This window comes from Eriocheir sinensis, chromosome 16, assembly GCF_024679095.1.
Source record: "Eriocheir sinensis breed Jianghai 21 chromosome 16, ASM2467909v1, whole genome shotgun sequence".
Taxonomy (NCBI): domain Eukaryota; kingdom Metazoa; phylum Arthropoda; class Malacostraca; order Decapoda; family Varunidae; genus Eriocheir; species Eriocheir sinensis.
Genome location: NC_066524.1, coordinates 16,212,472 through 16,281,602, shown reverse-complemented (window position 1 = coordinate 16,281,602; position 69,131 = coordinate 16,212,472). Strand labels below are relative to the sequence as shown.

The window sequence follows — 69,131 nt, the reverse complement described above, 5'->3', positions numbered from 1 at the left end:
CCCTCTCTCCCTCTCTCTTCCCCCCTCCCTCTCTGCTTTCCCTCCCTCTTCCCCCCTCCCTTTCTCCATTTCCTTTTCTCTTTTCCCCTCTCCCTCTCCCTCTCTCCTTTCCTTCTCTCTCTCCCTCTCTGCTTTCCCTCCCTCTTCCCCCCTCCCTTTCTCCATTTCTCTCTCCCTCTCCCTCTCTCCTTTCAGTCTCTCTCTCCCTCTCCCTCTCTCCTTTCCGCTCTCTTCCCCTCTCCCCATCTCCCTCTCTCTTCCCCCTTCCCTTTCTCCCCCTCCCTCTCCCCACCCCTCCCCTACCCACTCCCTTTCTTACGATCTTACACTTTTACAGAAAATGGTTGAGGACATTCCCGCCAGATGGAACCTCCTGAAGTACACAAGCATCGGGGCGGATCTCCTCACCCACCACCTCCACCTCCACTGCCATAACACCTCCACCTCCTCCACCTCCACCCCGAAGACCTGCAGGGACGTGACAGTGTTCCCCGGGGCCCTCTTCTTCCCCTTCGTCAGCGGGGGGGAAGGGATGGATATATTCGCGCAGGATCTAGGGTACGGGACTGAGTTTGTGAGGTCCTTCGCGGGGTATTCCTTGCACCTGTATAACCACCTGACGGAGAGGGTGGCCGTGGACTTGTCGAGGGAGTCCGTGGTGAGGGAGGTGGCGGTGAGGCATTGTCCCGAGGTGGTGAAGGTGCTGGTGCAGAGGGGCGTGTATATGTGAGGGTGGTGATGGTGGTGATGGTGGTGATGATGGTGATGGTGATGGTGATGGTGATGATAGAATAAGTAAGCTATAGGAAGTATGACGAAGGGAGATTTAGACAAAAGAAACCTGATAAATAAAATAATGATGATAATAATAATAATAATAATAATAATAATAATAATAATAATAATAATAACAGCAAAAAGCCTTTCACCGTCGCTCCTTCAAGAAGAGAAAAAAAGAAGAAGAAAAAGAAAAAGAAGAACACAACAACAACAACAACAACAACAACAACAACAACAACAACAACAGCGAATATAACTGTGTGTGTGTGTGTGTGTGTGTGTGTGTGTGTGTGTGTGTGTGTGTGTGTGTGTGTGTGTGTATTCATAGCGAAAGTTGAATAACCTCGGACAACCACCTCTCCCCCCTTCTCTCTCTCTCTCTCTCTCTCTCTCTCTCTCTCTCTCTCTCTCTCTCTCTCTCTCTCTCTCTCTCTCTCTCTCTCTCTCTCTCTCTCTCTCTCTCTCTCTCTCATCTTTGGCTTCTTCAATATCAATACAAAAGAGCTTGACCGGTTTGAGAGAGAGAGAGAAGAAGAAAGAAACAACCTGTAATGGATGGGAAAAAGGGAAAAGCCCCGTCTCAGCCACTCCTTTCCCCTCCCTTTCCTCCTCCTCACTCTCTCCTCACTCTCTCCTCCTCCTCCTCCTCCTCCTCCTCCTCCTCCTCCTCCTCCACCATTTTTTTTTTACCTTCCGCAGTAAACACGTATATAATTAAACTTTTTTTGTACTTTAAACACAGAAAATGAAAACTAATATATATAAATAAAAATAAAAATATAGATACACAAACAGACATATAAACAAAGACACGAAAAGGTAAACAAACGTGGCAAATAAACAACGAAGCGAATAAATAAATAAAAAAAACAAAGGTAAAAAGATAAAAAAAAAGTGAAATGAGAAAAAAAAACTAATTAAACATGGAATAAATAAACAGAGAAAAAAATAAACAGATACATAAACAAACAAACGAGAGGATAAACAAACCAGTAAACAAATAAACGAGGAAACAAACGAAGAAATAAACAAAACAAAGAAACAAATAAATGACCATAAAAAAGAAAAAAAACATCAGAGAGAGAGAGAGAGAGAGAGAGATGACCGTGGTTACCCAACTTTCGCGATATAAGAAAAGGCCTAAAAAAAAAATGCTATTAAAGAAAATCAGATAAGCAAGAGGGGAAGTTTGTTGTTGTTGTTGTTGTTGTTGTTGTTTTCGGGGAAGTCTTGTGGTGAAAGGGAAACGTGCGATCCTCTAGCAGCTGTTTTTGTTGCTGTTGTTTTTTTTCACCTGTTGTTGTTTGCGTCTTAAAGGTCAATAATAGACTTAGACTTTCCCTTCTCCTTTGTTTTCTTTCGTCCTTTTACTGATTTTTATTTGTCATGGATTGATTTTGGTGTTTAGTTTTAGTTCTGTCGTTTGATTTTCCATTCTGATCTTTTATCTTTTATTTTTTATCTTTTTTTCTGATTTTTTTATCTTAATCTTAATCTTGATCTTTATTTTTATCTTTATCTCTATCTCTATCTTTATCTTTATGTTTATCTTTATCTTTATCTTTTATCTTTTATCTTTATCTTTTATCTGTATCTTTATCTTTTATCTTTATCTTCTATCTTTTATCTTTATCTTTATCTTTATCTTATATTTTCTATCTTGATCTTCTATCTTTATGTTTTATCTTTTATCTTTTATCTTCATCTTTTATCTTTGAATTTTATCTATTATCTTTTATTCTTATCTTTTATTTTTTATCTTTATCTTTATCTTTATCTTCTATCTTAATCTTGATTTTAATCTTTTATCTCTTATCTTTAATCTTTCATCTTTATCTTTATCTTTTATCTTTAATCTTTATCTTTTATCTTTTATCTTTTATCTTTGTGTTTTATATCTTTAGTTTGATTTTACATTCTGATCTTTTATACTTGTTTTCACTTTTCTATTTTTTTTTTTCATTATGTTCTTATCGGTTTGCTGAATTAAGGGTCAAATGATGTTCCCACGCCCTTCTTCCTCCTCCTCCTCCTGCTCTTCCTCTTCATCTTCCTCTTCCTCCTCTTCCTCTTCCTCCTCCTCCTCCATCTTGTTTTACCTCTCATCTCTCGCCCTTCTTCCTCCCTTCTTCATTAAATCATCTTTACCTCCATCCCCTCCTCCTCCTCCTCCTCCTCCTCCTCCTCCTCTCCTCCTCCTCCTCCTCCTCGTTTCTTCCATCGTTGTTGAATACGATTAAAAACATTCTCTCCCTCTCTTTCGTTTTATTGTTTTTTGTTCATGAATAAAAAAAATATATTCCCTCACTACTGTCATCTTTTACTATTGTTGTTGTTGTTGTTGTTTATGATTGAATAATTGGCTTTCATTATATTTTTTTTTTCGTTTTATTTTAAGTTAAATGTTAAATGATCTACTTCCTCTATTGTATCTATTATTATACGTCATTTTTATTTGTGTATTACTCTTGTCAAATGCCTCAAACCAAACAAAAACATTATTATTATTATTATTATTATTATTATTATTATTATTATTATTATTATTATGACACTCACTATCTTACGTTTTCTTTTACTGTTTTCTACCGTACTTTCCTTATTTACTGTATTTTATTGTATTATATTTTATTTTATTTTATTTTCCCCATCTCTTGTTGTTTTTCTATTTCCTTGCTAACATTTTCTTCCTCTCCTATTATCACCATCTTCTATTTTCTCTTTATTTCCTTTCTACCACTTTTTTCCTCCTCTTCTCCTTTTCTTCTATTTTCTCTTTATTTCCTTTCTACCACTTTTTTCCTCCTCTTCTCCTTTTCTTCTGTTTTCTCTTTATTTCCTTTCTTCCACTTTTTTCCTCCTCTTCTCCTTTTCTTCTGTTTTCTCTTTATTTCCTTTCTACCACTTTCTTCCTCTTTCCATTTTCTTCTGTTTTCTCCTTATTTCCTTTCTGCCACTTTCTTCCTCTTTCCATTTTCTTCTGTTTTCTCTTTATTTCCTTTCTACCACTTTCTTCCTCTTTCCATTTTCTTCTGTTTTCTCTTTATTTCCTTTCTACCACTTTCTTCCTCTTTCCATTATTTCCTGTTTTCTCTCCATTTCCTCCCCTCCACTTTCCTCCCCTTCCTCTTATCTCCTGTTTTCTCTCCATTTCCTTTCTCCACTTTCTTCCTCTTTCCATTTCTTCTTTCTCCATTTCCTTTCTCCACTTTCCTCCTCTTCCCTTTTCTTCTGTTTTCTTTATTTCCTCTCCATTTCTTCCTCCACTTTCTTCCTCCTCTTCCTCTTATCTCCTGTTTTCTCTTTATTTCCTTTCTCCACTTTCCTCCTCTTCCATTTCTTCTGTTTTCTCTCCATTTCCTCTCCACTTTCTTCCTCTTCCTCCCTCCTCTTTCCTTACCTTCTGTTTTCTCTTTATTTCCTTTCTACCACTTTCTTCCTCTTTCCATTATCTCCTGTTTTCTCTCCATTTCCTCCCCTCCACTTTCCTCCCCTTCCTCTTATCTCCTGTTTTCTCTCCATTTCCTCCCCTCCACTTTCCTCCTCTTCCCTTATCTCCTGTTTTCTCTCCATTTCCTCCCCTCCACTTTCCTCCTCATCCTCTTATCTCCTGTTTTCTCTCCATTTCCTCCCCTCCACTTTCCTCCCCTTCCCCTTATCTCCTGTTTTCTCTCCATTTCCTCCCCGCCACTTTCCTCCCCTTCCTCCTGCCTCGACCTTTCTCTCTCTCCCTCCCTGACCTTTCTCTCTCCCTCCCTGACCTTTCTCTCCGCGTCCTCGCACTGGTAGGCGCATAGTAAGGTAGGGGGGAGGGGGGGAGGGGGGGGGAGGAGGAGGGGGGGATTTGGCAGCCCTTCACTGGCCTCGTCTCTCTTATTGCAAAGGTCAAAGGTCATGTTTATCGAGTTACTTATTACCTGTTATTTATTTGTTTATTTATTTATCTATCTATCTATCTATCTACCTGCGAGTGCCTACCCATCTCTCTCTCTCTCTCTCTCTCTCTCTCTCTCTCTCTCTCTCTCTCTCTCTCTCTCTCTCTCTCTCTCTCTCTCTCTCTCTCTCTCTCTCTCTCTCTCTCAGTTACTAAAATATTTTGGTCTTAAAACTATTCCAATATGAGAGAGAGAGAGAACTTTACACATAAAAATCATAATATTCATCTGAGGCAACAACATATAAGGAAGAAGAGGAGGAGGAGGAGGAGGAGGAGGAGGGTGGGGGGGAAGAAGAAGAGGAGGAGGAGGAGGAGGAGGATCCGGCGGAGGAGTGAACACAGAGAGATGGGAATTTTCCCTCTCCAAAAGTGGCCTTGCCCCTCCCCCCCCTTCCCCTCCCTCCCTTCTCTCCCTTCCCTCTCCCTCCCTCCCTCCTCTCATATACCTATTAATTTCTTCCCACCAACCTCCTTCTTCCCCCCCTTCCCATTTTTTTTTGTCTCTCATCCTTACCTACCTACCTCTTCCTCCTCCTCCTCCTCCTCCTCCTCCTCCTCCTACGAAATTTTGGCCTCCCATCCCTTCATCCCTATCTCCTTCTTCTTCTTCTTCTTCTTTTTCTCCTCCTCCTCTTCCTCCTACGAAATTTTGCCCTCCCATCCCTTCATCCCTATCTCCTTCTCTCCTCCTCCTCCTCCTCCTCCTCCTCTTCCTCTTCCTCTTTCTCTTCCTCTTCCTCCTCCTTCTATACTTCCATCTTGTTTTACTTCTCATCTTTCGCCCTTCTTCTTCCCTTCTTCTTCAACTCATCCTTACATCCTCCTCCTCCTCCTCCTCCTCCTCCTCTTCCTCTTCCTCTTCCTCTTCCTCCTTAATCTAGTTTTACCTCTCATCTCAAACCCTTCTTCCTCCCTTCTTCATCAACTCATCCTTACCTCCTCCTCCTCCTCCTCCTCCTCCTCCTCCCTCCTCCTCTCTCTCTCTCTCTCTGCTCTCTCTCTCTCTCTCTCTCTCTCTCTCTCTCTCTCTCTCTCTCTCTCTCTCTCTCTCTCTCTCTCTCTCTCTCTCTCTCTCTCTCTCTCTCTCTCTCTCTCTCTCTCTCTCTCTCTCTCTCTCTCTCTCTCTCTCTCTCTCTCACCTGTCACGTGTTCCCCCCTTCATTAAACTTGTTCACCTTTGCAACAGGAGCATCACCTGAGCATCCTGCAAACAATCATCTAATTACTTCACACCTTTATGTCTGTTTTTGCTGTGTTTTTGTTCTTACCTGTGTGTGTTATATATTGCAGGTGAGGCGACAGTCAGAGGAAGTGAGTGAGGGAGAGAGACTAAGTAAGATAGACATTCAATAGACAGATAGATATATGGAATTAAATAAATCTATAGAGAAGGAAAGAAGAGAAAAATTAAAGAAAAGGGAAAAAGGAAATGTAAGGAATGGGAGAAGAAGTGAGGATTGAATTAAGTTATGCAAGTGGATAAGATAGAAAGATAAATAGATAGTTGATAAAAGATGAACAAAAAACAGGAAAAAATAAAGGGAGAATAAAATAAACCAAGAAATGAAAAGATAGAAAGACAGAAGAAGAAAAGAAGGTGTGTAGGTAGAAAGATAAATGGATAGTTGAGAATTGATGAACAAAAATCAGGAAATAAAGAAATAGAGAATAAAATAAAACAAGAAATGAAAAGATAGAAAGACGGAAGAAGAAAAAGAAGGTGGGTAAACGTAATTAAAAAGAAATGGAAAAGAACGAAAAAAAAGGAAGAATGAGCGAAAGAAGAAAATAAAAAGAAAATTAATTATGTAAGCAGACCAGTAGGTGCGCAGGTAGGTACGAAGGTAGACAGGTAGGTAAAATAAATAAAAGAAAAAAATGGAAAAAGAAAAACAAGGAAAAGAACGGAATAAAGGAAGAACGAGCGAGAGAAGAAAAGAGAAAGAAAATTGATTATGTAAGCAGATCAGTAGATGCGCAGATAGGGAGGTAGACAGGTAGGCAAAAAAATAAAAAAATAAATAAAAATAGAATGGATGAAAAGAAGGAAAAGAGCGGTTAAGGAAGAACGAGCGAGAGAAGAAAATAGAAAGAAAATTAATTATGTAAGCAGATCAGTAGATGCGCAGATAGGGAGGTAGACAGGTAGGCAAAAAAAAAATGGAATGGATGAAAAAAAGTCGATTAGCCACGTACGCCAAAGAGATATGTGCGCAGGTAGAGAAGGTAGAGGATGCGTAGGTAAGGGAGAGGAGAGGAGGGTAGATGATGACAGGTAAAAAAAATAGGTAATTCCCGACGTGACGTGAATAGGGAAAGCCACAACCCACATACCATAAAAAAAGAGAATGGATAAAATAGATTCAATTAGCCACATACGCAAAAGAGATATATGCGCAGGTAGACAGGTGCGTAGGTAAGGTAGAGGAGAAGAGAGGGGCAGGTAGGCTGGTGCGTAGGTAAGGTAGAGGAGAAGAGAGGGGCAGGTAGACAGGTGCGTAGGTAAGGTAGAGGAGAAGAGAGGCGCAGGTAGGCTGGTGCGTAGGTAAGGTAGAGGAGAAGAGAGGCGCAGGTAGACAGGTGCGTAGGTAAGGTAGAGAAGAGAAGGGATGATGATAGGTAAGAACGATAGGTAATTCCCGACGTGACGTGAATAGGGAAAACCACAACCCACGTACCATAAAAAGAAGAATCGTGACTCTACAGGTGTTGCGAAGACGAGCACATTGCCGGTCGGGTCCTGGAAACATGGAAAGGCAGGTCACAGAAAGCTTATACTGGTTCATGACGAGGCTGTTTTAGTGATTTAGTTTGCAAGATCACTGCTTCATTTCTCTCTCTCTCTCTCTCTCTCTCTCTCTCTCTCTCTCTCTCTTCTCTCCTCTTTCCAATGGTGTTTTTGGTTTTTAGCTGTGATAAATAGTTTTTGAGATACAGAGGTTAAAAGAGACCCCTCATTGGGCTGCCTGACTGTGCCTGAGGGGATAGTCGCGTCCTGTCCCGCGCGCAAGGAAAGGGTTCATTACTTTGTGGCAATCCGTCAAGTTCCGTTTATATATATACTGACGAAGGTGAAATTTATGTTACTAGAGTTCAGAATTGTTTTACGGATAGACTCTTGTAAATGCATGCTGCTCATTCTTATTGCTACATCTACGCTCAGTTCACTCCTGACGCAACAGAATAGCGGTCAATGCGATGATTAAAGGAGTTGATTGTTTCCACACTTACGACTTCTGCAGGACGATTGTTCCAGTGGCGGGTGACTCGGTTTGTGAGAGAGAAAAAAAACTCCCGCAAATGTCTGTACTGCGTTTGAATAGATAGACCGTTAGTGCTGGTTTTTCAGGTTAATTTGGAACCCACTAAACTTGAAATGAGTCAGGGTGAGATGGGTATAGGTGGGTCCAGAGGAGGTAAGGGTGGGCAGGCGTTGTGGGAGGGAGGAAGAGTTGGGTAAGGAAGGTTCGGTGAATGGGTGTGGCGGGTGAGATCATTAGGATGGGCCAGGTAGGAAAGGAAAGGAATGGATAACATGGGTAAGAAGGATAGGTAAGGTAAGAGTGTTTATGGGCAAGGTAAGGGGACCGAGAGGGAGACGAAGGGAGAGAGGGAAGAGTAAGACGGGATTTGATGGGTAAGAAAGGGTAAAGGATGAGTAAGGAAAGGGTGGGGATGGGTAAGGAATGGATAATAAGGATACACGGAGAAAGGGAGGGGAAGAGGGAGATGGAAGAATAAGAAGGGAAGTGTTTTGGGTAAGCGAAGTTAAGGGATGGGTAAGGAAGGGTAAGGAAGGTAAGGGATGGGTAAGGAAGGGTAAGGAAGGGTAAGGGATGGGTAAGGAAGGGTAAGGGATGGGTAAGGGATGGGTAAGGAAGGGTAAGGGATGGGTAAGGAAGGGTAAGGAAGGGTAAGGGATGGGTAAGGAAGGGTAAGGAAGGTAAGGGAAGGGTAAGGAAGGTAAGGGATGGGTAAGAAAGGGTAAGGAAAGGTAAGGGAAGGGTAAGGAAGGGTAAGGGAAGGATAAGGAAGGTAAGGGATGAGTAAGAAAGGGTAAGGAAGGGTAAGGGAAGGGTAAGGAAGGGTAAGGGAAGGGTAAGGAAGGGTAAGGGAAGGGTAAGGAAGGTAAGGGATGGGTAAGAAAGGGTAAGGAAGGGTAAGCGAAGGTAAGGGACGGTCAGGGTAAGGCAAGGAAGAGGTAGGCAAGGTAAGAACGAAGTGGGGTAGGTCTGGTTAGCATGAAAAAAAAGAAAAAAAAGAATAGGACAGACAAGGATGAGTAGGTTGAAGGAATGCGTGTGTGTGTGTGTGTGTGTGTGTGTGTGTGTGTGTGTGTGTGTGTGTGTGTGTGTGTGTGTGTGTGTGTGTGTGTGTGTGTGTGTGTGCGTGCGTGGGTGAATGGGTGGGGTGGAGGAAGGGGTTCGAATTCCATAACAATGAGATGGATGTGAAATTTGGGTGTGAGAGAGAGAGAGGGGTTCAAAGCAGGGCCACTTTTTGTCCACTGACGCAAGACAGGCCCCCCTCCCCTCCCCCCCCTCCTACCCCTCCATCTTCCCCTCATCTCCCCTCGTTCCCCTTTTCCCCGACTCTCTCTCTCTCTCTCTCTCTCTCTCTCTCTCTCTCTCTCTCTCTCTCTCTCTCTCTTCGCTTCTTCCTCAGTTTTTCTCTATTGTCATCTTTTCTTATTTCCTCGTCATCTTCGTCTCTCTTTCCCCTTCCTCTCTTTCTCTTTCTTTCATCTTTGTCTCTCTTTAACCTCATTTTTCCTATTTATGTTTTTCCTCCTCCTCCTCCTCCTCCTCCTCCTCCTCCTCTTCATTTTCCCTCCTTCCCCTTCTCTTTCTTTTTCCTTCGCCTTTCCTTCCTCCCTTCCCTCTCTCTCCTCTCCCTTCATTTTTCTTCTCCTTCCCTTCTTCTTTCTCTCCTCTCTCTCCCTGTATTTCCCTTCTTCTACTTACTTCTTCTCTCTCTATCTCCACCTATCTATCTATCTATCTATCTGTCTATCTATCTTTCTATCTATCTATCTATCTATCTATGCATCTAAATCACCCTAAAAATACCTTTCAAACTAGTTACTTCATCTCTCCTTCTCGCTACCCTCCTCCTCCTCCTCCTCCTCCTCCTCCTCTTCCTCCTCCTGCATTCCTTCCTTCTTAATGTCCTCCGCATGGTCACGGGGAAAGCGTTAATATATTATCTCCAGGTTACGTCAACGAGATACCGCCCTAAGGTGTTCTCCGCTACACAAGGCGGATCTAGGGAGGGACGTTCGGGATAGATATGTTTATGGAAAGTGTGTGCTTGGGGTGATGGGGTAATGTTATTCTGGGATTCTTGCTTAATATTATGTGCTTGGGGTGATGGGGTGATGCTATTTTGGGATGAGTGCTGAAGGAGAGGGTTGTTCTGTGTCTTTTCTTGGGTAATACAGATGAGTGAGTGTATGACTTAGTACGTACTGAATGGAGTAAGTATATAAATGAATGCATACTTACATACATACATATATACATAAATAGTTAAAGAAAAAGAGGAAGAAAAGAACGAAATAAGTTGATAAGTAGTAAATTATATAAGCTAATAGATAAATGCATACTTACATACATACATATAAGTAGATAAAGAAAAAAAAGAAGGAAAGAAGAAAGACAAATAAAAAAACGAAATGAATTAATAAAGAAGGAAGGAAGGAAGGAAGGAAGAAAAGAGTGAATTTAGGAAAGAAAGTAAGAGAATCAAGTACAATAGCTCTCTAATACATTACACTTTGTTCATCCTTGCGTTCTCAAAAAAAAAAATATATATATATATATACACACTCAAAAATCCACTCGTGAAAACTCTAACTATAAAAGATGTTGATGGCCCCGAACCAGATTGATGTAGTTGCAGTGGTGGTAGTAGTAGTAGTAGTAGTAGTAGTAGTAGTAGTAGTAGTAGTAGTAGTAGTTGTTGTTGTTGTAGTAGTAGTAGTAGTAGTAGTAGTAGTAGTAGTAGTAGTAGTAGTAGTAGTAGTAGTAGTAGTTGTTGTTGTTGTTGTTGTTGTTGTAGAAGTAGTAGTAGTAGTAGTAGTAGTAGTAGTAGTAGTAGTAGTAGTAGTAGTAGTTGTTGTTGTTGTTGTTGTTGTTGTAGAAGTAGTAGTAGTAGTAGTAGTAGTAGTAGTAGTAGTAGTAGTAGTAGTAGTAGTAGTTGTTGTTGTTGTTGTTGTTGTTGTTGTTGTTGTTGTTGTTGTTGTTGTTGTTGTTGTTGTTGTTGTTGTTGTTGTAGTAGTAGTAGTAGTAGTAGTAGTAGTAGTAGTAGTAGTAGTAGTTGTTGTTGTTGTTGTTGTTGTTGTTGTTGTTGTTGTTGTTGTTGCTGTTGTAGTAGTAGTAGTAGTAGTAGTAGTAGTAGTAGTTGTTGTTGTTGTTGTTGTTGCTGTTGTAGTAGTAGTAGTAGTAGTAGTAGTAGTATAATCAATTGTTAGTGTTACAGCTACTGGTCTTTTTTTGGTTATTTTTGTAGTTCCAGCAGTATTAGGCCTATCACAGCGCAATAGAACCCCTCCCACACACTTCCTCTCCTTCCTGACCACCACGCCACTTCCCGGTCAGGTGTTCCCCGTAAGCCCATTAAAAAGGTAACACACTGGGCAGCCTTCTAATTAAGGTGACCCAGTTCCGTCCCTTCCGCCGCGCGAGGCAAGGGCAGGGCAGGGCAGGCGAGGGGTCAACAGAAGGTCACCATATGCTAAAACTCTCTCTTCTCTGTCTGTAATTACGTTTGCCTGTCTGTTTGTTTTGTGTCTGTCTCTGTGTCTCTCATGTTTCGGTGTTTTATGAGGTCAAATTCTTGTATTAATCTCTCTATAAATTATCCCTTTTAGTGTTATTTGATCTATCTATCTAGCTATCTCTATATCTCTCTCTCTCTCTGTCTGTCTATCTATCTGTCTACTACTACTACTACTACTACTACTACTACTACAACAATAATAGGTAGAGGTGAGACAGCTTCTCAAAATATCTCATTACCAGGTAAGGAATGACTGTGCTTCTACTAATCCTCCTCCTCCTCCTCCTCCTCCTCCTTTCCTTCTCCTTTTCCTCCTCCTCCTCCTTCTTTCCTTCTTCTTTTTTCCCCTCCTCCTCCTCCACAGAAGAAAGGGGAAAGGAAATGGAAAGAGGGATGTCAAAAGAAGAAGAAGAAGAAGAAGAAGAAGAAGAAGAAGAAGAAGAAGAAGAAGATGATGAAGAAGTGATTAAATAGGGAAAAAAACGAAAACGAAAATTAAAGAAAACAACAACAACAACAACAACAACGACAACAAAGACCAAATCCTCCATAGTCATCCCTGGAGAGGACAAAGAGAAAACGGGGAGTCGCCTTCCAACACCACTTTTTACCTCCATTGACGTAGAGGCGTGAGAAGAGGAGAGGAGGAGGAGGAGGATGAGGAAGAGGAGGAGGAGGAAGAGGGGATGAACCGTGCGTGTAAAAGTCGAAAAAAAAATATGTTTACCAACGTGAGGAGAAGAGCGGGACAAGAAGGAGGAGGAGGAGGAGGAGGAGGAGGAGGAGGAGGAGGAGGAGGTTGTGTTTGGCATTTGTGAATCTTCATGTGATTAATTTAGCGTCTTCTTCTTAACTGTATGTGTGTGTGTGTGTGTGTGTGTGTGTGTGTGTGTGTGTGTGTGTGTGTGTGTGTGTGTCTCTGTGTCTGTCTGTCTGTCTGTATGTATGTATGTATGTATGTCTATCTATCCATCTGTCTGTCTGTCTGTATGTATGTATGTATGTCTATCTATCCATCTGTTTGTCTGTCTGTCTATCTATCTATCTATCTATCTATCTATCTATTTGTCTGTCTGTATGTCTGTCAAGAAGATCAAGAACAGAATGCAAGATGATGATGATGATGATGATGATGATGGTAATAATGAAAACAATACTAAAGACAATAATAAAAAAAAACAAAGCCAAAAAAAATACGTAAAGTGAAAGGCATAAATGGAACACACTAAAACGATATCACCACCATCACCACCATCACCACCACCACCATCACCACCACCACCACCACCACCATCACCACCACCACCACCACCATCACCACCACCACCACCACCACCATCACCACCACCACAATCTCACCACACCTAGACGTATCCGGAGCAAACTAATCACCTCAAGACGCCTCACCTGAATTACCTGGAAATTTCTAAACATGAAGAGAGAGAGAGAGAGAGAGAAGAAAAAAAAAAGAGAGAAAAAAAAAAACGTTCCGCTCGTGTCACGTTTAAAGTACCTCCTCCTCCTCCTCCTCCTCCTCCTCCTCTTCTTCCTCCTCTTCCTCTCTTTCGAAACGTATAGTGCGACTGGGCGTAATGGATGAGAGAGAGAGAGAGAGAGAGAGAGAGAGAGAGAGAGAGAGAGAGAGAGAGAGAGAGAGAGAGAGAGAGAGAGAGAGAGAGGGAACACAAAGGAACACAATGGAAGAACAAACAACAACAGACCTGCTGGTCCTTACGAGGCTGTTTGTGACAAGCTACACTAACTATCTAATCAAAGGTGGAAGATGAAGGACAGCAAAGGCGAAGGGAAGGGAGGGAGATACTGAAACGGAGGAAGATGAAGGGAAAGAGGGAGAGAAGATGCGAAGGGAGTGAAATGGAGGGATGAGAGAGAGAGAGAGAGAGAGAGAGAGAGAGAGAGAGAGAGAGAGAGAGAGGAAAAGAATGCGAGGGAGAGTGAGTCAGTGAACGAGTAATGAGAAGGAGAGGAAGGAAAAAAGAGGAAATGGGAGGAAAAAAAAGGGAGGAAAAGAAGAAACAAAGGAAAGAAGAATAAAGAAGATGACTAACTTAACTAACTGACTGACTGACTGACTAACAAACCAACAAACTAACAAACTAACATACAGAAACACCATATTCTCTCTCTCTCTCTCTCTCTCTCTCTCTCTCTCTCTCTCTCTCTCTCTCCCAAGTCACAAAAATCAACATATATACAACAAAGTGGAAGAGGAGGAGGAGGAGGAGGAGGAGGAGGAGGAAGAGGAGGAGGAAGAGGAGGAAGAAGAAGAAGAGGGAGAGGTCGGTGCTCTTCTCTTTGCTCTCATTTGCACTCTTCCATCCCGGGCCAAAATTCCAGGAGGAGGAGGAGGAGGAGGAGGAGGAGGAGGAGGAAGGGAGGGGAGAGAGGGGAGAGAGGGGATAGGGAGCAGTTGAAGGACGAGTAATTGTGTGAGAGGGAGCGAGAGAGAGAGAGAGGGAGGGAGAGAGAGAGAGGGGGGGGGGAGGGGGAGATGATATACATTCTGAGGCAAAAAAAGAAAAAAAGAAAAAAGAAAATGGCGGTAGATGAGAGCTAACTTTTTTTTCTTTCTTATCCCTGTGAACAAAAGAGAGAGAAAGAGATGAATGGAGAATGAAAGAAAGGAGAATATGGAAATAGAAGAATTACTGATAAACATAGACATAAGAGAGGCAAATAGATTAATACAACTAAACAGATAGATACTGATAGATATAGATAGATAGATAAAGATAAGAGATAGAAGAAAAAAACATACACTATTATTCAACCTAAACGGCTTTCAAAAATAATAATAATAATAATAATAATAATAATAATAATAATAATAATAATAATAATAATAATAATAATAATAATAATAATAGGAGCAATTTCTACCTTAAAACAAAAACACATATATAAGTTACATTTCACTAAGACATCAAACACCCAAAGAAAAACGATCTAGCACTGTAAATAGCAAAGGTACACGTATGCTAATTGGACAGGTGAGGTCGTTGCTAGTACAGGTAAGATGCCTTATATGTGTTGAAGTCGCCAAGTGTATGTGTGCGTGTGTATGTGTGTGTGTGTGCATTTGTATTCAGCTGGTGTGTGTGTGCCTGTGAGTGAAGGTGTGTAGGTATGGAGGACAAGAGTGTGTGTGTGTGTGTGTGTGTGTGTGTGTGTGTGTGTGTGTGTGTGTGTGTGTGTGTGTGCGAAGGCCTGGCAACGCATCCTGTCTGTTTTGGTAAGTTTTGGTGGTCGGGGATATGGTCGGGGGCAGGCAAGCGAGGCAAAGCGAGGTAAAGCAAGGTCGGTCAGTCGGGCTTGTCGGGTTAGCTAGGCGAGGTGAGGGGCAAGATGCTGGGGCGGGGAAACATCCCGACCCCTGGCGCTGGTGGCCGGGCCGCGTCCCCTCGTGGGCGTGACGTCAGGGGAAGCGGATGCAGGCGGGTATATCTTAGCGCGTCGCCACACTCCACCTTCATATCCTCCGCCGCCTCCACCGCACACACACACGAGGCGTCACTCACTAGAACCTCAGCTCACACGCGGTTCACCTGTGCCATTACGCCATTACGCATTCCAGCATTACCTGCGTCTTATACAACGGTCACACACACACCTGTTTCACCTGTTTCAACGTCGTATATATGACCGTAAAAACACAGGTGCTTAACTTCTTCCATTACTTAAACGGCTTAACGCAATTAGCTTCACCTGTAAATACGTAAAGCATAAATAAAAGCTCACCTGTGTTAATTAGTCCCGTAACTCCTGGCCCACCTGTGTTACGAGGAAGACTACCTGAGTTAATTAGCCTGTTAAAGCCCTCACCTGTCAGCCCTGCCTAACTCCGTCCCCAATGAAGCTGCTGACCACTCGCAGCATGGGGAGCGTGAAGGAGGGCGCGCAGGGTGACGGGGGCAAGGGCGGGGCCAGGAAGGGGGGCGCCGCTGCCAAGGCCGAGGTCGGAGCGTGGGGCCGCGTGGTGTCGGCGGCCAGGAGCGTCACCGTGGAGCCGCTGATGCTGCTGGACGGCCTCGCCTTCTCCAACATGCACGTGTACATCGAGAACCTGCAAATGGACCGCGTGTGCCGTGTGACCTGCGGCTTCACGGAGGAGGTGTGCGGCGACCTCAAGGCCCAGCACGGCGCCAGCGTGGAGGTGCAGAAGAGCTACAGCGTCTTCGCACTCTACAACGGCATCATCGCGGCCGCCCTTCCCCTCTTCTTCATCCTCTTCATGGGCGCCTGGAGTGACAAGTACGGCCGCAAGGTTCCCCTCGTGGCCGTGCAGGTGGGCCACGTCCTGCACGCCGCGGGGTACCTGCTGGCGGCCCTCGTCCCGTCCTGGCCTGCTGAAATCCTCCTGCTGGTGACACTGCTGGACACGCTTGGGGGCGGCGCCGTGTCCTTCCTGACCGTGGCCAACTCGTACATCGGTGACGTGTCCCCCGAGGAGTCCCGTACCTCCCGCGTGGGCCTCGCTAACAGCATCTGGTTCCTGGGCGGCCCCTTCGGCACCCTCATGGGCCGCTACATCTACGGGGCGGGCGGCTACCTGGCCCTCTTCACCACCTCCCTCGTCCTCTCCGTCATGGCTGTCATCTACGTCGCGGTGTTCCTCCCTGAGAGCCACGGACCCTTCAAGAGGAAACCCACCACGCAGACGGAGGCGCAGAAGGCGAGTTTGGAGCTCCGGGACAGTGTGGCGGCGGTGTACGGGCTTGAGGGGCGGAGTGACGCGGCCAAGAGACAAGCCGACCCCCGCCCTTCCGTCGGCACCATGGTCAAGGCGTTCTTCGACCCCCGCCGCATCATGGACAGCTTCAGGTCCACGCTGCGCCGCCGGGAAGGGAACACGCGAGCCCTCATCCTGACCCTCATCTTCACCAGCCTCCTGAGACGCATGACCCGATGTGAGTATAAGGAGGATGTGTAAGAGGGTGTGACCAATAGGTGTTTGATGTCCTTATTTTACTCTTATTTTGCTTCTTCTTCTTCCTTATTTTCTCTCCTTTCATTCTTTTACTCTTACTTCTTCCAGTTCTTATTTTCTTCTACTATTACTACCTCCTCCTCCTCCTCCTCCTCCCCTTTCATTCTTCCTCCTTAACCCTTGAAGTATACCTCATTACAAACCCCAGGTGACTCATAACCCCCCAAAACAACACCTTCCCCTTTCTACCCCTCCCCTCTGCCTCCCCTCCCGTGCCCCCCTCACCCAATCTAACCTCCCCCTGTGTCTTCCTTCTCCCCTTGTCTACCCCTTCCCTCTCTCTCAACTTACCTTTAACTCCCCAATATGTTTCCTCCCCTTCCCGTATCTAACGCTCTCTACCTCCTCATTCACCTCCCCTTACCCTGTGTCTCCCTGTATCCCCTCCCCTGTGTCTCCCCTAGTCTAACCGCCCCCCCTTTCTCCCCCTGCAGCCCCCTACGTGTTCGCTTTCACCCGCCATGAGCTGGGGTGGAAGGCCGCCGACTATAGCCTCTGGGTCACCTTCAAGAACCTTATGGCCACGGCAGGTAAGGCGATCAAAGGGTGTACAGGTGTGTGTGTGTGTGTGTGTGTGTGTGTGTGTGTGTGTGTGTGTGTGTGTGTGTTGGGGATACTATGAAGAGAATGAAGGAAGGAAGGAAGATGATAATGTGATAAAAAAAGGAAGGAAGGAAGAAAGAAGAGAATGATGATGATTGAAATGAACGAAGTAAAGAAGAAGAATGAAGAGAAGAAAGGAAGGAAGAATAGAAGAAAAGAAAGAAGGAAGAAAGGAAAGAAGGAAGAAAGGAAAAGAGAAAGAATAAATGGAACTGGAGAAGGGTAGGGGGGGGGAGTGTGTGTGTGTGTGTGTGTGTGTGTGTGTGTGTGATGATTAGTGAGGCTTATGTGCTATGACCTAATTTTTTTGTTTTCCGTCTTTTTTTTCTTGTTGTTCCTCTTCTTCTTCTTCTTCTTCTCATTCTCTCGTTCATAGCCTTATTTTTTATCTCATTCAAAGCACACGTGTTCAATTTGACCTAATTTTTCTTTTTTTCTTCTTTATTTTTCTCTTCCCCTTCCTTTGTTTCTTGTTTTTCTTCCTCAGGCTAAATCATTTGTTTTTTTCTTCTTTTATTCTCTCTGTCTATCTATCTATCGATCTCTTCTGCTTAAGTCCTCCCATTAAATACAAGGTCACTTTTTTTTTTCGTTCGTCACTTTCTTCCTCTTCGTATTCCTGTTTTCTCTTTCACTTCCTCCATTTTCTTTCTATCGTTTTAAAGCTTGGACTAAACATAATCGTCTTCTTCAAGGTCTTGTTCTTTTTTATCTAGTTTTTCTTGTTTTAATCTTCCTTACTACTTCTAATCTTTATTACTACTTCCTCTCCTTTTCTACTCCTTTATCTTATTTTCTTAGTCCGTGTATACAAACTCACTAGACACAATCTTCTTCTTCTTCTTCTTCTTCGTCGTCGTCTACCAATACTTTGTCTTTTTCTTCTTCTCTTTCTTCTTCTTCTTCTTGTTCTTGTTCTTCGTCTACCAATACTTCTTGTTCTTCTTTTTCTTCTTTTTCTTCTTCTTCTTCTTCTTCTTCTTCTTCTTCCTCTTGTTCTTCGTCTACAAATACTTCTTCTTCTTCTTCTTCTTCTTCTTAGCATACTTTTTCGTCCTTACTATTGTTCTCTGTCTATAAAAAAATACTTCTAATCCTCGTTATTGTTCTTCTCTTGTTCTACACCTACTTCTTCTTCCTCCTCCTCTACTATCTTTTATATACTCTATTATCTACTCTTCCTACTATCCTCTTCTCCCCACAACTCTCCCCCACCAACACATCAGCACACACTAACACTCCCCTTCTCCCTCGTCCCGTCAGGTTCCTTGGTAGCGGTTCCCCTCCTAAGCGGTCACCTCGGCGTGCCTGACATCGTGTTGGCCCTGGTCGGCGCCGCGTCTGGCATCCTCGAATACGTGATCTATGGGTTCGTGTCCCAGGCCCGCCCCATCCTCATCTGGATTGGTGAGTGTTGTGTTGTTGTTTTCATTGTTTTGTTTTTCTGCTTGTTTTTTTTTTTTTTTTTGTAAGGTGTTGTTTCGTGTCTTTCTTTATTTTTCTGTTCCTTCTTTATATATTTTTTTCCGTATTTCTTCCTCTTCGTCTTCGTTTTTTTTTTCTCCTCCTCCTTTTCTCTTCTGCTTCTTCTTCCCCGTCTTCGCCACTTCTTCTTCTGTTCTTCTTTTCAACTCTTTTACGATTGGCTTTCTGTCATTTTTTCTGCTTTGTCTCTCATCCTTATTTTCTCCTTTATCTCCATGCATTTCCTACCTTCTCTTACTTAAATTTACCCCGTTTCCTTATTTTCTTTGTGATAAATAAATAAAAAAACACAAGTTGCCACCCTAACGAGCCTAACTAACCAATCATCTCCTTCCTCCCTCAGGCCCTCTGGCGGCGCTTCTCCTCAACTCCTGCACCATCGCCCAGCGCTCCATGATGACCAAATTCGTGGCCAAGGATGAAATCGGTAAGTCAAATCTCTTTCCCTTTCTTCTTTTATTTTTACTCATAACCCGAAGCAGGTAAACAATGAACTTTAAACTTGAGCAAATGTAAGAAGTAAACAATCAACGAAGAGGCATAAGCTATTGTGCGCGTGACCTCGGTGCTCATATTCGTCTCATTGCTAAATAAACATAATAAGTAAACAATTAACCGATGCAAGTATAAAAAAATGTGAACGATATCATAACTTAAGGGACGTAAGTTATTGTGCGCGTGACCTCGGTGCTCGTATTCGTCTCATTGCTAAATAAACATAAGTAAACAATTAACCGATGCAAGTATAAAAAAAATAAGAACGATATGATACGTTTTAATGTTTAGCCCATGTAAGTAATTAAAAAAGTATGAACGGTATAATAACTTTTTTTTTCTTGTTCTTCTGCAGGCAAGGTCTCGGCCGTGCTGGGTGCCCTGGACGGTATGATGCCCATGGTGAACTCCGCCCTCTACACCGCCGTCTACCACGCCTCCGTCAGTGCGTTCCCCTCCGCGCACTTCTTCCTCGGGGTGGGAGCCAGTGTCCTCATGCTCGTCTTCTTCTGGTGAGTAGAAGTGGAGTTTGTTTGTTTCTTTCTTTTTTTTCTCTCATTATTTTTTGCTTTATTTCTTTTTAAGCTTTTCTTTTTTTCTCTTTTTCCTGTTTTTTCATATCATTTTTTCCTTTGTTTCTATTCTCTTTCTTGATTGCTTTCCTCCTTCATTTCATCTTTTCCTTTCTTTATTTTCTTTTCTCTCCTTTCTTCCTTCCTTCCAATTCTTTTCTTTCCTTCGTCATTTCATTCTTTTCCTTCCCTTGTTTTAACCGTCTTTTCCCTCTTTTCCTTCCATACTTCCCTCCTTTCTTCTTTCTTCCTTCCTTCTCTCATCATTTCTTCTCCCTCCTTCCTCCATAAATAAATCTTCCCTTAAAAGTAAACAAACCGAGATACTAAAAATAATGATCCAGTAAACTCTTGGGTAGTTACGCGCACCTTTTCACTTCTCCCTCACCGACACATACTCTACGGACCTACACCCCAGTCTTCACGTCCTCCCTAACACACACCTCTCTCTCCCTTCCGCAGCGTCCTGAGATGTGCTGATAAGTCCGGGCAGTACGATGTGGAGGGCGCCAAGGTCACCCCACAGAAGGGACCCGTCAGTAACAAGTCCATGGTCATCCGAACTAACTCCTGGTGGGTGACTAGCGATGCCCTGGCCCTTGCCCTGACCACCCCCGACCACTCATCCACTCTTCACCCACTTCAGCAGTACCCCAGTGACTCCCCCAACAGGCAGTACCTCCCCCAGCATCCCTCCACCTCTCCCACTGTAATCCTCGCCCCTTCCACTCTCCTCCCCCGTCAGAAGCTTACTCAAGAGGCAACACCCAAGTCCTCAGTCAAATTCCCGCACCTTCCGGCTATCCAAGAGTCCCCAGTTCACCTTGAGGTCATTCAGGAGGTCCCAAACAGCCCCCAGATCCTAGAGTGCGCCCCCAAAAGGCTCTCATGGTCTCGTAAGGTCATGTTAGGTCTGAAGTCCCTTGTGAAGACCATCGCTAAGCCGAATTCTGAAGGAGGCGCTGAAGGAGTGATCGAGAGGAAGGTTGCGATCTCGAGTCTCTTTGTGAATATTAATAGTATGGCCGGTGATGTGATGTTCCCGAAGGAGGAGGTGAAGGAGGAGGAGGTGAAGGAGGTGGTGGTAGTGAAGGAGGAGGAGGAGGTGGTGGTTGAGGATCCAAGTGGAAATACTACTGAAGGATGCCCCAAGAAGCTTCCCTATCCAGTGTAAGAATGTGAAGGAGAGAAGGAAAGAAGGAAGATGATCAGAATGTAATGAAGGAAGGAAGAAAGAAAGAGAGGAAGAAAAGAATGAAGGATGCGAAGAAGAATGAAGACAAGAAAGGAAAGAAGAATAAGATGAAGAAAAGAATGACAAGTGAAGAAGAAAGAAAAGAAGAATAAAAGGAACAAAGGAAGAATGGAAGATACGAAATAAGGACGAACACAAAAAAAAAAAAGACTGACAAAGAATGACCCAGATACTCAAATAACTCGTCACTGCCATTAACACACACACACACACACACACACACACACACACACACACACACACACACACGCGCGCGTTGTAGTTCCTTTACAATCATCTGCATCCCCTTCCAGTATCTTTATGCATGAAGAGGGAAGAGGAAGGAAAGAAGGAGAGAAGAGGAAGAGGGAGAGGAGGAGGAGTATCAGGGAAGAGGAAGAAGAGGAATTAAATACTCTCCCTCATTCTGTTAGGCAGCTAATTATGTTCCTCTTTGTATATATTTATGAAGAAAAGGAGGAGGAAGAGGAAGAGGAGGAAGAACGAAGTAGTTTTCCTCATAATTTTAAAAAGGCAGCTATTCCTAACCCCTTTGTCTTTACTGAGAAGAAGAAGAAGAAGAAAAATAAGATGATGATGATGATGATGAAGACAAAGGGAACCAGCTGTTATTTATGATACACAAGCTTTACTAGTCTTTATTGAACTGTGATACCCACGATTCACTTATATTTATTGTGTTATTTTACTACTGTTAGGAGGAGGAGGAGGAGGAGGAGGAGGAGGAGGAGGAGGAGGAGGAAAAGGAGGAGGAGTTGTTATTGCCTATGTATGCTATTGTGGGTTTAATTTATTGACTGGGGTATTTATATTTGTACTGTTTGTTTACGTTGTTAAATAAAGCAAAAACGAACTTATGCTAATGTCTATGATTGTCTCCTTGTAACCTGGACTCCGAGGCATTAAACTGAATTACTTGAGTCACCCTTTTGAAGTACACGTTTTCTTTCATCAAATATTCCGCTATCAATTAATATCTTCTGTAATTTTTTTTTAATCAAAGGATACGGCTCAAGGGCAACAAAGAGGGATACAAAAAAAAAGCCCGCTACTCCCCGCTCCCATATATATATATATATATATATATATATATATAGATATATATATATATATATATATATATATATATATATATATATATATATATATATATATATATATATATATATATATATATATATATATATATATATATATATATATATATATATATAGTTGAAACACGAAAAATAATAACGAAAGAACGAGCGAAAGGAAGGAAGAATGAGAAAGAAAATGGGATATGCGCGCAATAGGCTAAAACCAACACATACTTTATATAACCTACAAGTCAACATATCATTAGCATTATCCCCAAACATATACGTATAGCCTACTTGAAACACATAATAATAATAATAGTAATAATAATAATAATAATAAGAAGAAGAAGAAGAAGAAGAAGAAGAAGAAGAAGAAGAAGAAGAAGAAGAAGAAGAAGAAGAAGAAGAAGAAGAAGAAGAAGAAGAAGAAGAAGAAGAAGAAGAAGAAGAAGAAGAAGAAGAAGAAGAAGAAGAAGAAGAAGAAGTAAAAGAAGAAGAAGAAGAAGAACTCGCGTGATAGGCTAAGTAACGCAAATTTAAGCAACACGCGTCAACAAGTTATCAGTATTATTTTTCATTCTTCCCCAAACAAAACCTTCGCATACCACCTCGCAACACAATCTCCCAAACACACATTCCCCTTATAATCCTTCTCATCCTTTTAAAGCCACACAGGATGAAATACAAAATACTTTAAAAACAAATGATATAATTGAAGAAAAAATAAACATGGGTGAAAGACAAGTACAAGAAAATGGACAGGGAGAGAAAAATAGTACTAGAGAAAGAGATAGAAAAAGGTGAATGCTTGAAGATACTGAAAAACAAAAGCAAAACAATATGAAAGTAAATTACACTCACCATCTCGTCCTCCTCTTCCTCCTCTTGTGTCCTTTCCTCATCGTATTCCATTTTCTGCTCAACCTCTTCCTTATAACACTCACTGATGATAATTAAAGCAAAAATAAGACGCTGATAATGAAAATCCGTCCTGAACAATCGTAAAAATTCACCATCACGAGTTTATTTAGAAAAATTCGAATAAGCGAAGTTGTTTTCAAGACGCTGTTCACTTGTTCGAATTTTACTCACTTCTCGTCCTATTTTCTATTACTCTCCCTCTTCCTTCTAATTATCCCTCTTCCTCCTCTTCTCTATTACGCTTTCTTCCTCCTCTTCCCTTTTACACGCCCTCTTCCTCCTCTTCTTTATTACACTTTATTCCTCCTCTTTTACACACCCTCTTCCTCCTCTTCTCTATTACGCTTTCTTCCTCCTCTTCCCTTTGACACGCCCTCTTCCTCCTCTTCTTTATTACACTTACTCTTCCTCTTAATTAAATTTCCTCTTTCTCCTCTTCTTTCTATTCCACTCCTCTTCCTTCTTCATACACTCCTTCCTCCTCTTCTCTGTTATCACTCATTTCAAAGGCACACTAACCACGCCTCGTCTTGCTGTACCTCATTATCGAAGGTTTGAATGCAGTATTAATCGCCTTTTAGTTTTTCAAGAGTATTAGTCAGAGAAGGACCGTGACACACCTTCCCACTGCGCTAGGTGAACACTGACTGACATTCTCTCCTTCCCGCCAGCCTCCCGTTTGAGTTCCCGCGTTTATGATTTTTCCCGCCTTTATTATTTAACTCATTTTATGGCTTTATTTATATCCTATGTTAAGGGATCTATATGTAAACGGAACTATATGAAAAAACTAGTGATATCAATGCTCTACAACCCTATTCTTTTCACTCGTTAGATATATTAGGCTTTATTATACAACATAGGAACTTTTTGTTTTCGCTATTATTTACAACTTATTTTAACTTCCTTAGCTATTTTTGCACGTGGATATGATAATTACGCATTTTAGACTTAGATACAAAGCTTGGGGCAATTGTTAAAGTAAGGTAAGATCTAATATTTAAATACTAGGCTATGTGTTTCCTAGAATCTCTCTCTCTCTCTCTCTCTCTCTCTCTCTCTCTCTCTCTCTCTCTCTCTCTCTCTCTGATACAAATCATCATAATTCATATTGCAAGTATATTTATTGGCAACACAACATAAGTAGGCTTGAAGGAAATACAACTGTCGTATTTATCTGAAGAAATAACAAACAGTAACAACAATGATTATTCTTCTTGACGGAAAATGCGCGAATCTTTTTTTACCTTCCTCCCTTCCTTCCTTTTCCTCACTTTTTTCACTTTAATCAATAAAACAAACAATAACAATAATAATACTTCTTGGAGGAAAATACGACTTTTATCCAATTAGCCTTTTCAAGAGGTCAAAAATAATATCAAAAGTGAAGGGAAAATGGTTTGGAAGCGCGTTTAGATTATACAGGCGAGCAGGCTCCACCCCCTTTCCTCCTACGGCCCTTCTGATTGGCGGATAGCAGGTTAGGCTCCACCCCCTTTCCTCCTACGACCTTTCTGATTGGCGGATAGCAGGTTAGGCTCCACCCCCTTTCCTCAAACGGCCCTTCTGATTAGCGGACGGCGGCTTAGTGGTGGAATAGGCGCAGGTTGGAGTGGACGAGGACGATGCCGTGCTGGTCACAGGCATCCACCACCAGGCTGTCATTGGTGGATCCGGCCGGGCTGACGATGTACTCCACGCCGCTCTGAAGAAGGGGAAGAAAGTTGTGGTGGTGGTGATGAAACAGAAGAAAGAACTAGGAGATTAATTGAAGAGAGAACTGGGAGATTAATAGAAGGAAAACTGGAAGATTAAGAGAAGGAGAACTGAAAGATGAGTAGAAGGAGAACTGGAAAATTAAGAAAAGGAGAATTGGAAGATGAGTAGAAGGAAAACTGGAAGATTAAGAGAAGGAGAACTGAAAGATGAGTAGAAGGAGAACTGGAAAATTAAGAAAAGGAGAATTGGAAGACGAGTAGAAGGAGAACTGGAAAATTAAGAGAAGGAGAATTGGAAGATGAGTAGAAGGAGAACTGGAAAATTAAGAGAAGGAGAATTGGAAGATGAGTAGAAGGAGAACTGGAAAATTAAGAGAAGGAAAATTGGAAGATGAGTAGTAGGAGAACTGGAAAATTAAGAGAAGGAAAATTGGAAAATTAAGAGAAGGAGAAATGGAAGATGAGTAGAAGGAGAACTGGAAAATTAAGAGAAGGAGAATTGGAAGATGAGTAGAAGAACTGGAAAATTAAGAGAAGGAGAATTGGAAGATGAGTAGAAGGAGAACTGGAAAATTAAGAGAAGGAGAAATGGAAGATGAGTAGAAGGAGAACTGGAAAATTAAGAGAAGGAGAATTGGAAGATGAGTAGAAGGAGAACTGGAAAATTAAGAGAAGGAAAATTGGAAGATGAGTAGAAGGAGAACTGGAAAATTAAGAGAAGGAAAATTGGAAGATGAGTAGAAGGAGAACTGGAAAATTAAGAAGACACTAAACTAAAGTAAATCGAACTAAAGGTATGCACAAGTTAGCCGGGTCATTTTCCTTACCTGCACCGCCCTGTCCACGTTATCTCTGAAGGGGAAGAAGGCGTCGGAGGAGAGAGCCACACCCTTGAGCTGCCGCGTCCACTCCTCCCGCTCGGCCTGGCTCAGCGGCGCGGGGACCTCCTCCAGCACCGCCGCGAACTCGCTCTCCGGCATGTCCTTACCTGTGGGTGAAGGTGTGTGAGAGTGAGGGAGGGTATGAAAGAGAGAGTAAAGTGGATTTGGGGGCAGAATGGTTATGGAATGGAAGGAAGGGGAAGATACTGATGGAAAGTTGGAAAGTTTCGTTCAGTCGGCGCAGCATCTGTGGTCATATGCCGGCGAGTGACAGAAGGGAAAGGAATTATAGGAGAAGGGAACAGACCCCAGGATACGGGACACAACCCCCGATTAATACCTGGTACCCATTCACTGCTGGGCGGACAGAGGCGTAGGGTATCGGAAAAGCCGCCCAAATTTTTCCACTCCGCCCGGGAATCGAACCCAGGCTCTCTCGGTTGTGAGCCAAGTGTGCTAACCACTGCACCACGAAGCCCCCTAGATACTGATGGAATGAAGTAAAGGTGGAAAGGAGGTTATAGATTAGTGTAGGCTATAGGGTGTTTGGAAGGGTAGGTGATGGGTGGAAAGGGGAGGAAGAGGATAGGAAGGTAAGGTGGTAAGTAAGATGAAAGGGAATGTAATGAATCAGTAAATGGATGGAGGGTAAAACGGAGGTGTGTGGAAGGGAAGGTAATGGGTGTAGGAAGGAAATGGATGAGAAAGTTTTGGGTGGAGGTAAGGAAGCTGAAAGGGAAAAGTTATGAATGGGAGGAAGGTAATGGGAAGGTTACTCACCCACAGTTCCGCCCACAAAGTTGTCAATAGCGTTGGACTTCTCGGCTCTCTTGACGCCTGCCTTGAACTTGAGGCCCAGCACTCGGGGGTGGTGCCTCATCCACCTGAAAGACACACACACTTGAAGTACCTGTACGTACACACACAGTTAACCAAGTTTTTAAATATATATCAAATGGTTTTCAAAGAATGAGGAAATCTTAAATTTGAACCTAAGCTTTTTTTTAGAATTTCCAAAAAAATACAGCATTATGAATTATTAGATAAGTTTCTCCAACAATCTTTCCCCATCTGTCAATATATCTCTCCCTTTCTCTCCATCTTTCTTACTTCCTATTGATATATCTTTATCTTTCTATCTGTCTCTTCTGTTTCCCTTTCTATTTCTTTCCACCCTTTTCCTTCCTCCCTCTCCCTCACCACTTGTTCGCCTTGCCCTTTGCTCCCCATTTCCTTCCTCTTCTATTCCCATTCCCTCCCCTTCCCTTTCCCTCCCTTCCCCTCCTTCACTCTCACCAGTTGTTGGCCTTCTCCCCCGCCAGCCTGGTGCAGTGGATGCGGGACTGCTGGCCGGCGCCGATGCCCACCACCTGGCCCCGCGTGGCGTAGCACACCGAGTTGCTCTGCGTGTACTTGACGGCGATGCTGGCCACGAGCAGGTCGCGGGTGGCGTCGTCGGGGAGCTGGCGGCGGGAGGCGGAATTAAAAAGGTACAAGAGGATGAAGCAATTTAAAGAATAAAAAATGATAAATAAGTTAGAAAATGAAAAAATATATCAAACTAACGTGTAGGAAGCTGAGAATCAAAGAGAGTACACAAAAATTAATTATATAAACACGGGGGATTGGAGGCATGAAGCGGAATTTTAAAAAAAATATACGAAGATTGATATAACTAAAATTAATAAAAAAATAAACTTGGAAAAAAAAAGATAAAATTAAAGAGCATAAATACGAAAGAGTGAAAGAAAGTACACTGGGATTAACTAAGAGGAGAGAAGTAAAAGAAATGAAAATAAAGAAATCTAAAAATATATATAAATCTAAGGAGTATTAGTGAAGGGAGATCATGGTACAAAAGAGATGTAAAGAAATACACGCGAATTATTTATATGTAACCAAAAAAAAAAGTAATAAAAGTAAAGCAACTAGAAAAAAAAACAGCACGCACCTCATTCTTCTTCGTGACCACATTACTCAGGAGGTCAGGCGTGATGATGGCGTCGTTGGCCCGCTGCTCCAGGGTGAGGCCGAAGATGGTGCGGCGCTCCTGCTCCCCGCCCTCGTAGCTGGGGTCCATCTGGTGGGGCGAAGGTGGGGGGGAAGGGGGGAGAGTGAGCAAGGGAGTGGGAAGGGCGAAGGGTGAGCAAGGGAGGGGGGGGTTAAGGAGGAAGGCATGGGAGGAATGAAAGGAAGGGAGGAAGGAAAGGGGGCAATGAAGGGAAAAAAAGGAGAGATGGGAGAGAGAAGGAAAAAGAGATTGCAGTTAACTGACTGACTGACAAAGTATGGATGAAACTGACTGATGACTGACTGACAAATGACTAGATAACAGAATGACTGACAATGAATGACTATACATGACTGACGAAATAACTGACTGACTGACGAAATAACTGACTAACAAAATGACTGATTAAATGATTGAATGAAACAATAATGAAACGGACTGAAAGAATGAATGAATAACCGAATGAATAACTGAATGACTGACTGACTGATTGCATGACTGACTTTAGATTAACTGAAGACATTAGACGTCAAAGCGACGCGGAAGATTGGCAACGTTGGTTTCTCCCAAGACCGCCCCCAATCCTACTTGGAAGTGCTTGTGGCGCGGTGATGAAACACGCCCAAGGAATTCTCCCAGCTGCGAGTGACGTCACCACGCCTGGGAGAGCACTATGATGAAACCCACCCCTGGTTGACAATGACTGAATGACTCACCTCCAGCACGCAGTACTTTCCGCCTTTCTTCTTCTTCAGCAGCTCCAGGGCCTCGGGGGAGTAACCGGGCGCCACCACGCCGTCTGAGACCTGCACAAATAAAATAATAATAATAAATAAATAAATAAAGAAAAAAAAAATGGAAAAATGAATACTATAAAAAAGGAAAAATACGAATGAAAAAATAACAGCAAAAGTAAAGACTGAAGGAAGGCTGCATAATTTTTCCTTTATACCTTTCTCTATTTTTTCCTTTTTTTCTGCACTGAGGAAATAAGAGGGAATATATTTCAATTAAACAGATGAAAAAAGCAAATCAGGATATTTTTTTTTCCTTTCACCTTCGTCCAAGTAATTTTTCCCCATTTTTTACAGCAAAGGAAACAAATAAAACAAAAATAAAGAACCTCAACACACCCTTCCTCCCCCCTCCTGCCCCCACGGTCCCGCAAACTCACCTCCCGGGATATGATGCGCGCCGTCAGCAGGTCACACTCATCAGAGAGCGCCACGAAGTCGCCGAAGGATGACATGCGGTCGGCGCCCCTTGCCCTGGCGTACGCCGCGGCCAGAGGCGTTAGGGTGCCCAGGTCGTCCACCATACACACTTGGGCCTGGGGGAAGGTGGTGGTGATGATTTTTGTTTTTTACAACAAAGGAAACAGCTCAAGGGCACAAAAAAAGTAAATATAAAGAAATGGTGAAATTGAAAGTAATACAAGAGACAATTATAAGTAAGGATAGAGAGGGGGAGAAAATAAATTGATTGAAGAGGTAAATGAGAGGAATTGGTAGCCTGACTGATTGATTTTGTGACTGAATGACAGAGTGACTAACTGACTGATGAAACTGACCGACTTATAGTGATGGAGTGAGTGACTGATTACACAAAGGAATGAATGAATGACGAATTGACTGATTTAAATGACTTACTGACTGACTGACTGACTGATTTGCCTATTAACTAAAAATCCGACTTCTTAAATGACTAATTAACACACTGTGAATTCCACGTTAATGTCAGAACAAACCAAACAAAATTCCTCTAAACAAACAAAATTAAACAATAACAAGTACACCAACAACCAACAAATCACCAACTCAACACTTGATCCTAGCCCCAGTGCTCACCTCCGTCTCGTCCAGCGGCTCCCCTACAGCGGCGCCGGCGGGGGAGACGTGCTTGAAGGAGGCGGCGGCGGGCAGGCTGAGGGCGGCACGCAGTTCCCTCACCAGCTGCCAGGCGTTGAGGGCGTCGCAGAGGTTGATGAAGCCAGGCGACCCGTTCACGACTAGGGGAAGGAAAGGATGGGATAAATGTGGGTGTCCTTAGAAGGCTATTGGGTGGACGTGTGATATTTCTTCTAGGGTCTGAGAAAGGAAATAGAAGAGCTGAGAGATGGAAAGTGGAAAGGAGAAAGGGAAGATGAAGAAGTGGGAGAATTGAAATAAGGAAGAGAACTGGAAGAGGAAGAAGAACTGGTATATGAGGAAAGAGAAAACTGGAAGAAAGACTGGAAGATAAAGAAAAGGAAGAAGGGAAAATGGAAGATGAAGAAGAAGTAGAATATGAAGAAAGGAAAAACTGGAAGATAAAGAAGGAGAGAAAGAACTATATAGCAGAAGATGAAAAGGTGGAAGACGAAAAAGAATACAAAGAAGACGGAGTTGATGAGCTAAGAGAAGAAGATAAAGAAGACAAGAAGACAAAGAATACGAACAAACCAAACAAGATAAACAAAAAAAAAAAAACTAAAAACTACACACTCCTACTCCTCTCCACCTCATCCTAACCTGTCAGAGGGAGTTTAGCGTCCTGCGTGAAGACCTGCGCAGGCTTCTGGTGTGGGTTCATGCCGTAGCGGAGGGACAGCTGGGACACGCCCGCCGAGAAGGTCCTCCTGAAGTAGTCGCTGATGTGGTCGTCATACTGGGCCGTGTGGGTGAAGGCCTTGAGTGCTAACTCCTGCCTGTTGAGGAGGAGAAGGTGAGGGAAGGGAAGGGAGGGAAAAGAGAAAGGGAAATAAGCAAAATGAAAAGGGAGAAAAAGGGAAGGAAAGGGGAAGAAAGTGAAGATTGAAGGAAGAAAGAAAGGGATACAGGGGGAGATGAAACCAAAGGAAATAAAAGAGAGGGAGAAAAGGGAAAGAAATTGGAAGAGGAGGTAGATAAGGAAAGATAGATAGTGAGAAATAGAAAAGGATAGATGGAAAAGGAAATATATAAAGATAAAGACAGTAGTAGTAGTAGTAGTAGACAGATAGATACAGATAGCTAGATAGATAGATCAAATAACACTAAAAGAAATAAATTACAGAGGGAGTAGTAAAAGAATCATGAAAACTCCTGCCTGTGGAACGAAGATGGTGAGGAAGGAGGAGGAGGAGGAGGATGGGTGAAGGGATTGGTTAGGGTGAAGGTAGGCGAAGAATTGATGAGAGGAATAAGATGAGAAAGGGAAAAGAGAAAGGAAAAGGAGTAAAAGGGAAAGAAAGTAAATGAGGTAAACGAGATAAAAGACGAAGAAAAAAGGAAAAATAAACGAAAAAAAAAGTATAAGGGCAAAAAAAACTCTTCACTCATTCACACACACCCCACCCCACCACCACCACACCCACCCACCTGGTAGCCAAAGCCGTATCCCCCGTGCCCTTCAGCTCCCTCAGCACGCGGCTATAGTCCCCGGGGTCACAGAGGACGGTGACCCTTGCGTGGTTCTTGGCGGCGGCCCTCAGCAGCGTCACGCCCCCGATGTCGATGTTCTCCACCGCCTCCTCCACCGTCACTCCCTCCCGCGACACAGTGCGGACGAAGGGGTACAGGTTGCAGACTACCACCTGGGGAGCGAGAGGGAGGAGGATATGGTGAGAGGGGGAGGGATGTTGGGGAGTGGTGGTGGTGAAGGGGAGAGAAGGGAAGGGGGATGAGGAGGAGGGAAAGAGGAATGAAGACCAGAGAAGAGGAAAGGGGAGAGATGGGGCGGGGAAAGGAGAGTAGGAGAGGAAAGGAGGATGGAAAGAGGGAAGAGGAGAAGAGAGGAGAGAAGGGGAGGGGAAGTAGGGGTAAGGAGAATAGGATCAGAGAGAGAGAGGAAAACAGAAGAAAAAGATAAGGGGAGGGAAAGTAGGGGTAAGGAGAATAGGATCAGAGAGAGAGAGGAAAACAGAAGAAAAAGATAACAAGAAAATAAAGAAATAGGAAACTCGTGTCCATCAACTTAACACTAATTGTAAACGTGAAAAAAATATAACTAAGACACGAGATTAAAAATGTGTAAAAAATTAACTATCTGACGTAATTAGACACGACAGCAACACAAAACAAGAAAAAAATACGAAACTAGATACTGTGGATAAAAAATAAATAAAAATCACTATAGGTAACACTGTCCACTTGTTCTCACCTGCACTAACGAGATCTTCCTCTCCGCCAGGTCCGCCAGGTCAGAGGGCTGGGTGTCCCTCGCCAGGATGCCTCCGTGAACGACTGGGTGCAGGGTCTTCACCCGCCCACCCAGCATCTCAGGGGCACCCGTCACCGCGCCCACATCGGACACCTGGGTGAGAATGGGTGCGATGAAAGATGAGTTGGAGAGAAATGGGAAGATTAAGAAGAAAAAAAAAGAGTATGGATAAACAGTGGGAATGAGACGAGAGGAAATCAAAGGACTCAATTCTAATAAAACAGACATTAAAGAAGAGGAAAAAAAATAAAAACAGGAGAAAAGGAAAGATTATATATGCGTATTTACTATCATTATTTATGTTATCACTATTTCCATCATACAGCTACTCTTTTTTTTTTCCTGAATATATACGGCTAAGGTAGAAAAGACAAAAATGTTAACAATAAATGAAAGGAACAAAAAAGAAAGTTGGAAAGTTTTGTTTAGTCGGCGCAACATCTGTGGTCATATGCCGAAGAGAGACAGAAGAGTGGTCATATGCCGGAGAGAGACAGAAGAGTGGTCATATGCCGGAGAGAGACAGAAGAGTGGTCATATGCCGGAGAGACAGAAGGGGAAGGAATTATAGGAGAAGAAAAGAAGAACAAGAACAAGACACCCCCACCCACCGTCAGCCCCGCCTCCCGGAGCTTCGTCGCCGTGCCGCCCGAAGCCACCAGCGTGAGGCCGGCCGAGGAGAGGCCCTTGGCGAGGTCCACCACGCCCGCCTTGTCCGACACGCTCAACACGGCTACAGAGAGAGAGAGAGAGAGAGAGAGAGAGAGAGAGAGAGAGAGAGAGATTAGTTTAGTATTATGCTTTTTATTATAGTTCGGTTGGTATGTCAGTTATCGTTATCTTCTCCTTCTCCTTCTCCTTCTCCTCCTCCTCCCTACAGTAGATTTATGCATACACACACCACAGGAATTTATGCTCTCTCTCTCTCTCTCTCTCTCTCTCTCTCTCTCTCATCTGCAAATCATTGAAATAAAATCGAGTAACAAGAAAAAAGTCTTAGACGTTATAGATCAATAAAATGTTTTAATTACCTAACATCAATTTGGGTGGTAATTATAATCAAAACAACTGCAGTTTCCAATCATCCTCTTCCTTGCCCAAGCACCCTTTTTAACTCTTTCAACAAACCATTTTGAACTGGCAGTATCTTCATCGCAATTCATACCAAACAAACAAGACTCCTTTACAATCATTCAGATCAACCTAATCTACTTACAACCTAATCTACCTAAATCAGATCAACTTAATCTACATACACACTTACATAATATTGTACCCATCACATTTACAGAACTCAAACTACCACTTCATAAACCCCAACTACATTTAACACCAATCCATCACTTAAAGTAAAACTACACTTGCAACACGTCAACATCCACTTAACAATAAAAGCTACTTGGAAATACACTTAACAAAACTGCACTTGCTACACCCACATCCATACCCACTTAACAACCCAAAACGAGTTGAAAATACAAATATACCACAAATCTACACTTACTATACACACCCACATTTATCATTCACTAACACCCTAAGAAAAAGAATGGCTGAAAACACACACTAATCATAAATCTACCCTTGCTTACCACACACTCACATCCACACCAAAGGCCTAAAATTAAAACTAGTTGAAAATACAAATATACCACAAATCTACACTTACCATACACCCACATTTATCATTCACTAACACCTAAAGAAAAAGAATGGCTGAAAACACACAATAATCATAAATATACCCTTGCTTACCACACATTCACACCAAAGGGCTAATTCATAACACACCAATGACACGCTTAATTAACTTACAAGAGGCGGTAACTTCGAAATACTGTAACATCACATCCCACCACTGCACCCCCATTATAGGACTCACCCAGCTTCGTTCCTGTCGCCATGGTTCCTACGGCACTCCTACGGGCACTGTCAGAGGCGGAGCAGAGTATCCTATGGTCCTAATCCTACTGGTTCAAGGTCTTAACTCACAGACTGTCCTCTCCTTTGCCTTCTCTCCTCTCCTCCTCTCTCTCCCTCTCTTCCAATCCTCTCATTTTGTCCGATTCTTCGCTAGTTTATCTGTTATATCTTCGTTTTCTCGTGTTTCTAAGCTCAGGATGTTAATTTAGACTCGTGTTTTAACTGTCAATATCTTCTATCTGTGTTGGTTTCAATGATATCATGTATAAGGAAGATGGAGAGGGAGATATTGTGTTAGTTTGTGTGCTCCTAAGTTTTATTTCTCTCCCTCGAACACTTCATCCACGTGGTTATGCCAGCTAGCGAGTGACCTTCCTGCGTTCAGAGATTAAATTTATTCTTCACTGTCTTTCGTCCCTTTTCCCTGCATTACGTTATAGCAGAAAGGGCAAATATGTAACCTCTCCCTCCATTTCCTCGTCTTCTCCTCTCATTACAGGCCATATCACGGTATATATGGTTAACTTAAGGCTTCAGTTAGCTATAGTCAAGTTATCAAAGGTTATAATAGACCAGGCCGGCGTGGAGCTTCAAAAAGGACATGTAACCTTGGCGGGGTAGCAACAGGCGTGCCCCAGACGGCCCCTGCGGCACCCCAACCCCCTAACCCACACCAATATGGAGAGCTCGGCCTGACTCATAATCTCGGTTCAAAGTTCCTTGTTCTTCCTCTTTTATTCATCACGCAAGCATAATTAAGACGGGAAAAGGATACATATACGATGAGACATGCATATGAGTCTTCTTTCTTCCTCAAGCAAGCGTAAATAACAGCAGGAAAGACTGGAATATGTAGTTATGTAGTTAGTGTGGATTTCGTAAGATTGTAGCAAAATAAATTATAAATGGAAGCAGAAAAGGTTGAAATATATACGATTGTGATTAGAATTGGTCCCCTTGTTAGTGTGAATAAGGCAAAACTGTAGCAAAATGGATAAATATAATACTCAAACGATATGAAGAGAGATATGCAATAGACGTAAGGAAATAAGGAAGATTGTAGCAAAATAAATTATACCAGGAAGCAGAAAACGATTATAATATGTACAATTCTGGCTAAAACTTGTCTCTTGTTAGTATGGACAAGGAAAAACTGTAGCAAAATGGATAAATAAGACAGAGGATATATCGAGAAATGCAAATAGATGTAAGGGATTGATTGATTGATAGTTTATATTGTTGCAAGTAAACAACAAAGAAGGGAGGAGTAAGGGAATAAAGGAAAATAGCAAAATAAATAAGACTTCTAATAATGAAAGGCGAACAGACAGCTACTTACCATCACAAGCTCATTAGATAAAATTGAGAAAAATGCAGTTGACGTAATTAAGAAAAAGCAAACAAATTAACCATCCTTCCCAATAATATGTCTTTTATCTCGTTTGTGATGATGGGAAGTTGTACAAAGTTTTTTATCTATAGTATTTACATTGAATAATAAAGAAGTAGAGTGTGAATAGACCGTAGTACATCTGTTAAAGCAAAGTGGGCGTGGCCAGGCTAGGGAGGGCAGAGGGTGACATGACAAGCGAGAGAGAGAGAGAGAGAGAGAGAGAGAGAGAGAGAGAGAGAGAGTTTTGAGTACGAGAATAAAAAATGAAGGAAAAGAACGAAGAGGGAGAATACAAGGATCGAGGGGTTTGGGAATGAAAGAAAAGAAAAAGAATAGGAAAAAAAGAAGGAAGGAAGGAAGAAGGAAGAAGAAAGAGAAGGAAGTTAGGAAGAGAGTTTTCAGTATGGGAGGGAAAAAAAAGGAAGGAAAAGAAGGAAGAGAGTACAAGGAAGGGGTTTGAGAATGGAAAGAAAAAAAAAAAGGAAGCAAGAGAGAGAGAGAGAGAGAGAGAGAGAGAGAGAGAGAGAGAGAGATCAGTACAAGGCAGGCAGGCGTTTTAGTGAAGGCAAATTAATATGACGTACCCAGCGGCCCTTCCTTTATGAATTATTAAACACATTAGTACTTGTTGTGACGCCGTGAAGCAAGAACTCGGTGACGAAATTGCGAAACTGAAGAAGACTGCAATATATATTTTACTTGCTTAAGCTTTTATATTAACGTAAAGATAAATTAGATAGCATATCGTCACCTTCGTAAACAAACCGCCTAAGTCATCATTTTCTACTTTACAGGAAATCAGAAAAGAATTGTCATTATCTCATTTGGCTTAAGATTTAGGGAGAAATTAAAAGGCCAATTCTAGAACACTCAAACCCTGAATGACGAAGGTAACTATACAATATTGGGCGTCATGTTGAAAAATTGATGTAGACAAAAAACCTGGAAATCTCTGAAAAATGACTTTGGCGATTATTTTATGAGGGTGACGATATAGAGATAGAGGTACGCATTGTTATATAGACGCAACCGAAACTCACACCAGTTATTTCTAAAAGCCAAAGAAGAGGTAAAATGCTTTCTCATGAGTTTCCTAGAGTCCATGGTACAGAAGTCTTGTCAGATTCCCTCAAGGGTAGAAATAAACAACCCCTGGAAAGACCAACTCCTACGGAAGTCTTGTTAATTAAATGTGTGTGCTCGGTCGAAGAAATCCTTAATGATATAGCCCTGAGTCAATAGATGGATAGGCAGTCTGTATTTTTATGTTATTTGATGTGAAAACGGTAGAGAATTCAACTTTTTACTTCATATAATCATAAACGAAATTAAAGATAACCCAACGAAATACAAAAAAAAAAAAGATAACCGTTGAATATTATAGGGAAGAACAGTTATTAATTTACACAAGTCTCTACAGTCTGTATTTCAGTGTTAATCGATGTTAGAGATGGTGATAACGATGTGAATTGAATTGAATTGAAATATTTGTTGTTGTAAAATGATGTGAAAGATGGATAGCTAAGTGTTCCTAGCATTACGTACCGAAGCTAAATTGACCTCGCTACCTAACTAACTGTTCTTCCCTATAACATTCAACGGTTATCTTTAATTTCGTTTATGATTATATGAAGTAAAAAGTTTAATTCTCTACCGTTTTCACATCGAATAACATAAAAGTACAGACTGCCTGTCCATCTATTGACTCAGGGCCATATCATTAAGCATTTCGTCGCCTGAGCACACACATTTAATGGGAAGCATACGTCCGGGGGTGCGTCACTTCACTCGCTCGCCGTCCATACTCCCGGTGGTCCTCCCAAGAATGCCCCCATGCAGCCGCCCTCTCCATCCCAAGTCCCTCCCGAGTCCCGACAGGATCGACTCACTTGCCCCAGCCATGAGTTCCGTGGGCGTCCCTTTTGTCTCTTTCTCTCAGGGTTGTCTCGTACGGAAACAACCCCGTGAGTAAGACCGGCGAACCCTGGATCGACGTACAGGAGACACGCCACATGCCCATATACCCGGAGTCGGCGTTCACGGACTAAGCTGGTGACAGGCCTCGATTCAGTTTCACGGGGTAGTCGCTGGTTCAACACACAGTCATCCCAGCGATACCTCCATATCCTGTGAAGGCACTTGGGACCAAAGGCATCGACACGTAACGCCTCTCCAAGTCACCATTCAGCGTCCACGTCTCACAGCCACACAGTAAAGACAAGGAGCACAAGCAATGTTAACAAGCTACCTATACCGTAGAAGATATTAGGTGAGGGCGATATAGGCATGTTTGTTTTTACTCTTTACGTCATTTTGATTGATTGATAGTTTATTGTTGCAAGTAAACAACAAAGGAGAAGGGAGGAGTATGATACAAACCATTCAGCCATTAATAAATCATTGTTCATCCCCTTACATTATTCGATATAAAAAATGCTAGATAGTTAAGTTCAGTGTCCCTCCCACAGGGTATGCAACTCGGTGGTTCCTCCCCATAGACGTACCGTAGTGCACCTCCGCGCCATCTGCTGGGTGACGGTGACACTTGACAGCGGTGTGCTTACGTTAGTTTACTTACACAATATGCATACACACAATATAAACACTTAAACTGCATGCTTACGTCATTCAGTTTCAAAAGAAAAGACCAAATAAGGGGACATTTCATCGCCCAAGAACACTAATTTGACAAGGCTTTCGTAGGAGTTGTGGGCATTTCCAGGAGTAGTTCTATGACCCTGGTGATAGTGTGACCCTTCCTCTGTACCGTGAACCTAAAGAAACACTCATTAGAACCCGATTGACCCCCTCTTTGACCTTTAGAAATAGATAATGTGAGAAGCGAAAGTGTCTTGTAATACATTATAAGAGACTTTCGCCTCTCACATCAGCTATTTCTAAAGGTCAAAGAGGGGGGCAACCGGGTTCTACTGAGTGTTTCTTTAGGTTCAATGTACAGAGGAAGGGTCAAACTACCACCAGGGTCATAAAACTACTCCTGGAAATGCCCACATGCAGCTCCTACGAAAGCCTTGTCAAATTAGTGTTCTTGGGCGATGAAATGTCTTAGAATACGACCGAAAATTTTGGGTAGTATTACAAGACATATCGCAGTCCAAGAACACATATTTGACAAGGCTTTCGTAGGAGTTGTGGGCATTTCCAAGGGTAGTTTTGTGAGGCTTCTTCTGTACCATGAATCTGAAGAAACACTCATTAAAACCCGACTGACCCCCTCTTTGACCTTTAGAAATAGCTGATGTGAGAAGCGAGTGTGTCTTATAATACCAATATAGTCATTTTAAATATTTAAGCCTTGTATTCCTCCGTATGGGCGGCGTACCGTAGGCGAGGTGCGCGCCATCTCCCGGGTGACGGCCGCACCACCAGCCAGGGAGTGTTTATGTCGCCAGTCCCGCCGCTGCTCCCACTACGCCATGAACCCTTTAGGAAGCGCCCAGGTACCTACACAGTCCATCCACACGCTTATTACAACGCTCAGTACACCAACGTCAAGGGAGGGAGGTTGAATCAAGGGGAGGGCGAAGTGGGAGAGTGATAAACTGTTGCCGGGTGGAGGAAGGGGGTGGAGATGGCTACTTTTGTCCCGTCACCTTTGTTATTTTTTACCTTTTAGCGTGTTTATTAGGTTAATTAGTGTGGGGCACAGGTGTGGGTGTGTCGGGGAGGGTGTGGGCGTGGTGCGGGGGCCGTGGGTGGTGCTGGGAGTGGGGGGGTCACTGCACTGTTCTGGGGTCACCAGGTGCGCCGCCTTGCGAAGCGTTGTTACGTAGGTAAACCAGCGTTAGTTTACAATACTCCATTATTAGGCGTTTAAAACTGTTATTCTTTCATTATTAGACATTTACAGCAGTGTTATGTCACTGTCCCTTATTGGCAGATGTGTAGGCCAGCTCTGCCTCCTCTTAGGGCCATTCTTACAGTCGTTTCCGAATGTTGGGAAGACGGTCCCTAACACGTTCGGGTGACTTCTGCAGTAGTAGTAGTAGTAGTCGTACTAGTACTACTGCTACTACTACTACTACTACTACTACTACTACTACTATACTATTACTACTGTAGAAGCCACCAGAATGTGTTAGGGACCGTCTTCCGAACATTCGGAAACGACTGTAAGAATGGCCCTTTATGTCATGTACCCCTTCATATTCTGGTCATTGATCAAAAATAGATTATGGTAAAGATTCGTTTTAGGACCATGCCAGTATCTCATTATCTACCTAATGAAACATCACTATCTCTTCATATATCTTTTCTACAAACCTTCAACAGTCATGGAAACGCTTTGAAAATCCAATTCAAGGACTTTTTTGTTACTCTTGAAAATAGGGAATAATGTTTACGAAAGCGCGTCGCCTCCTCTGGCGGCGGTCATGCAGTTACGCCAGCAGTTGCCGCAAGAAATAGCTCAAGAGAGGGTTTAGGTGCGGGGAGCATATTTAAACTACTCCAACCGAACTTTACAACCTTCTAACGGGGGGGCTGCGCCCCCCTCGACCCCCCTTCTATATATATGTGACTTATTTCACCCTCCCCCCCCCCCCCTATATATATGTGACTTATTTCAGCGAGGAGGTATTTCTCGCAACACCGGCTGCACCGCCGCCAGAGGAGGCGACGCGCTTCGGTAAACATTATCCCCTATTTTCAAGAGTAAAAAAAAAGTCCTTGCACTGGATTTTCAAAGCATGACTGTTGAAGGTTTGTAGAAAAGATATATGAAGAGCTACTGATGTTTCATAAGGTAGGTAATAAGATACTGGCATGGTCCTAAAACGAATCTTAACCTAGATTATTTTTAGCCGTACTGTTAAGGAACACATGGCTAGAAACTATCCTGAACTATACAATCCTAACATAACCAAAGGCTGCACCCCAGGACTACAGTTGTCACCCAAACTTCCAAACTTTCCTATGGCTCAGTGATGCTGACGTGGTTATGTTAGATTTGCTTAGGTCTGGGCAGTTTCTGACCATGTATGCTTTCATATCATGGTAACAACTTACAAGGGTATGTGTGCCCTACAACCATGATATGAAGGCATATGTGGAATTTTGGCATGTGAAATGTATAGTGTCAGAGCCACTATACATTTCACAATGTTTTCCCGTTCGTGAGTAATGTGCATCGTAGCAGATCTTGTTGCAGGGAGGCACCCCTGGGCAGAGGTTCCTGGGGACCAGCGGCGGCATCACCAGCGCCGAGCGGGACAAGATCTACCAGTGGATCATTGAGCTCGCCAACCCAGAGACAAGAGAAAATGCTCTCCTCGAACTCAGGTGAGTGACTTGGAACTTTTCTGGACTCGTCTTGTCCTACATATTTTGCCTTTGAGAACTCTCTTGACTCTTTCACTCTGCTGGTTGGCAGTTAAAAAATGCAATGTTCTACTTTTTGCATTTAGGGGACATTGACATGTGGATTTTTTTTTCTTTCACTAGTTTTTAACAGCATAGAAGCATCCTTTGTAGTAAGATAAAACCTAATGAAGAGAAACTGTGTCTTTCAGTACTGTAGTAAAGATAATTTTTTCTTATTTTTTATTTATCCCCTAACAGCAAGAAGCGTGAGTCCGTCCCTGACTTGGCTCCTCTGCTCTGGAACTCCTTTGGGACCATCGCCGCACTCCTCCAGGAGATCATTAACATATACCCAGCCATCAACCCGGCCACTCTCACTGCCCACCAAAGCAACCGAGTCTGCAATGCCCTCGCTCTGCTCCAGGCAAGTTATGATGGGAAGGGAAGGGAAGAAGTGTGACCATGGGGGTACAAACTCAAATAGCTCGGTTCTTTCATTTCTTTGAGCATCCATTTAGCCTGTACAGCTTTTGAACGGCAGAATTTCTTCTTTTGATCTGTATAACTCTTTCCTGTACAACATTTTCCTCCCTTTTACCATTCTTTTCCTTTAGTTGCATATCATCAATAGGTTCTTTGACCGGCATAGATTTATTAGGTTCTTTCTCTACTTTTTTCTTTTGAGTGCCATGTTTTCTTTTCAGTTCCTTAATTCTTCCTGATTTTCTTCTTTATCTTTTTTTATGTGTCACATTTTTCCAATTTCTTAACCTTTGGCATAGCTTTATTAGGTTCTTTCTCTACTTTTTTCTTCTTTTTATGAGCTCCATGTTTTTTCCAGTTCCTTAATTCTTCCTCTTCCTCTCCTTCATCTTTTTTTGAGTGTCACATTTCTCCAGCTCCTTAACATTTTCCTTCCTTTTCCAGTGTGTCGCCTCCCACCCGGACACCAGATCTCAGTTCCTGGCGGCCCACATCCCCCTGTACCTGTACCCCTTCCTGCAGACCGTCAGTAAGACCCGTCCCTTCGAGTACCTGCGCCTCACCTCCCTGGGCGTCATCGGTGCCCTCGTTAAGGTAAGTCTCGGCTGTGTGTTTGTGTGGGTTGTATGTTCTTTTTTCTCTCTTCTTTTGTGTTTGTATGAAGTAATGAAGCAAGCCTAGCGCTGTATGTTAGTTTTCTGTTTTATATGAGTACTTGTTGGGTAGTGCATATGTGAGTGGGTTTTGTCTTCCTATTTTTCTCCTTAATGTGATTTTTGTATGAAGTAAAGAAGGAAGTCTAGCGCTGTATGTTAGTTTTCTGTTTTATATGAGTACTTGTTGGGTAGTGCATATGTGGCTGGGCTTTCTCTTCCTATTTATCTCCTTAGTGTGATTTTTGTATGAAGTAATGAAGGAAGTCTAGCGCTGTGAGTTGTATTCTGTTCTTTATTAGTACTAGCTTGGTAATGCTTGCAAATTGGTTCACATTCAAATTCTCTGGTAACTCAACAGACTGACGAGCAGGAGGTGATCAACTTCCTGCTGACCACTGAGATCATTCCGCTGTGCCTGCGCATCATGGAGTCCGGCTCAGAGCTCAGCAAGACCGTGGCCACCTTCATCCTGCAGAAGATTCTCCTCGATGAGACAGGCCTCAACTACATATGCCAGGTGGGTGGAGAAGGGATTTGGTTGCTGGCTTCATCTTCAACTCCTCTTTGGTTGCTCTTCACACCTCAGAAAGGGATTACAGGGATGTGATTTTCTCACATATTGGTGAGAATGTTTCCAGTCGATTTTGAAGCTTTATAGTCAACCATAGTATCATTTTCTTTAGCCAGCCTTTAGTAATCAGATGGTTGTAGTAATACTCAGGTTGTCAGCTAGAAGTATCTTTTTGTTTAGTGTTGTTTTATGGTGTTTGCAGACCTACGAGCGGTTCTCCCATGTGGCGATGATCCTCGGCAAGATGGTGATCGCCCTCGCCAAGGAGCAATCGGCTCGTCTGCTCAAACATGTCATTCGCTGCTACCTCAGGCTCTCCGACAACCCAAGGTATGGGCAGTGACTGCACTGAGTGACAACGCAAGAACTTTTGTAATTTACACCATTTTAACTGTTACAGGTTTTTGTCACACTAGATATTTCTTTGATTTACTATTATATCTTTCCTCTGTTCACAGGGCAAGAGAAGCTCTCCGCCAGTGTCTGCCAGACCAGCTGAAGGACCAGACCTTCGCTGGCTGCCTCAAGGACGACAAGTCCACCAAGCATTGGCTGCAGCAGCTCCTGGCCAACCTGGAGACCACCTCCGTACCTGACCCTCGCATTGCTCTTCCCCCCCTGGCAGCTCAGTGATGTGGTGGCCCAGGGACGCGGAGGGGGTGACGCGACGCTCCCCTCCGCGCCAGTGCCACACCCTTGGCGTTGGTGGTGCCGCGATCCCAGATGCATTAAAACAAGTGTTCAGTGGAGGTTTTTTGCTTGCTACGTGATGCTGTGATCTAGGACACCTGGTCTAGTTGTTCTGACTATCTTGGTAATTCTGTGATAAAATACGTCTATATTTTTTCTCGCGGTTGTGTCATGCATTAAGCTTGTACAGAGTTGCTTGTTGGAACCGCCGCCATGGCTCCAGAACGCTGCAAACTCTCCGGGAAGACAAGGAAGCCGGGGACTGTATAAATATCTCATTCTTCAGTGCAAAGAGAATATTATTACGAGTGAGGACCAGAAACTTTAAGATAGATTTTATGAGCATATCCCAAGGCTACTACATGTAAATAATGCCAAATATCAGGTAACTTTTAAGGCTGCTATTAATAGGGACTCAATCATGAAGTTCTTCCTTTTGAGACTAACACTCCTACCCCCACTCTCTCTCTCTTATAAGTTCCGTATCACCTTCAGAGTTCATTTTGTCATGCTGAGTGGCATTATGAATGGTACATGACATTGATTCTTCCTGAGCTGGGAGGGAAAACTCTTCTCACACCTGGCAACACACACATGACCCCCCCCACCCCAGCCCACCCACCCACCCACCCTTCCGGCAACATACCTGGGCGGGTCGTTATCTTATTCACACGTACCTGGACAACACACAACACTGGCGGTCACCCGGGAATCTCTTTCACACGTTAGCTAGCTGCGTATACGACTACGAAGAGGGGACGTAAAGCCTCGGAGAAAGACGTCTGTATAGTGTTGAGGAAAAGGAAGGTACTGCGGACTAAGGGTCATATTCTCAAACATTTTAGGGCTTACACATCCACCTTTGGAGAGGCTTTCTTAGAGGTTGTGGGTATTTCCATGGATAGTTTTTGAGCCTAGTGGTAGTCTGATAAAAACCTCTGCACCATGTATGCAAAAAACAACCCTGAAAACCAAACTTATCTCCTTCGTGGCCTTTGAAAATAGTTTTTGTGAGCCGAAAGCATCTGAGAATATAGGCCTAAGACTTATAATTAGTTAAGAATAGAGGAAGTAATACGAACATAAGAATAGAGGAGGTAACACAAAAATTCCATGTAGGTGTTTAGCCCAGACTTAGCAACTTTATGATAGACTGTCGAGAAAGAAAGTATATTTAAAATATTCACTCATATACCTCATAAAGAATAGAGAAAGTAAAATGAAGATAAAAATAGAGAAAGTAATGCAAAAACTCTGTGTGTATATACCAGACTTAGCAACTTTCTGATAGATGGTAGAGAATGAAAGTAAAGCTAAAAATATCAACATAATGTACCCAGGTTAGCTAAAGTCTTGCATAAAAGTTGAAAGATGTTATTGAAGTTATAGAATCAGAATGACAGGTTTAAGTGTTAGTCCATACAAGGAATCGTGATGTAGGCTTAAATCTGCCTTTGATATTAACGTGCCATAGGGAACCGACATTAGGGCAGACAAACCTATTCCGAGACACCCAACGACGACTTGCTTCCCCGAGTCAGCATTGCCAGATTATTGTACTCACCACATTGTATTCATCCTTTTAAGCCTCAAACTCTCGTACCTACACAAATGATGATAGAGAATTTAAGTTGGCATTAAAACTTATTTATTGATGTTTCTTTGTGCTTTTTTGCTATGGTTATCGGTCCGAAACTACGAAAACACATTGCGATGGGTATGATAATTTGCCAACGCTGCTCCGAGTAGACATTAACTGACAGTAAGAAAGGTTGCCACACACACACACATTCCCCGCTGGGCCAACCAAGATTCCCACCCTGATATTATTGCTACCTGCCGCCCGCTTCCACCTCTGTACTTTCGACATATGAATTGCCTTAAGGAAGAGTTCTTTACAAATGCCTTAGTGGGTAATGGGGCAATATTTTACTTAAAGGCTCCTTATTGACCTAATTGTCTAGTCTTATTTATTTTGTTTGTCATCCGTTCTGCTTGTTTTTCACACTGAACGACATGCAATACTAGTAGAGCACAGGATAACCAGTCTTTAAACTATCAATGTGATCACCTCTATGTGTTATGTTTCACCTGAGTGACACTCATTAGGCGATGTAACCTGTCAAGGGAATGAATGGTCTATGTTTTTTGTGTGTGGGAGATGTACACACACGCACACACACAGCAATGACTCAAGCCACACCCACCTATATGTTTTGTGTTTCACCTGAGCTACACTCTAAGCGATAACCTGTCAAGGGAATGAATGGGCGCTGTGCACTCCCTCACAGTCATGACTCAAGCCACACCCCACCTGTTTGTTCTGTGTTTCACCTGAGTCATTAACCTGTCAAAAGGGAATAATCTCTCTGTGTGAGGATTCTGTCCACACTTCCATATCAATGACTCGGCCACATCCAAACATCCACAGTACTCTAGGAACGTCAGTGTTATTCCCTACAATTGCATCAATTGTTTTACTTCAGTTCATTTAGGCTGTTAGTGTTTATTTGGAATCCATCTACATTTCCACAGTAATGTCTCAGCCACACCAACCATGCACAGTACACAAGAAACTTAAGTGTTATTCCCTACAGTTGTATCATTTGTTTTACTTTAGTTTGTCAAGGTTGTTAGTCATCAATGCGAATAGTTTGTTTTTCTGTGAGGACTGTCCGCAAACATCAATGACTCAGCCACATCGAAACATCCACAGTACTCGAGGAGCATCAGTGTTATTCCTTATAGCTGCATTATTTGTTGCACTTATTGTTCAATTAGGTTGTTAGTGTTTATTTGGAATCTGTCTACATTTCCAGAGCAATGTCTCAGCTGCACCAACCATGCACGGTACTCAAGGGACATCAGTGGTATTCCCTACAGTTGCATTATTTGTTTTACTTTAGTTCGTTGAGGTTTTTAGTCGATAACCTGTGAAAAAGGAATAGTCTTTGTTTTTATGTGGAATCTGTCTACAGCAATGATTCAGCCACAACCAACCACGCACAGTACTCAAGGAACGTCGGTGGTATTCCCTACAGTTGCATTATTTGTTTTACTTTAGTTTGTTGAGGTTTTTAGTCGATAACCTGCGAAAAAGGAATAGTCTTTGTTTTTATGTGGAATCTGTCTACAGCAATGTTTCAGCCACAATCAACCACGCACAGTACTCAAAGAACGTCAGTGTTATTTCCTACACCTGCATTATTTGTTACACTTTTGTTTGTTGAGGTTATATTGTACTGTTGCTAAATCCCTTGTGGCTACGACTTCTCGGCAAATGGGAAACTCGATGATAGGGACGCGGTCTTTAGTTCCGTTGAAAGCAGGAGTGACTGTTATGCATCCTCATTTTATCCATAAGGTTCTGTATTTGTTACATTCCTTTAGTTCATTGTACTGTTGGTAAATCAAACACTTGTGGCCACGACTTCTCGGGAAATGTGAAACTCGATGATAGGGATGTGATCTTTAGTTCCCTTGAAAGCAGGAGTGACTGTTTTGCATCCTCATTTTACCCATAAGGTTCCATTATTTGTTACACTCCTTTAGTGGCTGAGGTTTTATTGTACTGTTAGTGAATCAAACTTGTGGCAATGACTCCTTACCAACAACACAGATACTAAACTCAGTGGTAGAGATGCGATATATTTGTTACGTCTTTAGTTCATTGAGGTTTTGCTGTACTGTTAAAAATTCCAACACTTGTGGCTATGATTTTTCAATAACAACAACAACACTGACGGAAAACAATGGTAGGGATGTAGTATATTGTTACATCTAGTTCATTGAGGTTTTGCTGTACTGTTAAAAATTCCAACACTTGTGGCTATGACTTTTCGATAACAACACCGACAGAAAACAATGGTAGGGATGCGATATATTGTTACATCTAGTTCATTGAGGTTTTGCTGTACTGTTAAAAATTCCAACACTTGTGGCTATGATTTTTCGATAACAACAACAACACTGACGGAAAACAATGGTAGGGATGTGATCTATTGTTACATCTAGTTCGTTGAGGTTTTATTGTACTGTCGGTAAATCAAACAATTGTGGCTATGACTTCTTAACAACAACACAAGAGATACTAAACTCAATGACAGGAATGTGATGTATTTGTTGCACGCCTTTTTAGTTTGCTGAGGTTGTATTTTACTGTTAACGGATCAAACTTTTGTGGCGACCTCTTATCAACAACAACACGATGACAGGAAACTCAACAATAGAGGTGTGATGTATTTGTTGCACTCCTTTTTAGTTTGTTGAGGTTGTATTTTACTGTTAATGAATCAAACTTTTGTGGCGACCTCTCAACAACAACAACACGATGACAGGAAACTCAACAATAGAGATGTGATGTATTTGTTGCACTCCTTTATTTCGTTGAGGTTTTATCGTCATGTTAAAGAATCAAACTTGTGGCGACCTTTTTAACAACAGCACAAGACAGGAAACTCAACAATAGAGATATGATGTATTTGTTGCCCTCCTTTATTTCGTTGAGGTTTTATCGTCATGTTAAAGAATCAAACTTGTGGCGACCTCTCAACAACAACAGCACAAGACAGGCAACTCTATGGTAGGGACGTGATGTGTTTTGTTCCCTTGCGAGCAGGAGTGGCGGTGTGCTGCGTCCTCTGAGCTGACTCCTCATTACCTAAGACTGGCCGTGTGTTCTTTACTGGCTGGATGATCTTCCAAGTGTATTTTTTGTCATCAATAAAGTATTCTCACCAAAGAACCAGGTTTTGTGTGCATGGATTATTATTATCTTTATCTTTATTGAGATTCATGAAAGGGTTTTAAGGGATAAGAAAAATTGATATAGGCCCAAACAGTCCAGTCTATGAGCAGACATGGATGTAAAAAATAAGACAAATGGTAAAGTAAGAATAAAAACAAGAGGGGATAAAAAGAATACCTAATGGGTTAACAAGTGACGTGTGTGTGTGTATTTACCTAGTTGTAGTTTTACAGGGCCTAGGCTTTACGCTCGTGTGGTCCCGTCTCCGTATCTGCATTTATCCAACTTTTCCTTAAAGCTTTGCACACACTTCGCCGATACTACATCCTCACTTAGTCTGTTCCAATCCTCTATATTTCTTTGTCTCTCAAGCATCTTCCCTTCCTCAATTTTTTACTATGTCCTCTTGTGTTCCTGGTGGTAATTCCTTCTTTTAATAGTAACTCCTCGTTATCTACTTCTTCCATTTTGATCAATAGTGTGTGTGTGTGTGTGTGTGTGCTTCACCTTTGATATGCTACATTAACGAGAAAGAATTACCTAACTTAAATATGCAGCTTAAAAAATGATAACGTAAACTATGAAATAACAAGCATGGCACCACAAAAGACTTCCCAAAGTGTCCCCTGTAACTCCTGTGGGCAACAACCTGAACAAAGATGGAGACAAACAAAAATCTAACTAAAAAAATCACACAATCACACATACCTTCAACACTGGTAGCCTCAGTTTGACATGCTGGGGAGACAAAGAGTAACAGGCCTCGCACTCTCACAGGGAATAAAGGGCTGACAGAGGGGTGCTACTGAAGGGTCAGGTGGGTGCTGTGTCTGTATCTATTGTGTGTGCTCATTGGCTAGCACAGGGTTATCACTTCACCTCCTGTCACCTGGTATCTGTGAAGTGTTATATTGATTATCCAATTAGTTCACATTGCTCAGACCTGTTAAGTGTTATATTGATTATCCATTTAGTTCACATTGCTCAGACCTGTTAAGTGTTATATTGATTATCCATTTAGACCACATTGCTCAGACCTGTTAAGTGTTATATTGATTATCCATTTAGTTCACATTGCTCAGACCTGTTAAGTGTTATATTGATTATCCATTTAGACCACATTGCTCAGACCTGTTAAGTGTTATATTGATTATCCATTTAAACCACATTGCTCAGACCTGTTAAGTGTTATATTGATTATCCATTTAGACCACATTGCTCAGACCTGTTAAGTGTTATATTGATTATCCATTTAGATCTCATTGCTCAGACCTGTTAAGTGTTATATTGATTATCCATTTAGATCTCATTGCTCAGACCTGTTAAGTGTTATATTGATTATCCATTTAGTTCACATTGCTCAGACCTATTAAGTGTTATGTTGATTATCCATTTAGACCACATTGCTCAGACCTGTTAAGTGTTATATTGATTATCCATTTAGATCTCATTGCACAGACCTGTTAAGTGTTATATTGATTATCCATTTAGTTCACATTGCTCAGACCTGTTAAGTGTTATATTGATTATCCATTTAGACCACATTGCTCAGACCTGTTAAGTGTTATATTGATTATCCATTTAGACCACATTGCACAGACCTGTTAAGTGTTATATTGATTATCCATTTAGACCACATTGCTCAGACCTGTTAAGTGTTATATTGATTATCCATTTAGACCACATTGCTCAGACCTGTTAAGTGTTATATTGATTATCCATTTAGACCACATTGCTCAGACCTGTTAAGTGTTATATTGATTATCCATTTAGACCACATTGCTCAGACCTGTTAAGTGTTATATTGATTATCCATTTAGACCACATTGCTCAGACCTGTTAAGTGTTATATTGATTATCCATTTAGACCACATTGCACAGACCTGTTAAGTGTTATATTGATTATCCATTTAGACCACATTGCTCAGACCTGTTAAGTGTTATATTGATTATCCATTTAGACCACATTGCTCAGACCTGTTAAGTGTTATATTGATTATCCATTTAGACCACATTGCTCAGACCTGTTAAGTGTTATATTGATTATCCATTTAGACCACATTGCTCAGACCTGTTAAGTGTTGCATCAGTCACTCCTTTACAGCACTTAACTCCTCACATATCAGTCAGTCAGTCATCCTAAACTATCAATCAGTCAATACTATGCACTATTAGTCAATGTAACACAATATCAGTGAGTCAGTATACTGCACAATATGAGTCACTATTAGTATTGCAATATCAAGACACCTCTCCACCTGAAATTGATCTCTCTTTTCGCTACTCTTTACTTTTTACTTTTGTGGGAGCGGCAAGTAGCGGGCTTTTTTTTTGTACTCTTTTTGTTGCCCTTGAGCCGCATGTATTTAAAAAAAAAAAAAAAAAAAAAAATCAGTCAGTCAGTACAATACAATATCAGTCAATCTGCAACACAATATCAGTCACTATTACAAAATCATTTAATCTGTACAACACAATATCAATAAGTACAACACTATCGGTCAGCACTAAACTATATCATTCACTCAGTCCAACACACTACCAGTCAGTCTATCTATCTCTATCCCGACGCACTGCTCAGTCACTATTACAAAATCATTTAATCTGTACAACACAATATCAATAAGTACAACACTATCAGTCAGTCTATCTATCTCTATCCCCGACGCACTGTTCAGTCACTATTACAAAATCATTTAATCTGTACAACACAATATCAATGAGTACAACAATATCGGTCAGTACTAAACTATATCAGTCACTCAGTACAACACACTATCAGTCAGTCTATCTATCTCTATCCCGACGCACTGCTCAATCAATCTATTACACAATAATTTAATCTATTCAACACAATATCAACATCATTACCTTTCCTGAGAGCCTGTTCCTTGCCACCTCCACCTGCACACCTCCAAACCACTCAGCCACACAGGTAAATCTAAGAAGAACGGAGGGAAGAAACAAAACATACATATCACCATTTTATTCAAGAGCCAAGAAAACACATCGACTACTACCAAGACGGTAAGACACTTGTGGTAACCTACACTGACCAAGACGGTATTACACTCTCGCTACACTCTCTGGATGCTCCACATATGATCACAGGTTTAAGGGGTGACTATGGACCGTATTATTAAACATTTCATCGCCCGAGAACACACAGTTGACAAGGCTTTCGTAGGAGTTGTGGACCTTTCCCTGGGTAGTTTTTTTACGCTTCCGGTAGTCTGACCCTTCTGTACTGTGAACACCCCCCAAAAGACTCATTATAACCCAACTGATCTCCTTTATGACCTTTGAAAATAGTTATTATGACGGGCGGAAGCATCTAACAGTACCAACCCATGTGTTAGCTCTCTATAGTATAAGACGACAGGATTTATTGGTCCCAGTTTGAGGGTCACTTCCATAATCCAACACGGAACATTTGTAAGCTCCCAAACCTGATACGAAAGACTACGGTAAGGTTTTCATACAGTATCTGGTATTCATGTAGAAGATAAGAAATGTGAGGAAACTATACATATTAATACTTTCTTTTTTACAGTAAAGGAAACAGCTCGAGGGCAAAAAGAAGAGACGAAAAACAAAAATCTCCACTAAACATTGTTCCCATAAAAGAAAACAGAATGAGTGTCCAGAAAAGAAGGTCAATTTTCAGAAGGAGAGGAGTCACCTATTCTTTACTATACATATACAAATCGACACTAAAGGTACATACAATATTCTATACTATTCATATACAATACTATACACATTCTATACATATACTCTTTAGTTTTGAATACTGGAAGACCTGAGTTATGTGAAGAATACAGCTTGGTTTGGGTGCTTACAAAGACCCTGTGTTAAACTATGGAATTGACCCTCCAACAACATTACAAGTCACTACAAACAAGTCTACTCAAACTCTCAAATCTTAGGCCCAAATTCTCAATCATTTCGGAGCCTACACAAACACACACGCACACATTTGGTAAGGTTTTCGTTGAGGCTGTTGTTGATATGTATTTCCATGGGTAGTTTGATGAGCCTAGTGATGGTTTGACAAGGCTTTCGCACCATGAATGTGAAAAAATACTCATGAGACTTGACTGTATGTATTTCCATGGGTAGTTTTATGAGCCTAGTGATAGTTTGATGAGGCTTCTGCACTCATGAGAACTTGACTGTGTGTATTTCCATGGGTAGTTTTATGAGCCTAGTGATAATTTGACGAGGCTTCCGCACTCATGAGAACTTGACTGTGTGTATTTCCATGGGTAGTTTGATGAGCCTAGTGATAGTTTGACAAAGCTTCCGCACTATAAATATAAAAAACACTTAGAACTTGACCAACTTCCTCTGTGGCCCGGGAAATAAGCATCTTGTCTGAGAACCTGGGGCTGAGTCAATCCCTTTACAAACTCTACTTCCACAAGACCTAGTAATACCACCATTCATACTAACTTCCCTTGCATACTCATTCTACTCCATAACAAAGTCTCACTACAACACACTACACCATCCACACTACTAAAACTGAAGTGCGTGGCGACAGATGGGGCTTACTCACTTTTCCATTATTATTATTTTTTTTTACAAGAGGAAGCAGCTCAAGGGTAACAAAAAGAAAGTGTAGAAAAAAAGCCCGGTAACCACTGCTCCTACAAAAGAAGAAGTAAAGAGTAGCCAAAAGAGAGGTCAATTTCAGGTGGAGAGGTGTCTTGATACACTCCTCTTGAAATTATGAAGCATGTAGGCTCCTCTGTCAATACACGCCTCCCGTACCCACCCCTTGGAACCCTACAGAACGTATGTCTCACCAGGAGCTCACGTCTTCATCCATCTGGCTAGCTTCTCCCCCATCTGTCTTGAGTGCTTGAGGACAAAGGCGTGTTGGTAGCCTTCCTCACACAGCAAAGCCTCCACACCTTCCACGCGTGCCCTCATGTCTTCCCAGTAACTCTGCGGACACCAACCGTCTGAAGCACCATAGTATAGCAGAATCTTGTCCTTATGTCTCTCTATAGTGTCCAGATCCGGCTCTACAACCTGCAGGAGTTCATTATATGCCATCCATAGCATATTCTGGACAACTCTAGCATGGAGGAGCTCTCTCGTGGCACCGATGCAGCACGGCGCCACATCCTCGCCGAGATGCCAAAGGAGTATCGTGTCTTTAAGCTTCCCTGGCAAGAGACCGACAGCCCAGACTAGCAGCGCCACAAACCACCGGAGATACTGCAACACCGGCCAGAGTCGTACGCCGTTGGGACTCGCCTTCATCCTCTCTATGGTCGGGAAGAGGAGGAAGCTGCGGGTGATGGTAAAGTCGGTGTTGTTCTGGAAGTGTTTCAGGAGGCGCAGGATGATGTGGCAGCCGATGGAGTGCCCGACTAAGGTGATCTTGGTGCCTCGGGGAATGTGGTCCTCCAGGAAGGCTAACTTGTGCTCCACCTGCTCCTCGAGGTTGTACACATGCTGCCGCCCTGGTGGTGAGAAAATTACTTAGAGGTTGATGAAGAGATGATGAGGTATTGTTGAATGAAAAGAAGAGGTTATAAAGGGAATGACTTACAACTTGATGAAGGAAATATGAGGATGATATAGAAATAGAAGAACAAGAACAAAAATAAAAAAAGATGACAGAATAAGAAGCAGAAGAATAAAGAATATACGAAGACAAAGCGGATGAAGAGAGATAAGATGAAACTGACAAAGATAAAGTAGAATAAGAAGACATTGTAGAATATAAAAAAGAATAAGAATAAGGAAAGTAAGAAGAAATGGAATATAAGAAAAAATAAATGAAGCTGACAAAGATAACGAAGAAAAAGAAATAGAAACTTTAGGAGATGACGAAGCAGAGGAAAAGAAAGATAAGATAAAAGATGTCAAAGATAAAGAAAGGAGATTATCAATTACAGAAGGAAAAATACGAGAAACAGAACAAGAAACAAAGAACAATCAAACAAGAAAAGAATATAAGAAATAAACACAAACTCATGCACTCATTAAGGTAAGCTCAAGACAAGTAACCACATAAGCAATAACAAATAATAAAAAATGAGTGAGGACGTACCAGGCCAGAGTGAGGGAAGGGTGAGGCAGTGGCCGGCGTGAGAGACCGTCCACACCGCATGGCTCCCCCCAAGCCGCGCGTAGAGGCTCTGCATGGTGCTGGTGTAGTAGGACGCCACGCCCGGGTTACCTGTCAGGGGTGTTGAGGGTTAGTAGCGATCATCTGGGAAGCTTGCTGTCAATATTTTCTGTTTTCTGATGTTCATTTTTCATATTTTCTGTTTTCTGATGTTCATTTTTCATATTTTCTGTTTTCTGATGTTCATTTTTCATATTTTCTGATGTTCATTTTTCATATTTTCTGTTTTCTGATGTTCATTTTTCATATTTTCTGTTTTCTGATGTTCACTTTGCCCATTTTCTGTTTTCTGATGTTCATTTCTCATATTTTCTGCTTTCTAATGCTCATTTTTGTACATATATATTAGCAGGAAGATCAGTTTTATTGGGAATTCTACATAAGCTACACTGATCCCTCTACCACACACACACACACACACAGACTAAGTGAGGAAGTAGTATTGGCGAAGAGTGTGCACAACTTTAAGGAAAAACTGGACAAATACAGATATGGAGACGGGACCACACGAGCATAAGCCCAGGCCCTGTAAAACCACAACAAGGTAAAATATACACACAGAAACAGAAATACTTGGAATGTATTAGAAGAAATGGAAGAGGCAATAAGTGTCCAGCAATTTAAGGAAAATATGGATAAATATAGATATGGCTATAGGCTAACATGAGAGTAGCTCAAGCCCTGTATACTACAATGAGATAATCGCACCCACCCGGGATGAAGAGCACCAAGTTCTCCGGCGCCTCCTGCAGGGACTGGCCCACACACAACACCTCCGTTGGCTTCCCTCGCACCACCACGTCATGCCGCGTGATGCTGCCAGACATTAAGCTGACTCGTCTCATCATCCTGGAGGGAGGAAAATATTTGTAAGAGAAATAAAAACTCAAGGGTATGAAAAAGGATTAGTATAACAGCTACTCTAATATCAATTACTTATAAAATAAATTTGGGGAGATAACTAATTTGGTGGGGCTACGTTACAAATTGATGAGGCTAGGTTACTATGTTGTTAGAGCTAGGTAACTAATTGAGGAACAGGGATGTAATGAGGCACACGAATTAGTAATGACCAATTAAAGAATACCCACAAACTAGGTAACTGAGACCATAATGCAAAACCCTTACAACCTCAACCTCCTTTTCTTACACTAACTTAGAAAATGGGTGTGGCTCTGACAAGACATTCTTTAAAACACTGATACCACCAATGCCCATAGTCTCAAATATTTTGGGGCTTACACACCCACACATAAGGCTTTCAAAGAGGTTATGTTAATACTTCCATGGGTAATTTTATGAGCCTAGTGATAGTTTGACAAGGCCATATCAAAATAGGCTGAAACATCTAAACTTACATTCACTAGAAAGACGAAGAGTGCGGGGAGATCTGATAGAAGTATTCAAATGGGTCAAGGGTTACAACAAAGGCGATATAAGTAAAGTACTGAGAATTAGCCAGCAGGATAGAACTCGCAGTAATGGATTTAAATTAGAAAAGTATAGATTTAGGAGAGATATAGGCAAGCATTGGTTTAGTAATAGGGTGGTGAGGGAATGGAATAGACTCAGCAATCACATAGTTAGTGCAGGGACGATAGCTTGTTTTAAGAGTAGACTGGATAGCTACATGGACGAGGATGACAGATAGCAGTGAGGTGTGGGTGCAGTAAGGTGACAGGGTACTGGTGCGTGCATAGTACCGCCGGTAAAACGAGGATCAAGCCTCTACCTGTAACCCCTGAAACTACACCTCACCCATCGTGAGTAGTGGGGGGGATTCTGGAACTGCCCTGTGTAGGCCACCCGGCCTCTTGCAGTTTCCCTATGTTCTTATGTTCTTATGTTTGGTAGAGGTTATTCTGTTAGTATTTCCATGGATAGTTTTATGGTAATACTTTATAAGAAGTCCGCCTTCCCCTTCGCCACTCCAGCCCCCCCTACCCCCCAAGACAAGCCTGGGGAACTGTGGGGAACCGGGGTTTGGGGGGGAAGCCAAAATCACTGAAAAATGGGCTTCCAAAATTTCCCTAGAAAAATCCCTAAATGAAGGAAAATTCCCTAGTCTTGAAAGTAAGGAAAGTCCCAACTTTAAAACCTAACAGCCCCCCTCGCACCCCTGCTAACCAAGGGGGGCTGCGCCCCCCTCTGGACCCCCCCACATGTATGATGCGCCGGAAAATTGTTTTTTTTTGGGTGGGGAGCATATTTAAGCCACTCCAACCGAACTTTACGACCTGCTAATGAGGGGGCTTCGCCCTCCTCGACCCCCCTCCTAACCAAGGGGGGCTGCGCCCCCCCTGGACCCCCCCATGTAGGGAATTTTTCTTAATTTAGGGATTTTTCTAGGGAAATTTTGGAAGCAGGGGGGGGTCCAGGGTGGGCACAGTCCTCCTTGGTTAGGAGGGGGGTCGAGGGGGGCGAAGCCCCCTCGTTAGCAGGTCGTAAAGTTCGGTTGGAGTAGTTTAAATATGCTCCCCAGTGATAGTTTGACAAGGTTTTCATAGAGGCTGTGTTAGTTTATCCATGGGTAGATTTATGCCCCTAGTGACAGTTTGACAAGTCTTTCATAGAGGCTGTACGTGTTAGTATATTCATGGGTAGTTTAATTAGCCTAGTGATGGTTTGACAAGGCTTCTGCACCAGGAACACGAAAACACACATATAAGAACAAGACTAATCCTTTTTGTGGCCTTAGGAAACAGTAATACTGAGAACCGAATGCATCTACCTGTCGGGCTGGCGGTACTAATCAAACCTCTTGACTCCGACCTGGTAACCGTGCCCAGGTAAACTGATAACACGGAGCACAAAAAAAAGCGATAGGGTCGAGTGGAGGCAATGTTACTAGGAGGAATACGATGGAAATATAAACTTACAGAACTCTCCTTCCTCCCTGCCTCCAATATCAAGGTGTGTACGTGTTAAATGCGAGATGCCGGTAACTGTAAAGACACCTGGCGCCTGACGTAACACCTGGAACGCCCTCTTCACCGGCCTGTCTCCGTACACCTTCATACTGACTTGGCTTTAAATACTTCAAGATATCACTGAAACTACGACTCCTACATTCATCTACCACTTGCATAAATAACAGCCATTAGATGAGGATTACGTTATGATGAGTTACCTGGTTGTATTGTAATGTATACGTAAAATTATTATCATAGAGAATTTTCTTAAGTCAGATATTCGAACACAGCCAGCCTCCAATGTAAACAATATCGGTATTTCCCTATATTTACTGTTAGGCTCCGTTACTTCTCTTAATTTTCATGCGGAACATTAGATATGCAACTTAATGAGTGTATATATATGTGTCTTTGAAAACAGAAATGGAATAAACTAAGCGTGATACTACTCGCCATATCAACACTAAAGTATAAAACAGCATCCCCTTCACTGTAACACCAGTATTCTCGTTTTCTTAATGTGTGATAGAGGTAAACTATAACATCTATAAATTTAACCGGTATTTGTTTTTATATTTCATTTAACTGCGGGATCACGTTTAATTACCACATGGAAGACAAAATATATAAATTAATGAGTGTATATGTGTATCTTACTGGCTAAATAAATAGATACTATTTATCATATTGCTTGTCATACCAGAACACATGTTTACAATAATTTACCCTTCAATATAACACCGACATTTACGTTCTCTTCATGCACGGTTAACGGTTAGACGTAAACTATAATAATATTTATCTCTCTGATTTACAATCACTATTATCTGAAGCACTTCTTGGTGTATATACAATACTTAACATCATGGATTCCAAACCATGCCGATAAATAAAAGGATAATAAGAAAAAAATGAGAGAGAGAGAGAGAGAGAGAGAGAGAGAGAGAGAGAGAGAGAGAGAGAGAGAGAGAGAGAGAGAGAGAGAGAGAGAGAGAGAGAGAGAGAGAGAGAGAATGAATGAACGAACAAAATGAAAAAAGCAAATCGTCAACCCAAAAATTAAAAATCAAACGATAGAAATAATGAGAGAAAAAGGAGTAAGAAAAGGAAAAAGAGAATGAAAATATGGAGATAAAGCAGCTAATCACGCATACAAGATCAACGAAAATAGAAGAGAAGGAGGAAAAAGAGGAAGAGAAAGAGGAGAAACAAAAAAAAGAAGAGGAAGAAGAAGAGGAGGAGGAGGAAAAGGAGGAAATGAAGACACGATAGAGGAAGAGTGAGGAAATAAGAAAACCAAACGACGGAAGGAGAGGAGGAGGGAAAGAGGGAAAGAATGAGAGAAAATGAATAAGAAATAGTAAAATGAAAATAAGAAAAAGAAGAAGAGGAGGAGGAGTAGGGGAAAGAGGAGGAGGAGGAAGAAGGGGATAACTAAATACTTTTTAATGTTTTCCTCCAAAAGTATCGTGTTAAAAATTGAGGGAAAAAAAGGAGGAAAAACAAAGGATAAAGTTATATTAGAATTACACAACCATTCATATCTCTCTCTCTCTCTCTCTCTCTCTCTCTCTCTCTCTCTCTCTCTCTCTCTCTCTCTGGACGAACGGAAGTGAGACTGATAACACGATAAGAGAGAGAGAGAGAGATAGAGATAGAGAGAGAGAGGTAAAGGTAAAATTCGAGCCTAAAATTGATGAGAGGAAAACAAAAAGACACAGGGGAGGAGGAGGAGGAGGAGGAGGAAGAGGAGGAGGAGGGAGGTAATAAGAGGAAGGTTAATTAGTAAAGGAAAACAATAAACATCTTTTCTTATCGTAATGGAGAGAGAGAGAGAGAGAGAGAGAGAGAGAGAGAGAGAGAGATTAGATAGAAGTTAACACGCAATAAAAATGAAGTGAAATATAAAAGAAATAAAAGAGAAGTTATAAAAAAAGGAAAAACAAAAATAATTAATATGGAAGAAAATAATAGGAATGAAAAAGTAGAGAGAGAGAGAGAGAGAGAGAGAGAGAGAGAGAGAGAGAGAGGAAATAAAGAAAGGAGAAAATGTAGTTGAATGAGATAAAATTCAAGTTTATAGGATGGTTTCTCGTCCTAATGATCATGCAGTTAACACACTCTCTCTCTCTCTCTCTCTCTCTGTTCCATTTTCATTTATTTTTAGTTCTTTTCATATTTTCATTATTTTCCTTTCTTTTTCTCGTAATATTTTCTCCTGCATTTTCCTTTTTTTATTTCCCTTTTCCTGTGTTGTCAGTCTTACATAAACTCTCTCTCTCTCTCTCTCTCTCTCTCTCTCTCTCTCTCTCTCTCTCTCTCTCATTTGCTTCACTCCCCATTTATTTTTCCCTCCTGTCCATCTTTCTTTCCTTCCTTTACGATCTTTCCCTCCCATTTATCTCCCTTCTTCCTCTTCTTCTTCTTCCTTATTTCCTTCCTTCGCTCTTCCTTCTTTTATCTTTATTTCACTTTCTCTCCCAATTCCTGACCTAATCTTTCTCGCTCACTGCTAAAAATGGGTCTAGTCCACCTCTCTCTCTCTCTCTCTCTCTCTCTCTCTCTCTCTCTCTCTCTCTCTCTCTCTCTCTCTCTTAAGACATAGGGTTGGATTCTCTTTATGGGTGGAATATAAGGAATTTAACCCCCTTATTGCTATTACGAAAGGCAAGGGCGTTGGAAGGCCTGTCTGTGTGTGTGTGTGTGTGTGTGTGTGTGTGTGTGTGTGTGTGTGTGTGTGTGTGTGTCCTTGAGCAAAAAAAAATATGAGATCATGTGGTTCTTGATGTACGTCTATATGTGTGTGTGTGTGTGTGTGTGTGTGTGTGTGTGTGTATATTCCTTTCTTCACACATTCTTTTGCGATCCTCTTACAAGGTCCTTTTCATTAACACACACACACACACACACACACGAGACCTTTTTCAATTATGTTCCTTTTCTTCTCCTTCTCCTCTCTCCCCCCCACACAAAAAAACCGTAATATGATAAGGATGAGAAAGGCAACAAAAGGAGTGGAGTACATGACTTAGAGGAGGAGGAGGAGGAAGAAAAGAAGAAAACAGTAGAAGAGGAAGAAAGGAGATGAGGTAGGAGAGGAGAGGAGAGAAGACAATGAGCCACAGTAACAATAATAATAATAATAATAATAATAATAATAATAATAATGATAATAAGTGAAGTAGCAAATAACAATGAGAGAGAGAGAGACAGAGAGAGAGAGAGAGAGAGAGAGAGAGAGAGAGAGAGAGAGAGAGAGAGAGAGAGAGAGAGAGAGAAATGAGTGAAGGACGAGAAATATGTGATGAAGGAGGAGGAGGAGGAGGAGGAGGAAGAGGAGGAGGAGGAGGAGGAGGAAGAGGAAGAAGAGGAGGAGAAGTCTTGTTTCCTCTCATTTCCTCGAAGGTCTCACAATGATCTTATCTCAAGTGTGTCTCGCCCCTCTCTCTCTCTCTCTCTCTCTCTCTCTCTCTCTCATTTTGGATATTTACATTAAGTCATAAATTGATAAAAACAGATTTGTCTTATCAGAGAGAGAGAGAGAGAGAGAGAGAGAGAGAGAGAGAGTTATATATAAGGACACTTTTATAATTTCTTCCACTTTCCCTTCCTCCCTTCCTTCTTTACTTCTTCCCTTCTTCTTCCTCCTCCCCTTCTTTCTTTCTTCTATATCTCTTCTATTTCTACGATTATTTCTTTTTCTTCTCTCTCCTTCCTTCCTTCCTTCCCTTCGATGAAGTAAAATGAACTAACTAAATAAATAAAATAATGAGAAAAAACAAACTTATCAATACGAATATTTACAAAGACTACTACTACTACTACTACTACAAAAACAACTACTACTACTACTACTACTACTATTTTCTCACCTAATTCTAAAGTTTCCCGTCAACCGTTGCAGTCTCCAGAATGTGGTCCGATGGTGACGTAGCAGACGCTCATAGGCTTACAAGTGGGCGTGGGGACGAGGGAGGCCGCTGATTGGCTGAGGCTGCACGACGTCAGAGGGTTGGAGTTGCCAGAGGTTGCGAGATCCGATGCTGTGGAAGAGAAACCTGTTGAAGATGCGTGAGTCAGCGAAGACGTGTTGTGGGGTGTTCCTTGAGACTGTCTGTGTGTGTGTGTGTGTGTGTGTGTGTGTGTGTGTGTGGTTATATATATGGCTTTTTTTTATAGATTTTGTTGTTGTTGTTGTTGCAGGTTCTATTTTTTGTCCTTTTCCTTCCTTTATTTATTTATTTATTTTTGGTTTGGACGCTTTTCTTAATTATTACATCTCTTATTTTTCTTTGGGGTTTTGGTTTATTGTGAATTTTTACTTTTTTTTTGGTTGGGTGTTATTCTATATTTTTTGCGTGTGTGTGTGTGTGGGGGGGGTCAGGAGGTCATTCTGTATCTTCTCTTCCTGTTCTTATCTTTTCTTTGGAGAGTTTTTTTTTTTATTTCTCTTCCTTTTCTTCCTTCTCTTGATTTTCTTAATATTCTTCTTTTCTCTTATTTTTTTTATTATTTTTCTTCCTTCGCTTAATTTGCTTCTTTTTTCTTTCTTCCTTCCTCCTTAATTTTCTTCTCTTTCTTCCTTCCCTTAATTTCCTTCTTTTTCTTCTTCTTCTCTTATGTTTTTCTTCGTCTTGTCTTCATTCCCGTCAATGGAACGAAATTGTTAATAGTAGAGAACCGCATGAAAGTTGCCGCTACACACACACACACACACACACACACACACACACACACACACACACACACACACCGCATCTCACTCCCCCTAAAATAAAAAAAAATAAAAAATATGATGAGTCAGAATGAGTTTAACACATACATACATACATAACATACATACATACATACATACATACATACATACTTACATACATACATAAATCTTGTCATCTCATGGTCCTCAGGTGGGGAGAGAATAAAAGAGGAGAAAGAAGACGATGATAAAGAGAAAATAGAAGAGAAGGAAGAGGAGGAGGAGGAGGAGGAGGAACTAGATAACGAAGAGGGGAGAGAAAAAAAAAGTATTACCAAAAAATGTCACCTGCCCCAAAACACACCTGAGCTAATTAACGATGAATAAGCTAAGTAAGGTATGCATGAGTAAGGTAAACTGGGTGACTATATGGGTGAGGTTGTCGTAGGTGGGTGAGTCAGTTTAGGTGGGTGACAATGAGTGGGTGATGATGGGAAGGGGGAAATGTGAATGAGTAAGTGGTTGATGGTGTGTGAGTCAAGTTACGTGGGTGAGTCAGCGGGTGTGTCAGGTGATGTGGGTGACTTACGTGGATGAGTGAGTTAGTGTGGGTGAGTGTGGGTGTAAATTACTTCTTTTTTTCTTCTTTTTCTTCTTCGTCTTCTACTTCTTCAATTTCTTCTTCTATTTCTACTGCTTCAATTTCCTCCTCCTTTTCTTCTTTTCCTTTTTTTTTTCTTCTTTTTCTACTTCTTCTTCTTCTTCTTCTTTTTCTACTTCTTCAATTTCTTCTTCTATTTCTACTGCTTCAATTTCCTCCTCCTTTTCTTCTTTTCGTTTTTTTTTCTTTTTCTACTTCTTCTTCTTCTTCTTTTTCTACTTCTTCAATTTCTTCTTCTTTTTCTACTTCTTCAATTTCTTCTTCTATTTCTACTGCTTCAATTTCCTCCTCCTTTTCTTCTTTTCCTTCTTTTTTTTCTTCTTTTTCTACTTCTTCAATTTCTTCTTCTATTTCTACTGCTTCAATTTCCTCCTCCTTTTCTTCTTTTTCTTCTTTTCCTTCTTTTTTCTTCTTCTTCTACTTCTTCAATTTCTTCTATTTCTACTGCTTCAATTTCCTCCTCCTTTTCTTCTTTTTCTTCTTTTCCTTCTTTTTTTCTTCTTTTTCTACTTCAATTTCTTCTTCTATTTCTACTGCTTCAATTTCCTCCTCCTTTTCTTTTTCTTTCTTTCCTTCTTATTCGTTTACATTACTGCTATTTTTTTTCTTCTGCTTCTTTCTTCTTCTTTTCTTTTCCTACTACTACTACTACTACTACTACTACTACTACTACTACTACTACTTCTACTGTCACTACCACAATAACAATAACGTCCAATAAAATGCTATACACAACTTTCTTTTCTCTCTCCATTTTCCTTTGTCCGCTTCTTCGCTCTCTTTATGTGTCTTTTGTGAGGCGCCAAGCTTCTGAACCGTGGGATACATATATTCACACACACACATACACACACACACACACACACACACACACACACACACACACACCACCGAGTTAACGCCCAAAACTTACATAACAAGTGGAAATAGGGTTAAAATAGGGGTCCAGCCTAATTTTTTTAATCCTTTATAATTTTCCTCGTGTTTGTGTATTCTCAGCTAACGAATTCGCATAAAACGAGATTTTTTAATATCTAATAATCGTTAAATGCGAAATTCTTGCTGCACTTACATAAATCAATAAATAAACATGTAAACACGTCCGCTGCGATTGGCACGGATTTGGCCTTCACTGGTAGCCTGGTAACATACACTCCCAGGTCTTTCTCTGCCTCTGTGGTACATAGTGGAGTGTTTTCCATGTGGCATTGTTTTTTTTTTAGGGACACTGTGGGCCATCTTATAAAACAATTCCAAGCACACATATTTAACAAAGCTTTCATGGGAGTTCAGGACTCATTTTCTTCAGTGAATTGTAGCAGCCACTTTCTGTTCCATTCCTGTAGCTTGGCAGTTTTAAAGGCTAGGAAATCACAGCTAAATCAACATATTACCTCAGTACAAACCTCGAACTAGTGAATTTGATTTGAACTTATTGTGCAAACATATAACATTACAAAATATATCATAAACCTTCGAATAATTGAAAAAACAAACAAAAAAAAAACAGGGGTCAGACGGTACAGAGACGACCAAAGAAGAAGACTGCCAAGGAAAGTTCCAATTACGACCACCAGAGGGACAGAAGGAAGAAAAAAAAAAAAAAAAAGAAAAAAGAAGAAGAAAGAAAGAAAGAAGAAAGAAAAGAAAAAAACGAAAAAAAAAGAAAAAAAAAAGAAAAAAGAAGAAAAAGAAAAAAAAAAGAAATAAAAAAAACTCCCCCAAAAAGCTAAGGACACAGTGGGTCATCTTATAAAACATTCCCAAGTACACATATTCAACAAAGCTTTCATGGGAGTTACGGGCATTTCCAGGGGTAGTTTTATGACCCTGGTGGCAGTTTTTAAAAGCTAGGGACACAGTGGGTCATCTTTAAAACATTCCCAAACACACATATTTAACAAGGCTTTCATGGGAGTGTCGGGCATTTCCAGGGGTAGTTTTATGACCCTGGTGGCAGTTTTAAAAGCTAGGGATACAGTGGGTCATCTTTAAAACATTCCCAAGTACACATATTCAACAAAGCTTTCATGGGAGTGTAGGGGATTTCCTGGGGTAGTTCTATGACCCTGGTGGCAGTTTTTAAAAGCTAGGGACACAGTGGGTCATCTTTAAAACATTCCCAAGTACACACATATTTAACAAAGCTTTCATGGGAGTTTCGGGCATTTCCAGGGTAGTTCTATGACCCTGGTGGCAGTTTGACCCTTCTTCTGTATCGTGAACCTGGAAAAACAGTTAATAGAATCGACACAGTGAGCCATATTATAAAACTCCAAACGCACATATTAACAAAGCTTTCATGGGAGTGTCGGGCATTTCCAGGGGTAGTTCTATGACCCGGGTGGCAGTTTGACCCTTCTTCTGTACCGTGAACTTAGAAAAAACACTTATAGAACCCGATTTGTCTACTTTTCAGCCTTTGGAAGGAGTTGCGGTGAGGGGTGGAGGCGTCTCAGAGCGCCGTCGAGAGCCACCTATTTACGGTCCCCGGGCAAGGTCGCGTGGCAGTAGACGGTGCCAAAAAACGTGCCGCGAGAGAATGGCTTTAAGGAAGGAATGATATGTTGCCGCCTACCCTTAACTTGTCATTCTGGAGGAGGAGGAGGAGGAGGAAGGGTGGAGTAGGGAGTGTAGGAATGCCATCGCTTCCTCATACTTGTCTTACTTGTCTTCCTCCTCCTCCTCCTCCTCCTCTTCTTCCGCCTCTTGGCTTGTCTCTTTTTTTTCTTCTCCCTCCTTCCCTTCTTCGTTTTCTAGTACCTCCTCCTCCTCCTCCTCTTCTTCCGTCTTTTGTTTTGTGTTTTTCTTTTTTCTTCTTTTTTCTCTTTCCCTTCTCATTCGTTTTCCTCCTCCTCCTCCTCCTCCTCCTCCTTCTCCTCTATTTTCTCTTTTTATCGTCTTCTATATCTTTCTCCTTTTCTTTATTTTCAAGCTCCTCCTCCTCCTCTGTCTATTGCTCTGTGTCTTTTTTTCCTTCTTTCTCTTCCTCTTTTCATTTGTTTGTTATTTTAGTTCCTCCTCCTTCTCCTTTTTCTCTTCTATTTTCTATTTTTAATCATCTTTCTCCTCTTCATTTATTTCTGGCTCCACTCCTCCTCCTCCTCCTCCTCCTCCTCCTCCTTCTTCTTCTTCTTCTTCCTCTTCTCAGGTAATCCTACATACCCGCGGCATAACCTGATACCTGTCATTAACAATACCTGTCTCTCACCTGTCCACACACACACACACACACACACACACACACACACACACACACACACACACAGACAAACAAACACACGTGAACTTGGATATCGGACCACTTTCACACACACACACACACACACACACACACACACACACACACACACCTGCGTCAAATACCCATCACGCCGGTTACCTCATACCTCCCTCTCTCTCTTCCTCCTCCCCCTCCTCCTCCTCTTATCAGTTTATCAGGTGTCATGCGGTGTCAGCTTGTAATCCCTCGACCCTTATCTCCTCTGCTTCCATTCCTCCTCCTCCTCCTCCTCCTCCTCCTCCTTCCTTCATTTCCTTCATTCTCCTTCATTCTCCATTACTATAACTACTCCCTTATTTCTTATCCTTTCTTCTCTCCTTCCTCCTTCACATCTTCCTTTTTTTTCTTTCTCCCTTCCTATATGCTCCCTTATCCATCCTTCCTTCTCCCTCTCCTCCCTTGATCCCTTCTCTCTTTTTATCCTTCCTTTTCTTCCTTCTTCCTTCCCTATCCTTCCTTCTCCCTTCCTATACTCCCTTCTCTCTTTCTATAGTTCCTTCCTTCCTTCTTCCTTCCCTATCCTCCCTCCTCCCTTCCTTCCTATCCTCCCTTCATTCTCCTTCATCCCTTCTCCCTTATTCATTCTTCCTTCCCATACTCCCTCATTCACTCTCCCTTCCTATCCAAAGCAAACCACATTACTACTACTTCTACTACTACTACTACTACTACTACTACTACTACTACTACTACTATAGGGAAGATTGTATTAGAAAAGGGAATATTACCATCATCTTCTTTTATTGTTTTCCTTCTTCCCTTCTTCATCTTCTTCCTGGTTCTTCTTCTCCTTCATCTTCTCTTCTTCTTCTTTTTCTTATTTTTCTCCTCCAATTATTTCTATACTCTTGATTTATTTTCTCTCTTATTGTTCTTCTTCTTTATCGTCTTCCTCCTCTTCTTCTTCCTCTAACAGTACTAACCTCCTCCTCTTCTTCTTCCAGGTATGCAGATCACCGTTACCCTCCCCCCTTCCTCCTCCTCCCTCCCTTACCTGTTCTCCCCTTCCCTCCCTTCCCTTACCTCCTCCTTCCACTCTCCTCCTCTTCCTCCTCCTCTCCCCTCTCATAACTGTCACCCCCTCTTATAGTACTCTCTTCTCCCCCTTCCCTCCTCCTCCTCCTCCTCCCTCCCTTACCTGTTCTCCCCTTCCCTTCCCTCTCCCCTCCTTTCCCTTACCTCCTCCCTCCACTCTCCTCCTCTTCCTCCTCCTCTCCCCTCTCATACCTGTCATCCCCTCAAATAGTAGTCTCTTCTCCCCCTCCTCCTCTTCCTCCTCTTCTCTCCTGTTGCATCAGATGTTTTTTTTTCCTACTAAGCTTCGTCCCTCCTCCCCATCTTCGCCGCTTTCCCCTCCCCCTCCTCCTCCTCCTCCTCCTCCACCTCAACACGCCACCTCACGCCACCTATGACGTCAGGAAACTTCCACATCCGGAGAAGGAGGAGCAACAGCAGGAGGAGGAGGAGGAGGAGGATAGGAGGAGGAAATAGCAATAGGAGAAATCAACAGGAAAGATAAACATATAAAAGACAAAATTGAATATGAATTGCTAGGATAATAGGAAAGAAGAGGAGGGGGAGGAGGAGGAGGAGGAGGAGAAGATGAGGAAATAGCAATCGGAGAAATCAACAAAAAAGAGAAAATATAAAAGAGAAAATTGAATTTGAATTGCTAGGATAATAGGAAGGAGGAGGAGGAGGAGGAGGAGGAGGAGGAGGAGGAGGAAATAGCAATAGGATAAATCAACAGAAAAGAGAACACGTGTTAATAGCACAAACACTGTGCTAGATCGGCGTCGCATGACCCTCCAACACACCCCCAACAATTTATATTATGCAACTAGGGGTCTAAACTGGAAAATGCTGAAAAGTAAAGATGGCGCCACTATAAACACTTGCCTGCGCCACAACGAGCTGGGGCCGACCATCAGGCCCTACTATGTAGGCCTACCGGCGCCACAGGCCAAGACGTAAGAAAAAAAAATAAAAAATAAAAAAGCTGTCTTTGTTTATAATGCCATGCTGTAGTGTTCATCAGGGCTAACAAATGTTATTATACAATGTCATGTCTACAGTGCATGGGTGGGCCAGGAAAACAGCTTGAAGAGAACAACAACAACAACAAGATGGACAATCTGTTGAGCGGCGTCTACGACGCCGATAAAAATTTAAGAGTAAATTGAATATGAATTGATAGGATAATAGGAAAGAAGAGAAGAAGGAGGAGAAGGAGGATAGGAGGAAGAAACAGCAATGGGAGAAATAAAGACAGAAAGGGATAAAGTAAAAAAAAAATATTAATAAAAAATGATAAATAAAAAAAGGAAAGATATTTGTTGAAGAGGAGGAGGAGAGAGAGAGAGAGAGAGGAATCTAACAAAAGGGGAGATAGTGGACGCAAAACGGTACCTCCCTCTCTCTCTCTCTCTCTCTCTCTCTCTCTCTCTCTCTCTCTCTCTCTCTCTCTCTCTCTCTCACACACACACACACACACACACGAAGATGACAAGGACAAGGCCGCTTCTTCTCCCCCCCCTCCTCCTCCTCCTCCTCCTTTACGATCAGTGCCAAACTCTCCCCACTAACCTCCTCCTCCTCCTCCTCCTCCTCCTCCTCCTCTTCTTCTTCCTCCTCCTCCTCCTCTTCCCCACTTCAAACGATCAACGTCTCGCCAGTGTGTGTGTGTGTGTGTGTGTGTGTGTGTCACGTGCCAGGGAGGGGGTGGGGTGGGGGAGAAAGGAAAAATAAAGGGAGAGAAAATAAATTGATCTTGAGAGAAGTGAGTGAATAGAAGAGTTAAGTAATGTATTGAGAGAGAGAGAGAGAGAGAGAGAGAGAGAGAGAGAGAGAGAGAACAACCAGTCTCGTCCAGATATATAAGAATTGCATACATACTTCTCTCTCTCTCTCTCTCTCTCTCTCTCGAAGAAGAAGAAAAACAAGAACAAGAAGAAGAAGAACAATAAGAACAAGAAGAGGAAGAAGAAAAATAGAAAGAAGAAGAACAAGAACAAGAACAAGAAGAAGAACAAGAAGAACAAGAAGAGGAAGAAGAAAAATAGAAAGAAGAAGAACAAGAACAAGAAGAAGAACAAGGAGAAGAACAAGAAGAGGAAGAAGAAAAATAGAAAGACGAAAAAGAAGGTGGTATATTTTTCATTATTATTATCATTATCTTTTCCTTCCTCCATCATCACTTCCTCCTCCTCCTCCTCCTCATCATCATCATCATCATCATCATCACTATCATGTCACTTTCACTCTCACCCACTCTCCCTTTCTCTCCCTGTCCCTCATCTTGTCAATCATCTCTCTCTCTCTCTCTCTCTCTCTCTCTCTCTCTCTCTCTCTCTCTCTCTCTCTCTCTCTCTTCTTCTTCTTCTTCTTCTTCTTCTTCTTCTTCTTCTTCTTCTTCTTCTTCTTCTTCTTCTTCTTCTTCTACTCTTCTTCTTTTTCTTCTTCTCTTCTTCCTTCTATTCATCTGTACTTTTCTTTATATATCAACCGTTTCCTTTTCCTCTTCTCGTTAGTTATTTTGCTTTCTTTTCCTTCTCCTTTTCTTCTTCTTCTTCTTGCTCCTCCTTCTCCTCTTCCTCATCTTTACCTTATTTTGCATCCATTTCTCCTGTTCTTATTCATCTCGTTGCTCTTCTTTTCCTCCTCCTTCTCTTCCTCCTACGTATAGTTTGTCTTCTTTCCTAACCTCCTCCTCTTTTACCAGAACCACCATCTCTTCCTCCTACGTAAAGAACTTCAGTAACGTCAACCACTCCAAGATCTTTCAACTACAGACCAACTCAAGAACAAGAAACAACGGTCTACCCATTCAAGATAAACGATGCAATACAGACACAATCCAGTTTTTCCTCCAACCGAGTCATCCGCCACTGGAACAACCTCCCCGCTGATGCAGTAAGCGCGGAAACCGTTAACAAGTCC

General features: G+C 42.0%; 5 protein-coding genes and 2 long non-coding RNA genes across 24 annotated transcripts in view; 4 read left to right on the top strand and 3 right to left on the bottom strand.

Annotated features, from left to right (window-relative positions):
• LOC126999609 (alpha-1,4-N-acetylglucosaminyltransferase-like) overlaps window positions 1-768 on the top strand; it is a 1,152-nt gene extending 384 nt beyond the window's left edge. Inside the window, exon 2 of the mRNA XM_050862385.1 lies at window positions 338-768. Within this exon, the coding sequence (XP_050718342.1) occupies window positions 338-730 (393 nt within the window). The 3' untranslated portion in view covers window positions 731-768. The remainder of the gene's footprint in view (window positions 1-337) is intronic.
• Window positions 769-14,439: 13,671 nt separating this feature from the next.
• On the top strand, window positions 14,440-21,862 carry LOC126999423 (proton-coupled folate transporter-like). The gene is made up of 6 exons (XM_050862006.1): window positions 14,440-16,425; window positions 16,940-17,035; window positions 18,372-18,515; window positions 18,937-19,020; window positions 19,444-19,600; window positions 20,123-21,862. The coding sequence occupies exons 1-6, from the start codon at window positions 15,369-15,371 to the stop codon at window positions 20,832-20,834; spliced, it is 2,250 nt and encodes a 749-aa protein (XP_050717963.1). The 5' UTR covers window positions 14,440-15,368; the 3' UTR covers window positions 20,835-21,862.
• A 2,161-nt stretch (window positions 21,863-24,023) lies between these two features.
• LOC126999424 (bifunctional purine biosynthesis protein ATIC-like) lies at window positions 24,024-33,755 on the bottom strand. The gene is made up of 13 exons (XM_050862007.1): window positions 33,590-33,755; window positions 32,319-32,440; window positions 31,648-31,800; window positions 30,867-31,081; window positions 30,039-30,214; window positions 29,376-29,536; window positions 28,703-28,858; window positions 28,245-28,334; window positions 27,469-27,597; window positions 26,814-26,980; window positions 26,298-26,401; window positions 25,464-25,624; window positions 24,024-24,623 (listed from the first exon to the last, which is right to left on the bottom strand). Exons 1-13 carry the CDS (start codon window positions 33,609-33,611, stop codon window positions 24,504-24,506), a joined length of 1,776 nt encoding a protein of 591 aa, XP_050717964.1. The 5' UTR covers window positions 33,612-33,755; the 3' UTR covers window positions 24,024-24,503.
• A 4,595-nt stretch (window positions 33,756-38,350) lies between these two features.
• Window positions 38,351-47,501, top strand: LOC126999418 (CCR4-NOT transcription complex subunit 9-like). Of its 7 annotated transcripts, none has more exons than XR_007753330.1 (8): window positions 38,376-38,484; window positions 40,179-40,324; window positions 40,604-40,769; window positions 41,273-41,422; window positions 41,843-42,001; window positions 42,258-42,385; window positions 42,514-46,109; window positions 46,271-47,501. XR_007753330.1 is itself a non-coding variant. In XM_050862000.1 (7 exons), exons 1-7 carry the CDS (start codon window positions 38,461-38,463, stop codon window positions 42,686-42,688), a joined length of 945 nt encoding a protein of 314 aa, XP_050717957.1. In that variant the 5' UTR covers window positions 38,351-38,460; the 3' UTR covers window positions 42,689-47,501. The 7 variants fall into 7 exon arrangements, 3 of the variants coding, with proteins under 3 accessions (XP_050717957.1, XP_050717958.1, XP_050717956.1); XR_007753329.1 differs by having other exon boundaries at window positions 42,514-46,420; window positions 46,651-47,501; XR_007753328.1 differs by having other exon boundaries at window positions 42,514-46,420; window positions 46,539-47,501.
• Window positions 46,629-50,131, bottom strand: LOC126999420 (uncharacterized). Of its 10 annotated transcripts, XR_007753335.1 has the most exons (5): window positions 49,376-50,131; window positions 49,094-49,328; window positions 48,812-48,858; window positions 48,671-48,717; window positions 46,629-48,623 (listed from the first exon to the last, which is right to left on the bottom strand). It is a non-coding gene; the product is annotated as an uncharacterized LOC126999420 (long non-coding RNA). The 10 variants fall into 10 exon arrangements; XR_007753331.1 differs by having other exon boundaries at window positions 49,094-50,131; XR_007753333.1 differs by having other exon boundaries at window positions 46,629-48,529; window positions 49,094-50,131.
• Window positions 50,132-50,463: 332 nt separating this feature from the next.
• On the bottom strand, window positions 50,464-60,587 carry LOC126999419 (lipid droplet-associated hydrolase-like). Of its 3 annotated transcripts, none has more exons than XM_050862005.1 (4): window positions 60,425-60,587; window positions 54,353-54,489; window positions 53,563-53,691; window positions 50,464-52,969 (listed from the first exon to the last, which is right to left on the bottom strand). In XM_050862005.1, exons 2-4 carry the CDS (start codon window positions 54,486-54,488, stop codon window positions 52,311-52,313), a joined length of 924 nt encoding a protein of 307 aa, XP_050717962.1. In that variant the 5' UTR covers window position 54,489; window positions 60,425-60,587; the 3' UTR covers window positions 50,464-52,310. The 3 variants fall into 3 exon arrangements, with proteins under 3 accessions (XP_050717962.1, XP_050717960.1, XP_050717961.1); XM_050862003.1 differs by lacking the exon at window positions 60,425-60,587 and adding an exon at window positions 56,520-56,674; XM_050862004.1 differs by lacking the exon at window positions 60,425-60,587 and adding an exon at window positions 56,372-56,488.
• On the top strand, window positions 53,581-66,238 carry LOC126999421 (uncharacterized). The gene is made up of 3 exons (XR_007753341.1): window positions 53,581-53,709; window positions 60,457-60,623; window positions 66,137-66,238. It is a non-coding gene; the product is annotated as an uncharacterized LOC126999421 (long non-coding RNA).
• The last annotated feature ends 2,893 nt before the right edge of the window (window positions 66,239-69,131 follow it).

Coding starts and splice junctions, on each gene's coding strand:
- LOC126999419 (XM_050862005.1), bottom strand. CDS start 54,488: ATGATGAGACGAGTCAGCTTAATGTCTGGCAGCATCACGCGGCATGAC. Junction 53,692..54,352: donor CTTGGTGCTCTTCATCCCGG/GTGGGTGCGATT, acceptor CACCCCTGACAG/GTAACCCGGGCGTGGCGTCC. Junction 52,970..53,562: donor CCTTCCCTCACTCTGGCCTG/GTACGTCCTCAC, acceptor TCTCACCACCAG/GGCGGCAGCATGTGTACAAC.
- LOC126999418 (XM_050861999.1), top strand. CDS start 38,461: ATGAACCCTTTAGGAAGCGCCCAG. Junction 41,423..41,842: donor TCATCGGTGCCCTCGTTAAG/GTAAGTCTCGGC, acceptor GTAACTCAACAG/ACTGACGAGCAGGAGGTGAT. Junction 42,002..42,257: donor GCCTCAACTACATATGCCAG/GTGGGTGGAGAA, acceptor TGGTGTTTGCAG/ACCTACGAGCGGTTCTCCCA.
- LOC126999424 (XM_050862007.1), bottom strand. CDS start 33,611: ATGGCGACAGGAACGAAGCTGG. Junction 31,082..31,647: donor GGAAGATCTCGTTAGTGCAG/GTGAGAACAAGT, acceptor CTCGCTCCCCAG/GTGGTAGTCTGCAACCTGTA. Junction 29,537..30,038: donor CGCTAAACTCCCTCTGACAG/GTTAGGATGAGG, acceptor TCCTTCCCCTAG/TCGTGAACGGGTCGCCTGGC.
- LOC126999423 (XM_050862006.1), top strand. CDS start 15,369: ATGAAGCTGCTGACCACTCGCAGCATGGGGAGCGTGAAGGAGGGCGCG. Junction 16,426..16,939: donor CCTGAGACGCATGACCCGAT/GTGAGTATAAGG, acceptor CTCCCCCTGCAG/CCCCCTACGTGTTCGCTTTC. Junction 19,601..20,122: donor CTCATGCTCGTCTTCTTCTG/GTGAGTAGAAGT, acceptor TCCCTTCCGCAG/CGTCCTGAGATGTGCTGATA.